Source organism: Tenrec ecaudatus, chromosome 1 (assembly GCF_050624435.1).
Source record: "Tenrec ecaudatus isolate mTenEca1 chromosome 1, mTenEca1.hap1, whole genome shotgun sequence".
NCBI classification, from domain to species: Eukaryota; Metazoa; Chordata; class Mammalia; order Afrosoricida; family Tenrecidae; genus Tenrec; species Tenrec ecaudatus.
Genome location: NC_134530.1, coordinates 64,664,312 through 64,734,930, shown reverse-complemented (window position 1 = coordinate 64,734,930; position 70,619 = coordinate 64,664,312). Strand labels below are relative to the sequence as shown.

The following is a 70,619-nucleotide window of genomic DNA, read 5'->3' as shown; positions in this document are numbered from 1 at the left end:
TCAAGCCTTTAAGACCCCAGACAGTATATCTTTTGATAGCCGGGCACCGTCAGCTTTCTTCACCACATTTGCTTATGCACACATTTTTCTTCAGCAATTGTGTCGGGAAGGTGTGCATCCTGGAATGCCAATTTATTAGAACAAAGTGTTCTTGCATTGAGTAAATGCAGAGAGGGGTTTTGCTCTGTTGTACCCAGAGTCGCGATGAGTTGGCACTGACTTGATGGCAGATACCAACACCAGAGAAGAGATACCACCAGGGTGCTGCAGAAGGAATAGCTAGGAAGGTCGGAGGAAAGCCAAAGAGGTATCTAGCATTATAACAGCCAGCACCATACTTTATCAATGCTGCATCCAAACTGAAAAATAATCAGATAGAATGAATTAGGCCTCAGAAAGGACCAAGTGATGACTGGCCAATGCAGAGGAGTTCGGAGGAGATGTGTGGTATTGGAGGAGGATGCAGAAGCGGAGAGCTGATGGTTGGCATTTTCTGCCCAAGCATAGGAGGGCAGGCAGCGTGCAGGTGAGCAATCCTGTTTAGGACTGGGCTCAGGCGGAGCAAGCATCTGGTTCCCAGGGAGAGGCTCAAGCCCTCTCAGTAAGAAGAGGTGCCTCGCCCCTGTATCTTGTTCCATAGGCCTGGCCTGCTGAGCCTGCTCTTCCCCAGCAGGAAAGAAGGATCCACCAGTTACTTGCCTGTTTCCCCACTATTCTCCTCTGCCCCAACCTCTACCAAAAATAAATGTGCAAATCCTCCTTCTCATGGATGTATGTGTACTGAGCATCAGGGTAAGCACTCCATGGGCATGTACTATCAAAAAGAAGAGGTGTGTAGGCCAACCGCATGAGAGCAGACGACTCTGCTCTGTCTCTGAGCGAACGAGGGAAGACGGCAAAGGAGACTGTTCTCGGAAAGCATGCTTCTGCGCTCGCTGACCCGCCCTGAACAGTCAATGCAACCATTTTGCAAAATGCTTGCAGAAGCTGACTCCAGGACCTCTGTACTGCATTTTTCATATGTGATGTGACCCCATGAATAATGCATATGCACATACACCCTGAGTCATGCAAATCGGAAATTAACACAGTTTGCAGAAACATATCATAGAGTAAGTGATGGATGACTTTTTAAAAATCATTTTATTGGGGGCTCGTGTGTGATGACTCATGTCCACCATTTCCTTCATTTTCCATGTGAAAAGCCCTTCCCCTTTTCTTTCTTTCTTCCCCCCTCTCCCTTTTTCCATACTTTGGAGCACTTGGTCATCCCACGACATGCTACCCAATGGGAGAGCCCTTGGTGGCACACTGGTTAAAGCATCCAGCTGCCAACGGAAAGGTCAGCGGTTTGAACTCACCAGCCAGTGCAAGGGTGAAAGGTTAGACAGTCTGCTTCCATAAAAACCCACAGGCTTGGGAACCCTGGGGAGCTGCTCTGCTCTGCCCTATCGGGTCACTGAGAGGCAGAATCAGCTCCGATAGCAGAGGGTCTGTCTGAGCCACTCACCTGCAGTGGTCACTCTTCCTCCCCAAGCTCACCTGTTCTTCACTCCTCATGCTGTTCTCTTCATTGTACACATCAGGCTGAAAGTGTGACTTTTGCGTGATCACACACGAGTATGTGGTACACTCAGCATCCAGAGTTAAATGAATGCAAACTCTAAACCCTATTAGCCCAGAAGCCATGACCCTACCCTCCCTGCACTCCCACACTGGTTTATCTACCTCCCCCATAGCTCCTCTCCCCTTTACGGATGCCGTGGAATTGGGGCAGACACATCTTGACTTTCAGGACAAAGAACTGCTGTTTGCTTCGTGTTTTCTCCCACCACGCAACTGGTGGGGTCTAACCACAAACCTTTATGTTAGCAGGCACTCCCCTCCCCTAGGGAGGTTCTTCTATCTCCCTAACTACTACTCCAGCAGCAAGCTTTAGGCAGCTTGTCAAGGTATATCAGCATGGAGTGTGCGGCTGAGAGCCACTAGGTGGCCTCAGAGAGCCAACCAGTTTGCTTAACTGCACTTTTGAAGGGCTTGGGCTGAGGATGGGTGGCAGGGGCACCTGGGGGCTCCCTCTGCCCTTCCTCCTACTCCTGCTTAATCAGAGCTCAGAGGACGGAACGGAGAGTTTAGGTTAGTTTAGCAGACTGGAGAGTAGAAGATGAAATGGCTGGTGTTCTAAGAATTCTAGTCTTTTTAAAATCATTTTTTTTCAATTATTGGAAAAAAATTGTATTTTGGAAGAACTCACTACATAAGGTGACAGAATTCCAAAATCAAATTACATGAAAATATACATCACAATTTCTTTGTACAATAGGTGAGGGGGAAATCTTCAGTGGAGAATAGAGGCAAAGAAGGATAAAGGGCCAAGGAAGGAGTTGGGCTGGAGGGTAAACAGCATTTGTAATAGCAAACCCAGACGTCAAGTGGAAAGCCAATAGCTGTGTGTGCTTTATTTATCCAACCTTCACATTAGGCAACTGGAGGGGGCTGGGAGAAGACGGGATGGAATTCAGAATTCTGAATTGTTTAGGGTAAATTTCAGTTAACTTGAATTCAGAACCAACTCTTTAGCTCTCAAGGATCATGACTGGGTTCAAGAGCTCTCAACAGCCAAAAAGGTTATTGCTACATCCAGTCGGAGAGATGGGTGCGACTAGAGTACAAAAAGGACAAAGCACCTAGTGATGACCACTTCTCTGAAGTCGTCATTAAAAAATCAAGGAGGGGCTCATCACGTGTTTCCGCGTCTGAAGGAAATGGTTTGAGAAGACAGAGGGATGGCAGCAGAGAGGACTGCGCCCAAACAAAGAAGATGCAACAGTGAAGGAGTGAAAGGGTTAATGAAGCCTCGGTGGTTTAAAAGGAAATTAAATGGAAACTTTCAAATCCTAATTGCTTTTCATCTGCCATGCTTTAAGGAGTCTTAAAACTGATAAGAAACGATGAATAGGGAAAGAAACCCTTCTAAAATCTTTTAAGAATATACACGATTCTTATTCTACTACAAGAAAGTATTATTTGGTACAAGGTGTATTTGTGGATGTCCATAGACAGTGTATATATTATCCGGATCAAGTTGTGCTATGTACACATCTTTACAGTTCTTCTTGAAGGGTAAAACAGTCCATTCGAATTCAAAATGCGTAATCATCTGTAAGTTGGCACTGGTTAGGCTCTTGGCAGCATTGATAACTGGCATGTTTTATTGCAACCCAGTTCCAGCCAGTGTTTGCCAACGTGTTACAACAGAAGTCCAGCAATAGGTGGGTAGAGTGCAGGGGAAACAGAGCCATGTTTCTCAATTGGAGACCCTGAAATAAGTGAAGTTACTAGCTGAATAAATGTCACTCAAAAGCAGTCTCTTGGCCTTTCTTTACACAGCGGGCAACTTTCCTTTTGAATTCTCCATTTCGGTCTTCCCTCCATTCTTTCGCAGCATCGACATTAGCAGGTGAGTCCCCGTTAGGGTCTGCCAGCATCGAAATGACGCTAATCATGATGGTTTCCACGGTGTGGAGGGGGAGTCAGCGTTCCTCTGGCTTTTCATAAGCGTATTTATCTTCCCCGGGTTCATGAACAATAGAAATGCACACATCACCACTTTTATCAACACTTGGGTGCCAGATTTCTGTAATGAATTTCATTTTAGGAGGCCGAAGGGGATAATCTTTTGGGAAAGTGAGATGAGCCTTAAAAACACCACCTTCATAAAGTGTATCTGGAGGACCAATAATAAGGACTTCCCATCGATAAAGATCATTGTCATCTATTAAACCTGCTGAAAAGCCTTCCACTGGATTTTTGTTGAGTTCTGCCAGTTGTCTTCGCAGTAGCAGCGCCGACTGCAGCTCCGTCATCCTCCCCGACCAGGGCCCAGGCTGACGCCGGGGCTTCCGAAGGGCTGGGAGCAGGCTCTGGGGGTGGCTGGCGCTGGGTGTACTGAGAAAACCAGACTGGGGCGGCGACACAGACTCCTCACTGCCGGTTCGAGTCCGCTGGGCTCAGCTCTCCTCACAGCGCCTCACGCCCCGGAAGGGACTAAATCATTTTTTTAGGGGGTCATACAACTCTTATCACAATCTATACATACATCGATCGTGTCAAGCACATTTGTACATATGTTGTCATCATCATTCTCAAAACACCTGCTTTCTATTTGATCCCTTGGTATCAGCTCCTCATTTTTTGCCCTCCTTCCCTGCTTCTCCCTTCCCCCCCCCCGAACCCTTGTTAATTTATAAATTATTATTATTTTGTCATAGCTTACACCATCTGATGTTTCCCCTCACTCACTTCTCCGCTGTCCATCCCCCAGGGAGGAGGTTATATGTAGACCTTGTAATCTGTTTCCCCTTTCTCCCTGACCTTCCCTCCACCCTCCCGATATCACCACTCTCACCACTGGTCCTGAGGGGTTCATCTGTCCTGGATTCCCTGTGTTTCCAGTTCCTATCTGTGCCAGTGAACATCCTCCAGTCCAGTTGGATTGGTAAGGTAGAATTGGGGTCATAATAGTACGGGGGAGGAAGCATTCAAGAACTAGAGGAAAATTGTATATGTCACTGTTGCTACATTGCACTCTGACTGGCTCGTCTCCTCCCCACAGCCCTTCTGCAAGGGGATGTCCAATTTCCCATAGATGGGCCTGGGTCCCCACTCTGCACTCCCCCCCCCCCATTCACAATGCTATGATTTTTTTGTTGTTGTCTTTGATGCCTGATACCTGATCCTTCGATGCCTTGTGATCTCAGACTGTGTGCTTCTTCCATGTGGGCTTTGTTGTTTCTCAGTTAGATGGCCCCTTGTTTATCTTCCAGCCTATAGGACCCCAGATTCTATATTCTTTGACAGCCGGGCACTGTCAGCTTTCTTCACTGCATTTGCTTATGCACCTGCTTTGTCTTCAGTGTTCTTGTCGGGGTAGGCTGGTGTGCTTCTTCCATGTGGGCTTTGTTTTTTCTTAGCTAGATGGCCACCTGTTTATTTTCAAGCCTATAAGACCCCAGACGCTATATCATCTGATAGCCGGGCATCATAAGCTTTTTCACCACTTTTGCTTGTGCACCCACTTTGTACTCAGTGATCGAGTCGGGGCAGGCTGGTATGTTTCTTCCATGTGGGTTTTGTTGTTTCTCAGTTAGATGGCTGCTTGTTTATCTTCAGGCCTTTAAGACTTCAGATGCTATATCTTTTGGTAGCCGGGCACCATCAGCTTTCTTCACCACATTTGCTTGTGCACCCATTGTCATCAGAGATCATGCCTGAAGATGAGCATCTCAGACTGCCGGAATTCTAGTCTTAAGAAGGGCTTATTTTTGTTGTTAGGTGCCTTCAAGCAGTTCTGACCCCATAGCAACGCTGTGTCCAATTGAACAACACCCTGCCTTGCCCTGAGACAGAGTCATGTTTGAACTCTTTGTGGCAGTCAGTGTATCACTCCATCTTGTCTTCTTTTTTACCATCTTGTCTTTTTTTTTTTCTTTCCAAAACCAGTTTATTGGGAGGTAATACAGATGCCATACCATTCCATCGTTCAAGCACATCAAACGGCATTGTACAATTGCCCCCACAGTTAAGTCCTCATTTCTTTTGCTGAGCCTCCACTTTACCAAGCATAATGTCCTGGTGGTATTGTGGGTTCACAGTTTGAAACCACAAGTCACTCCTCTGGAGGAAGACGGGGTTTCAACTCCCATCTTTCCAGTCTAGGAAACTCACAGGGACAGTTCTATCCTGTCCTATAGGGCCACTGTGAGTTACATCTCAATGGCAGCCAGTTGTTTTTTTTTTTTGGGGGGGGGTGGAAACTCACTTTCTCCAGTGCCTGGTCTTTCCTGATAACATGTCCAATGTAACGGAGACAAAGAATCTCTATCCTCGATTCTAAGGAGCATTCTTGCTGTACTTCTTCTAAGACATATGTATCTGTTCTTTTGAAACTCCATGGCGCTTTCGATGACACCACAACTCAAAGACACCAATTCTCCTCTGATCTTCCTTACCCCTTGTGCTTCTCTCCCACGTACGTGAGGTCTGTGAAAATACCATAGCTTGGGTGAGACTCACCTTAGTCCTCAATGTGATATCTTTGTTCTTTAACACATTTAAAAAAATCATTTTATTGGGGGCTTGTACATCTCTTATCACAATCCATACATACATCGATTGTGTCAAGCACATTTGTACATATGTTGTCAAATGTTTCAAAACATTTTCTTTATACTTGAACCTTTGGTATCAGCTCATTTTACCCCCCACCACCCTCCCTTCCTCATGAACCCTTGATAATTTATAAGTTATTGTTATTTTGTCATGTCTTACACTGACCTATGTCTCCCTTCACCCACTTTTCTGTTGTCTGTCCCCCAGGGAGGGGTTATATATATAGATCATTGTGATAGGATCCCCCTTTCTCCCCCCACCTTCCCCTTCTCCTGGTATGGCTACTCTCATTATTGGTCCTGAGGGGTTTTATCTGTCCTGGATTCCCTGTGTTTCCAGTTCTTATCTGTATCAGTGTACATGCTCTGGTCTAGCTGGATTTGTAAGGTAGAATTGGAGTCATGATAGTGGGGGGGGGAGCATTAAAGAACTAGAGGAAAGATGTATGTTTTGTCGGAGCTATACTGCACACTGACTGGCTTGTCTCCTCCTTGTGACCCTTCTGTAAGGGGATGTCCAATTGTCTACAGATGGGCTTTAAGTCTCCACTCCATGCCCCACCCCCACCCTATTAACATTGATATGATTTTGCTCTGGGTCTTAGATGCCTGATACCTGATCCCATTAACACCTCATGATCACACAGGTTGGTGTGCTTCTTCCCTGTGGGCTTTGTTGCTTCTGATCTAGATGGCCGCTTATTTATCTTCAAGCCTTTAAGACCCCAGACACTACATCTTTTGATAGCTGGGTACCATCAGTTTTCTTTACCACGTTTGCTATGCACCCATTTTGTCTTTAGCAATCATTATCAGGAAGGTAAGCATCACAGAATGCTGGGTTATTAGAACAAAGTGTTCTTGCATTTAGAGAGTGCTTGAATCGAGGCCTAATGTGCATCTTCTGCCTTAATACTTAACAAATAAACACATGTACATAGATCTATTTCCCTATCATTTTATATATAAAAAATCACATGCCTATATTTAGACCTTTATAAATGTCCTTTGCCTCCTAGCTCTTTTCTCTTTCCTTTTTACTTTCCTCTTGTCCCACTATCATGTTTAGCCTTCATTCAGGTTTCAGTAATTCCTCTTGGCTACATTGCCCTTGATCAAGCCCCATCAGGCATCCTACGCCTTCCTTTTCATCAAATGTAGATCACTTGTTGTTCCCTTGTCCCTGGATTTGTTGACATCCTTCTTCCTTTCCCCTCCCCTTCTCTCTGGTGTCTCCTGGGAACCATGGGTCCCATTGTTTTCTCCTCCATATTGTTTTTTTTTAATGTTTTATTAGGGGCTCATACAACTCTTATCACAGTCCATACATATACATACATCAATTGTATAAAGCACATCTGTACATTCTTTGCCCTAATCATTTTCTTTTCTTTCTTTCTTTTTTTTCCCTTTTCTTTTTTTACATTTTATTAGGGACTCATACAACTCTTATCACAAGCCATACATATACATACATCAATTGTATAAAGCACATCCATACATTCCCTGCCCCACTCATTCTCAAAGCATTTGCTCTCCACTTAAACCCTTTGCATCAGGTCCTCTTTTTTTTCCCCTCCCTCCCCGCTCCCCACTCCCTCATGTGCCCTTGGTAATTTATACATCGCTATTTTGTCATATCTTGCTCTATCCAGAGTCTCCCTTCCCCCCCTTCTCTGCCATCCATCTCCCAGGGAGGAGGTCACATGTGGATCCCTGTAATCAGTTCCCCCTTTCCAACCCACTCACCCTCCACTCTCCCAGCATCGCCCCTCACACCCTTGGTCCTGAAGGTATTGTCCACCCTGGATTCCCTGTGCCTCCAGCTACCATATGCACCAGTGTACAACCTCTGCCCTATCCAGCCCTGCAAGGTAGAATTCGGATCATGGTAGTTGGGGGGAGGAAGCATCCAGGATCTGGGGAAAAGCTGTGTTCTTCATCGGTACTACCTTGCACCCTGACTGACCCATCTCCTCTCCTAAACCCCTCTATGAGGGGATCTCCAGTGGCCGACACTTGGGCCTTGGGTCTCCACTCTGCACTTCCCCCTTCATTCAATGTGGTACATATACATATACATACACACACACACACACACACACACACACACACATATTCTTTTTTTTTGCATGATGCCTTATACCTGGTCCCTTTGGCACCTCGTGATCGCACTGGCTGGTGTGCTTCTTCCATGTGGGCTTTTTTGCTTCTGAGCTAGATGGCCGCTTGTTTATCTTCAAGCCTTTAAGACCCCAGACACTATCTCTTTTGATAGCTGGGCACCATCAGCTTTCTTCGCCACATTTGCTTATGCATCCTCCAGATTGTTGATCCTGCCTAACTTATCTAGATAGACATGCAGAGACAATAATATGCACAAAAACAAGGCAAAGAAAAAATCCTGGCCTACCAATCCCTGAGGATGATATTTCTTCTCAGAGCAGCCAATACACAGAGAGAACCATAGGGCCAGCCCCACCAGGAGACACGACATTCCTCACTGACCCACAGTGCTACAGGGGCCGACCCTGGAGACAAAGGGTGAAACACTAAGGGTGTGCAACAGAACAGCAAGGGGAACAAAGCAATGAAGTCCTTGGGGAATACAAAAAACAGACTTAGGGGCCAGGGCATGGCACCCCATGAGACTCAACCAGAAAATACACCTGGAATTATTTATAGACTTTTCTTTTTTGTGTGTCATTGGTTTTTGTTGTTGTTTTATTTTAAGGGGTCTTTTATAGCAGATTATGCCAGTCTAATATGTTGTTTGATTTCTTGACTACTGCTTTAATGAGCATTGATTGTGAAATGAAACCCTTGACAATTTCAGTTTTTTGTGTTCATCATGATGCTGTCTGTTGGCTCAGCTGTGAGGACATTTTCCCTACATTGAGGTGCAATCTGTACGGAAGGTTGTAGTCTTTGATCTTTGCTAGTAAATGCGTGTAGTCATCTCGGCTCTCAGCATGCGAGATTGTGTTGTCATGGAACCACACTCTATAAATATAGAACCTATGGGAAGGACTTCAATGATATCTCTCTAAAAAAAAGATTGTGTTGTCTTCATATCACAAATTATTAAGGATTCATCTTTCTTTGTGTGTGTGTTTTTTTTAAAACATTTTAAACATTCATACAACTCTTATCACAATCCATACATATACATACATCAATTGTATAAAGCACATCTGTACATTCTTTGCCCTAATCATTTTCTTTTTTTTTTCCTTCTCTTTTCTTTTTTTACATTTTATTAGGGACTCATACAACTCTTATCACAGTCCATACATATACATACATCAATTGTATAAAGCACATCCATACATTCCCTGCCCCAATCATTCTCAAAGCATTTGCTCTCCACTTAAACCCTTTGCATCAGGTCCACTTTGTTTTCCCCCTCCCTCCCCGCTGCCCCCTCCCTCCTGTGCCCTTGGTAATTTATACATTGTTATTTTGTCATATCTTGCCCTATCTGGAGTCTCCCTTCCCCCCCTTCTCTGCCGTCCATCTCCCAGGGAGGAGGTCACATGTGGATCCTTGTAATCAATTCCCCCTTTCCAACCCACTCGCCCTCCACTCTCCCAGCATCACCCCTCACACCTTTGATCCTGAAAGTATCATCCACCCTGGATTCCCTGTGTCTCCAGCCCTCATATGTACCAGTGTACAACCTCTGCCCTATCCAGCCCTGCAAGGCAGAATTCGGATCATGGTAGTTGGGGGGAGGAAGCATCCAGGATCTGGGGGAAAGCTGTGTTCTTCATCGGTACTACCTCGCACCCTGACTGACCCATCTCCTCTCCTAAACCCCTCTATGAGGGGATCTCCAGTGGCCGACACTTGGGCCTTGGGTCTCCACTCTGCACTTTCCCCTTCATTCAATATGGTATATATATATATATATATATTTTGAATGATGCCTTATACCTGGTCCCTTTGGCACCTCGTGATCGCACTGGCTGTGTGCTTCTTCCATGTGGGCTTTTTTGCTTCTGAGCTAGATGGCCACTTGTTCACCTTCAAGCCTTTAAAACCCCAGACACTATCTCTTTTGATAGCCGGGCACCATCAGCTTTCTTCACCACATTTGCTTATGCACCCATTTGTCTTCAGCGATCCTATCATGGAGGTGTACAGCCAATGATATGATTTTTTGTTCTTTGATGCCTGGTAACTGATCCCTTCGGGACCACTCGATCACACAGGCTGGTGTGTTCTTCCATGTGGACTTTGTTGCTTCTGAGCTAGATGGCCGCTTGTTTATCTTCAAGCCTTTAAGACCCCAGTCACTATCTCTTTTGATAGCCGGGCACCATCAGCTTTCTTCACCACATTTACTTGTTCACCCACTTTGGCTTCAGCAGTTGTGTCGGGAAAGTGAGCATCATAGAGTTCCAATTTAATAGAAGAAAGTATTCATGCATTGAGGGAGTGTTTGAGTAGAGGCCCAAGGTCCTTCCGCCACCTTAATACTAAAACTATAAATATAGACACATAGATCTATTTCCCCATCCTCATATATATATTTGCATGTACATGTCTTTGTCTAGACCTCTATAAATGCCCTTTGACTCCTAGCTCTTTCCTCCATCTCCCTTGACTTTCTTCCTGCCCTACTACTATGCTCCATCACCACCTGGGCTACAGCTATACCTCTTCTCTACGCAACCTTACCCTTGATCATTCCCCACCAGGCCTGCCACTCCCCCCTCTCTACCATTTTGGGTCCCATGTTGTTCCCTTGTCCCTGTGTTTGTTAACACCACTTCCTTACTCCCCCCTGCCCCCCCACCCCAATTCCCCCAGGAACTGTCGGTCCCGTTGTTTTTCCTCCAGATAGTTCATCCAGCCTGTTCTATTCAGATAGACCTGTGGAGACACTAACATGCACGGAAACAAGACAGAGGAAAACAAAGCAACAGTATACAACCAGACAACAAAACAACAAAAACAAACCACTGACAAAGGATAAGTACAACATGAGCCCGCTGAGGTAAGAATTAAAAAAAATTTTAAAAAGCAAAAGTGGCATAGGGGAAAAAGTTACTGTATACAAACATTTTGGGGGTGAAGACTATGTAGGATGGCAGAGACCAGACCAAAACCAGGGATGCACATGGTAGACAATGATGGAGGGGGGGGGGAAGGAAAACAAAAGGATGAATATAAGGAAGAAAAGGGGAGTGGGGTCAGGGGGCACTAATCCACCCAAGGGGAGGGTATTGTGGGACCCTCCACAGGGAAAGTGGGACCCGACTTCAACCCAGTGCCGCAAGGTGTGAATGCTATATCCCGGCGTGGAGTAGGGAACCAGTGGAGAGGTCTGGGAGGCTGGCCCCAGAACCATAAATTAAGTGGATTCCTGCCCCTCCCCTGAAAAGAATTTGTTCCAAAGGATGACATTGACTCTGCAGCTCTGGAAGATGGATATATCTGATCAGAGCACACGGGAGCAGATGAAGGGCAGGAGGAGAGAGTGGAACACAGCCTGGCCCACCAGGCCGTGAGGATGATGTTCCTGAGTACAGCAGCCAGTCCACAGAGAGAACAACATGGCTGGCCCCACTATGAGAAATGATGCCCCTCAGTGACTAAGGGCGATACAGGGGACAGCACCGGAGACACAGTGTGGGAACTGCACCTGACCTGATCCCAACACACCAAGTCAAAGCACTGGGGGAGTGCAGTGGAATAGCAAGGGAATAGAGTGGCAAGGTCCCCAGGGAATGCTGAAAGTGGACTTTGGGGCCAGGGCGTGGTGCCCCAACAGACAGGACTGGAAAACGCTCCTAAGGGCCAGCAAACGACCCCTAACTACAAGCTTTTCTTTTGTGAAGTGTTTTGTTTTGTTCTTTGTCAGGATTCGTCTTTCTATCCTGGTCCACATCCTTCTTCACACAGTCCAGTTTCCTGGATCATTTGCTCAGCTTCCAGTTGGGATGAGAATGTACAACCCTGACACACACGTTTCCTAGTTTTACACAGGCAGGATCCCCTTGTTTGGTCCTAACAACTGCTCCTGGGTCTGGGTACAGGTTCTACGTGAGCACAGGAAATGTTCTGACGGTGATCTCCCCGCACCATCAGTCTCTTTTGATCTGTGCCTCCTTCCTTCTCTGTCTCCTCTGTTCCTTTCCCAACTCAAACGTGACTCGTTTACGACATACCCTGGACTGATGGTGTTGCTGCTAGGTGCCTCCAAGTCTGTTCTGATGCCTAACAATCCAATGTGGGACGGAACCGAACCCTGCCCGGTTCTGCACCTTCCTCACAATTGCTCTTAGGTTTGAGTCCACGGTCACAGCTACTGTGTCAATCCATCTTCTAGAGGTCTTTCCTCTTTCTCTCCCCCCCCCACTTTATCAAGCATGATGTCCTTCTCCAGGAACTGGTCTCTCCAGATAAAATATACATGAGACACAAGACACGCCCTTATGGAGGAAACTTGGAGGAGATGGGCGCCATAGCAAAGTGTGGTGAAGAAACTGGATGGGGCTCGGCTGTCAGAAAGAATAGTGACTGAGGTCTTAAAGGCTTGCTTTCAAACAAGCAGACATCTAAGTAAGATGTCAACTAAGCCCACATAGAATGAGCACACCAACATCTGTGATCCAAGGATTGGAAACAATATAATCCAAATCCAAAGAAGGGAATGGTATCAGAGCTTAAATTGTGAAGTTCTCGTTTGCAGAAGTCTGTGGATGACAGTGGGAGCTCAAAATACATTAGAAAGATCTACACAGGGACACGTCTTTGGTGCGTCCCCTCTGACCATCATGAGAAATGGGAGAAGCCTTTGTCAGAGCATATTGGAGAGCCAGTTCTAGTAGATGTAAGTGATCAATCTGATTTGAATGGTTAAAACCTTGTCCTTTGATCTTCCTTTAGCTATACTTTGAGCTTGGTCTGGGTTTTAATATTTTCTGTGGGATTTTTGTTTGTTTTTCCAGACTGGGGCTTATCTATGCTTTATTTTGTTATTGTTGCTAGTGTTCTTGACTCTCTGTTAGTATCACGGTCTATGTTTTCAGTATATAGAACCCAGGATGGGTGAATCTATAGAGACTATAACTAGAATAGGGTTCTTGGGGGGTATGGGAGGGGAGAAAGGGGATAATGGGGAGCTGATATCAAGGAGTGTAGTAAGGAAGAAAATGTGTGGAAATTGATTGTGGTAGTGACTGTATGACACTGCTCGGTGTGATCCGACTATTGAATGGTATGGTGTCTGCATAGGTCCTAATAAAATGATTTGGAAAAACAAGCAAACAAAGAACACGCGACAAAGCCCCATCATCCTTACCTCTAAGGAGCATTCTGGGTGTGCTTCTAAGATCTGTTTGTTCTTCTGGAGCCCACAGTGCTTTCAGCATTCTTCCCTCGTCCTGTGGACGGATGCATCACCTTTTCTCCAGTCTTCCTTATTCCACGTCCCACTCTCACCTGCATAGGAGGCAGGTGAGAGCACCAGGGCTTGTACCAGGTGCACCTTAGTCCTCAAAGTGCCATCTTGTTTTCAACACTTTAAAGAGCTTTGTGCAGCATGTTTACCTAATATAATGGTTGGTCTCTTGACTGCTGCCTCTAACATAACACAAAACCCCATTTCCAAATTACATTACATTCACAAGTAAACCAAGTCAAAACCCGTCACTGAGCTAATTTTGACCCTATAAGACAGAATAGAACTGATCCTTAGGCTTCCTGAGATGGTCAGTCTTTGCCGGAGCAGATAGCTGCATCTTTCTCCTTCAGAGAAATCAGTGGCTTTGAACCACTGACCTTGTGGTTAGCAGCCCAAAACCTAAACCACTGTTACCAGGCTTCTTTCTACAAATACCTCACTGCCTTGGGGTTTATTCTGGCTCATTGTGACCCTATAGGACAGGGTAGAACTGCCCCTGTGGGTTTCCAAGACTGTAACTCTTTAAAGGAGAAGAAAGCTCATCTCTCACTTAATTCATGTAAAAAAGTTTAAAAACACACATGATAAAAATGCTTAAATTAAAAGGGAAAACTCTAAAAGCAACAATCTAAGCATCTACCTTAAGAAGGTTCCAAAAAAGGCGAGGGGGAATGTAATCTAAGTCACTAAGAGGGAAATAAGAAAGGTAAAAAGAGAACCCTCCCCACACATACACTATCATGATCCCAATTCTACCTTACAAATCCGGCTACACCAGAGGATGGACACTGCTACAGATAGGAACTGGAAACACGGGGAATCCAGGACAGATAAACCCCTCAGGACCAATAATGAGAGTAGAGATATCAGGAGGGGAAGGGGAAGGTGGGGGAGAAAGGGGGAACCGATCACAATGATCTACATATAACCCCCTCTCAGGGGGACGGACAATAGAAACGTGTGTGAAGGGAGACATCCGTCAGTGTAAGACATGAAAAAAATAATAATTTGTAAATTATCAAGGGTACGTGAGAGAGGGAGGTGGGGGAAGGTGTGTGGGGGTGGAAATGAGGAGCTGATATGATGGGCTCAAGTAGAAAGAAAATGTTTTAAAAATGATGATGGCAACAAAAGTACAAATACGCTTGACACTATGGATGGATGGATGGATGGATGGATGGATGGATGGATGGATGGATGGATTGTGATGAGTTGTATGAGTCCCCAGTAAAATGATATTTTTAAATAAAAATAAGCACATAAAATCTGAAAAAAATTTTTACAAGAAAAAAGAACGAAATGACATAGAAAATGCACAAATATGAGGGGGCTTCCAAAATTTGTGAAAATTGAATGAAAATATAATAAAAATGTTTCACAGATGTGTAAGCCTCCTCATAAAAATAAATGAAACTTAGTTCTTTAACAAAGTCAATACAATTGTTAACTCTCTAAACTTATCAAGAACTAGAGGGCGGGAGAGAGAACAAGCATCACATGGACAGGCTGAGGAAGAAAAACCACTTGATGGTCACAGTAGCACAACTCTCGGCAAACTCGAATAAAGAGCTCCCTCAACTTGATAAAGAACACCGATAAAAACCCAACTCGATGAAGGGACACATCGGACAGTGCAAGATATAATAATAATTTATAAATAATAATAATTTATAAATTATCAAGGGCTCATAAGGGAGAGGGAGCGGGGAGGGAGGGGAAAAATGAAGAGTTGATGCCAGGGGCTTAAGTGGAAAGCAAATATTTTGAGAATGATGAGGGCAATGAATGTACAGATGTGCTTTACACAATTGATGTATGTATGGATTGTGATAAGAGTTGTATGAGCCCCTAATAAAATGATTAAAAAATAGCCAAAGTATTAATTAAATGGAAAGATGAACCATATGTATGGATTGGAATGTTCAACATAGTAAATAAATCGATTCTCCCAAAATTGGACTACAGACTGTGTACAATTCCTATAAAAAATTAAAGCAAGTTATTTTTTGTATATATAGACAAGTTTATTCTAAAATACATTCCAAATGATTCCTCATTCTATTAGGAAGAGCAATTACATTCTCTTTCACCTTTTCTTCCATATTCAAGTTCTGGATCATCTTTCAATTCTCACAACCCTTTGCTAACCAGTCCCAAATGGCTGGGCTTTTCTAGATTTCAGGGCATCACTGTTTTAGCAAACTTGCTGCGTCCACTTTTCCCCATTGGGCAAGTGTGGTAAACAGTGGATTCTCAGTAAATCACAATGGACGAGAAATTTATCTAGCACCTACTGGTACTGTTGGGTAGCTGTTGGAATACTATCTGCAAGGTTGGCAGTTCAACCCCACCAGCATCTCTGAAGGAGAAAGATGAGGCTATCTGCTCTGGTAAAGATTCACGGCCTCAGAAACCCGAGAGAGTTGCTCTAAGTCAGCCTCCACTCGACGCCATGGGTTTGAATTGGATTGGTTTGGTTTACTATGTACTGGTGTTGGGTTAGGCATTACCATATTTTGCACATATGTGCCCATATAAATAACATGCACATAGATATAACATTCAGTGAATAGAAGCAAACATAGCAGAGGGTTGTCATGTTTACAGGTTTACAAAAATTGTATACACTGCTTATTTGGTTTCTCATTGGATCCTTACAAAAAAACCCTCCAAACCGCCCCCAAAATAAGAATTACTAGCATTGTACCCCATGTTACAAACGAGGAAACTGGAGGTTAAATTGTTGTCGTTGCCCGTGGTCACAGCGCAGGAGTCTGGATGGCATCCTGGGCAAAATGCTCGGCTGCTGAGGAGAAGGTTGGCAGTCTGAGCCCGTCGCCCATCGGCAGTTCCAAAGAAGCCAGGTGTGACGGTCTATGACCGCCTGCTTCTGCAGCGATTCCAGCCTTGGAAAGCCTCTGGGGAAGTTCTACCCTGCCGGGTAGTCTAACCACGAGTCACACTGGACTGGACCAGAGTGGGCTTGACTTTTTGAGGAGAAGGAGTCTGGGAGTGAGATTGCAAGCACTGTGCCAACATGAATGACAGAACAGGTTGACAGGCAGGTCTGAGAAACCCTGCAGGGGCTGTCATGCGATCAGGAAAGGAATCAAGAAGGCCCAATCCTGGAGCTGCCGGTTCTTAGGGAGCCACAGGGAAGGAAGTGCCAAAGAAGAGAGGGCCAAGAGGTGGGTGAGGACTTCAAAATGGCCAAGGAAGGGCAGATATGCCCAAGACTCCTGTCAGGAGGACTGGCGAGGGGTGATCTCTCTATTGGGGCTGAAGCAGGGAAGAGAAGGGGCGCAGAGAAAAGTTCAGAGGTGGGGTGCCGAGAACTCCCCTGAGTTTGGCCGTGCAGGACAGGGGATCCACAGGACCTCCCTTGCTTTCTTATGGTGGAGGCCTGGTGTGTTTACAGGCAGCGAGGCAGGAGACTGTAGATAGGAGGGGGGTAGGTGCGAGCTAGACCCTCATACAAGGTCTGCCGACCCCTTGTCCTGCTCCGCCAGGGCCTTGGCGGAGCCTGGACTCGTCCGTCTATGGATCGCAGGCCCGAGGAGTAAAGGATGGGGCAGTCAGGGAGCAAGAAGATGCTGGGCCCTGCCAGGCCCTCCCAGAGACCGGCGCTCGGCCTTCTCAGGAACCTCACTTGCCCCTCAAGCGGGAAGCCCGGGGAGAGGGTGGAGGGTGGGCACTGGCGGCTGGGCGGGGCTGGGCGGAGGGCACCGGCCTCCCCTTCCCAGGCCCTCTCAGGTGACAGCGCTGTCGCCCCCGCCCCGCAGTCTGGAGGTCCCGCCCGCAGCGCCCGGAGCAGCCAGCGCCGCCGCCTCTGCCCGTCGGTGCGCGTGGAGCCGTCGCCGTCCCCTGTCGGAGCCACCATGGCCGCGGCGGGCGCCCGCAGCCTCCTTTTCCTCCTGCAGGCGCTCGGTCTCGCCCTGGCGCAGATCGTAAGTCCGACAACCCCCCGGGCCCGCGTCCAGGGTGCGGGGTCTGGGGCCCAGGAGTCTGTCCTCACCCTCTCCTGGCACTCCCAGCCTGGGGAGCCCCTGGAGGCAGTCCCGCCTCGCAGGTCCCCTCCGTGGGGACATCTAAGCTGCACGCCCAGGCTCCGGGAAAGGAGGTGGGGGAGCCGGGGTGCCAGAGGGACCCTGTTCGGAGATGCTCCGCAGCGCCCGGGACAGGCCGCCAGGGACAGACGCTGGCGCCCGGTGCTGGAAGCCAGGAGAACCCAGGTGGCGGGGAGACAATGGTGCCCATTCACGGGCCTCCCTCCCCCGCGCGCCTGCTGGCGGCCGCCCCTCTCCGCTGTCTTCCAAGAACCCACCGAGCCGTGTGCCGGTGATGGCTGGCCTTCGCGTCGCCAGCCCCGCACTTCCCAGCCTGGAGAGCGAGCCGCACCCCAGCCTAGGTCGGGGAACAGCGGAGCTGGGCAGACGGGGAGGGGGGCGGGGGGATGGATGGTGGGGGAGGCTCGGGCTGGGACATAGTACCCGCTTCCCCTGTCCTCTGGCCTTCAGGGCTGGGGGTGACAGAGAGCGAGGGAGGGGAGAAGTGGTCCCACTCATGTGAAATACTGCATTGCTGAGAAAGCGCACCGTTTTCCCTACCACTTCTGATTCAGCGCAGCATCACCACCTCCAGCCGTGCCCCCCACGACGGCGGAAGGGGGACGGGGGTGGGGGGTGGGGGGGGTGTATGTCCCCGAGTGAGGCCAGCCTAGGACCGAATCCTGGAACCACAGTAGCCCGTGACCAGTTCCCCTTGCCATCAAGCCTGCCACAGGCTCACGGCGACCCCCGTGTGTGGCAAAGTAGAACTGGGCCCCAGAGGTTTTCCAGTGACTGGTCGTTCCGAAGTAGAGACCATCTTTTCTTCGGAAGCGCCTCTGGGTGGGCCCGAACCTCCAACGTTTGGGTTGACAGCCAAGGGCAGTTTGTTCCACCCAGGCACTCTAGGGCCAGATGGGTCCAGGTGAGTCCCTTTCGGAACCCGTTTCTTCCACAGCTGGTGTGCAGGATGGGGTCTCAGCAGAGGAATGCTCACTGATACCTGCTACGCGTCTTTCCCCCCCCCCCCCACCAGGGGGAATGCACCCCTGGGACACCCCCACATACACTCCAGGGGCACCTGCAGACTCTAAGATGCTGCAGTGTTTGTAAATTGCACCCTTCCGTGTGTTTCCAGAGAGGTCCGCCCGGAGAGCCAGGGCCCCCGGGTCCCCCGGGCCCGCCGGGAGTGCCGGGATCCGACGGCATAGACGTGAGTCTGAAACCTCAAGGGCGCACGCGCAGGAGGGAGGGAGGGCGGCCAGCCGACAAAGGGCAGCTTTGTGTGCGCGGCTCAGGGGATGGGGGAGGCTGGACGCGCAGTGCCCCGCTGTGGCCAGTAGGCGGCACCGGCCCTCCCCACAAGGAGTCCGTTGTTCTGCAAAATCCTCAAACCATCTCGGAACTGCTGAGCCTGACACGCCAATGGACAAGGAGCTGCTGTTTAAACGACGGCTACAGCTCACAACGAGTCCTTATCCCTCTCTCCTCCCTCCCTTCCCTTCCCGGAGGAGACGCCCAAATTCCTCTTTCTGTCCCTGGTACGCCTGGACATGTCTTCAGGGAGCTTGGGTGTCTTAGCTAGATGGCTGACCAGCTAGGGCCAGACTCGAGTCTTTTCTCTTTGCCTTTTAAATTCCAATTTAGAAACGTCTGGGTTGAACCCTGGTCTCTAGCATGCTGAGGGTTAAACACCCCGTTCTGGAGGCTTCTCCAGATGTTTACTTTCCTGGACAGGCTTCTATTCAACCTGAGGCCCCCACCCCCAAACACAGGCCAGACCCTGGTGCTGCAGGATCCGAAATGCCTACAGGCCTCTCAGGAGGCTGGAGTGGACTGGGCAGCCCTCCACTGAGGGCCCTTTGTTACTGGGGGGCTGTGTTCCTCCTGCCTTTGGAACAGGTCAAAGCTGCTGCTTCACTAGCCCACAAGTCCCTTCACAGAACCCCAAGGCCCCTCTGAAACCCCAAAAAACAAACCCATTGGCATCAAGCAAATAGCCTCACATTTCTTCCTCTGGGTGGCTGATGGCCTTGAACCTCTGAATTTGCAGTTAGCAGTCCAAGGTTTACCTAAGTGCCCCCAGGACTCCTCCAAACAACAACCTCATTGCCAGAGAGCAGATTCCAACTCAAAGGCCCCCTAGGACAGACTAGAACTGCCCCAGCGGGTTTCCAAAATTGGATCTCTTTACGGGAGTAGAAAGCATCATTTTTCTCCCACGGAGCAGCTGGGGATCTCCAACTGCTGACCTTGCTGACTACACCACCAGGGGTCCTTTTAGGTTCCCAAACCACTCGCCTCCTGATGGACCCCTGGACACTGCCCCAGTCCGGCGATCCAGAGGAGAGCTGCTGTTCGCTGGAGGTAGCTCACCTCCTGCAAGTTCCCCTGAAAGGTCCAGGTTTGCCCCGCCCCCCACTTGCCTGAATCTGCGACACCAGCTCTGGAGGGGACTTGGCGCCCACAGCCCCATGTGCAGGGGTCATAATTAGTCTTTCTCATCAACGTCTGGTGTCTCAGACCCACCACATGTTGATTTCATCTTGTTCTGCTTGCTGCCTGGGGTTAGTCTCCATCCAGCTTTTGTTTTGTTGTTGTTTTTAAGGAAAGAGGGCTGTTTTCTTTAAAAGGGCAAGACTGAGGGGACGCAGGTTAGAGAAGGCAGTTGAGGAGAAGAAGCAGTTGAGACAGGACTGTGTCCACTCGGGGTTTCAGAGAGGTGAAGAATGCTGTCTGACCAGCTCTCATCTTGCAGGGTGACAAGGGACTCCCTGGAAAGCCTGGCCCTCCGGTGAGTGCTTGCTCCCCCTTGACCCTGGACCCTTCCGGTGTGCCCTTCTCTGCTAATTTCTGCTTCTTCTTTGTTTTCAAGGGAGCTAAGGGGGAGCCCGGCAGGCCTGGGCCGGATGGGCCAGATGGGAAGCCTGGGATCGCAGTGAGTACTGGAGTGCTTGGGAGGGCCAGTTAGGCTCCACTCATTCTCAGCCGGGTATCTTCACTGTTCTGTTCAGAGCTGGGCAGCTGTGAGCTCCCGACTCACTTTCATATGACCTGAGACACCCCCTGGAACCACACACACATGCAAATAGGGGCCAAGAGGGGGGTGTCTGGTTTCACAGGGTGCAGGTGGTCCCAGTTATCTGCAGTGGTCTCCAAGCATCCCATTCTGTGAGGGACAGCGCCTGTGCTCAGTCTCCAGATCTCTCTCCTCTCCTTCCAGCCAGTTGGCCCCCAGACCCAGTCCTGGAGAGGAACATCATTAACTGATGCCACAGACCCCAGGACGCCCCCACCCAAGATCACGGGCTCTTAGACATAGCCAGTCCCAGGGCCACTGGGGCAGCCATCTGCTTGGGGGACCCAGTTGGGCCAGTCAATAAAGGCAGAAGGAAGCAGAGGTCCCCAAGAGTCACCTCTGCCATGCTGATTCAGGAGGTGGAGCCAGGACTGTGACCAGCCTCCTAGACTAGCGGTTCTGAAGGACCTTTTCTCAGGGGTTGCCCTGTGAAATCAGTTATGATGTAACAACAAAAATAATTTCATGGTTGGGGGTCACCACAACGTGAGGAACCCTATTAAAGGGTTGCAGCATTAGGAAGGTTGAGAACCACTGCCCAAGATCCTTCCACACCCACCCACACCCTCCCAAATTTACAAAGTGCTTCCTACTATAGCCACTCAGAGAGGTGAGTGCGATTAGCCTATTTTGCCAATTAGACAACTACAACTCAGAGAAAGTTGCCAAGGGCAGACAGACCTGTCTAGTTCATGGAGAAGCCTAACCTGGGACACATGAGGCCTGACCTAGGGTACGTCTCTGACCTTGGTTTCTTCCAAAAGACTCTAAGCCTGTCCTGCTTTCCAAGTTACTATGGGCACTGGGGGAAAGGGAAGGGGTGCTGCTCAGGTCCCTGGACCTGCAAGGAGTGTGGTGCAAGGGAGTCTGGGCCCTGCCCTGCCCTGTGGGCCAGAGGGGCTTTGTCCCTCACCGACCCTACCTACTCCATCCACAGGGTTTAACTGGAGCCAAGGGAGAGCCTGGCCCCCTGGGGATCCCTGGAGTCAAGGTAGGTGGCCAGCTAGGACCACAGCCTGGTCCACGGAGGGCCAGAGATCAGGAGCGGCTACAGTAAGGAGGGCAGGGGCCTAGGAGACCTCACCTTCTGAGCCTCTCTTACTGCTTCTGCAGGGCCAGCCCGGGCTCCCAGGTCCCCCCGGCCTGCCAGTGAGTATACCCACAGGGCTTCAAGGGGCACATTGTGGGTAGTGGGTGATCTGGGGTGGGGGAAGCAGAGAGCCATGAAGCCAATCCCCTTCCCTTCTGTTCCAGGGCCCTGGTTTCGCCGGACCTCCTGTAAGTTCTCAGGGTGGAGTGGGGTGCCAGGAGTGCCAGGGAAGGACAGAATGTCCATGGTGGGGGCCGTGGGGGTGGAGAGCAGGTCACTGTGATGGCATCAGGGATAGGTAGACTCGCCAGATGCCCCGAGGCAGCCCACTTTAGGTCTGTCTACCCTCTCCGGAATTCTCTCGTTCTTAAAGTCCCAATGAGTCAGTCTCTTGGGACTCAGTCACAGGGTAAAAGTGGAGAAGGGGGCTTGGGTGCCCTTTGGCACACATTCCTTCAGGCCTGGAATGGCTGACCCTCTGAGAATCCGGGATGAGCATCCATGGATCTCTGCCCCCAGGGACCACCCGGACCTGTTGGCCTCCCTGGTGAGATTGGAATCCCAGGCCCCAAGGTGAGCTCCTGGCGCCCCTCTGCCCACCCTCCCTTGTGCCTTCCACTTCCATGCTGGCAAGGAGTGCCAGCCTCCCACCCGGGAACCCCTCCAGCTTCCCTCCAGGTTAGGCCCCAAGCCCATTCTGACCCCCAGGGAGCTCCTCCAGGTTCAGTAAACGCCCCTCCTGCTAGGCCACCCTGCAGTAGGTCTTTCAGGGAGTTCAAGGGGTGGGGCCATCTCCTGTCAATCAGGCAGGTAGCCTGGAGGGCGGGGCAGCGGCACGCACAGAGGGAGTGGGCAGGGGTGGAAGAGGGTTATGACTTGGGCCCTTTGTGCTGCAGGGTGACCCCGGACCAGAGGGACCATCAGGCCCCCCAGGCCCCCCTGGGAAGCCGGTAAGTGTCCTCAGCCCCGGGGGGAGAGTAGAGTCCTTGGCACAAGCAGGGGTGGGGCAGGCTGGTCGCAAACTTCATCACACATCACACGTATCCACGCAGGGCCGCCCGGGAACCATCCACGGCCTGGAAGGCAGTGCAGATTTCCTGGTGAGCAGGGGCGGGTTGGCAGTTGGAGAGGGGGCAGCCATGGAGATAGGGCCAGTTGGGATGGGTCAGCCAGGTGGGGGGAGGGCAGCTGCAGAATGGGTGTTCTGAGCACTGCCCTGCTAGCCTGAGCAGCGCAGTGACCAAAGGGCCCGTGTGCTTTCCTTCCCAGTGTCCAGCCAACTGTCCTGCCGGTGTGAAAGGCCCCCAGGGGCTGCAGGGCGTGAAGGTGAGCGCTCCTGGTCCGAGGCGCTGGAGAGTGACACAGCTGCCCAGGAGTGGCCTCACCTGCACTCTCCTTCCTTCCAGGGACACCCGGGCAAGCGTGGGGTTCTGGGCGATCCTGGTCGGCAGGGGCAGTCTGTGAGTATGTGGGCTGAGGGCCCAGGGAGGGAGGGTAACTGGAGGACATCCTACCAGGGTCTCCATCTTCCCCTGGGGGTCCCGGGGAGTGGGGGAGGGGCAGAGCCAGAACCGGAGAGGCCGACCTCTGTTCCTGGTCTGTGTTTCAAGAAAGTCCATTCTCCTGAGTGAGCCTCAGTTTCCCCTGCTTTTCTGTCAGCTTTTGGTGGGGAAGGAAATGGGTGTCTTTAGCTACCTGTCTCTCCGTCTGACAGCTCATTGCTATCCCTTAGGGCCCCAAAGGAGATGTGGGTGCATCCGGAGAGCAAGGGATCCCTGGACCACCGGTAAGGACCACCTCCCACAGAGGCCTCCTCTCCCCTGTCTTCCTGGGCGTCCTCTCGGAGTTATTTCCCTGCTCTGGCTTATAAAAGAGACTCCTGTGCCCAGCCTGGACTGGGTGGGGAAGAGGCAAGCGGGCTGTCAGAAATGAGGCCACAGGACCAAGGCTGCCACTCAGAGGACCCAGCTGAGGTCCAGGTCCTGCCACTGTCCCTCTGCCTGATCCTGACGAGTCCCACCCCAGCTCTGAGGCACACTGTCTCCTCTGCAGTGGCTAGGGATCCGAGGGGCTTTGTGAAGATGGAGGTGGAGTGTCTGAGAAGCATCATGAACTTAGCCTTCTAATGGCCACCACTGTCACTTTTGTCTTGACAGGGTCCCCAGGGCATCAGGGGCTACCCAGGCATGGAAGGATCCAAGGGAGAAACGGTAAGGCTGGGGGTGTCCTGCGATAGCTGCCGCCATCTCTGGGGACACTTGTTACTTGTCTGGGGTCAGAGGTCACTTGGTCCCTGCGGTCCAGCCAGGTCTGACCTGCAGCCCTTTCCTCCCCCAGGGCCCCCAGGGGTACAAAGGCATGGTGGGCTCCGTCGGGTCTGCTGGGTCCCCGGTAAGTCTGCTCCTGTCTAGCCGTGCCCCCCCCCCCCCACCACCACCACTTCCAGCCTGGGCTCCTGGGCCTGCAGAGGGAGTGCCCCTCTCTCTGAGTCATGGAACCTGGGTCCCTGCTGTCCTTCCTGCCAGGGTGAAGAGGGGCCACGGGGACCTCCGGGCCGAGCTGGGGAGAAGGGCGATGTGGTGAGTCCTCAGCCACCCCTGTTTAGCCAGGGCTCCGGGGGCCTATCGGATAGGACTCACCCCTACTCACAAGGGAGTTCCTGTGTGTGTGTGTGTGTGTGTGTGTGTGTGTGTGTGTGTGTGAGAGAGAGAGAGAGAGAGAGAGAGAGTGTCTGCACTGGGGACTGGTTCAGGGAGGACTGTCTACATGGAGGCCTTGGGCTGCCTGGTCAACCCCACCAACCCCTGCCCCTCCACCACCAGCTGGCTGCTGATCAAAATGACCCTCCGGGAGAGGCTATGGGAGCTGGTCCCATGGTCACTGGAGCCAGACAATGAAATGCCAGCAAATCATTCATGAGGTTAACGAATTTGGTCTGGATCGCAGGCTTCTCTAGTCTGTGTGTATTTGTTGTGAAACTGGGCTGTAAGCTCCTGTTACACCAGACACACACAGACGTGGACGCGCAGGGTGCCTCGGGCACCCACCTGCCTCCTGGCTTCCAGGAGGAAGCTTGCCAGTCTCAGTTTAATCATTCCTCCTTCCTGCCTGCCCTCCTTCCTTCCTGCCCTCCTTCCTTCCTGCCCTCCTTCCTTCGCTTGGTTGGTATTGTTTTATTCTGATATTTTAAGCAAATCCTTAATAGCGTGTCACACACACACGCACACGCACCTACTTCTGTATCTCCAAAAATTATGAGCCTTGTCTTAGATAATACAATATCATTATCACCAAACTAGATCCAAACTCACTGCCGCTGAGTGGATGCTGACTCAGAGCGACCTTACACGACTGCTCCTGTGGGTTTCCAAGACGAACTCTCTATGGGAGTAGAAAGCCTCAGCTCTCCTCCGAGGAGCTGCTAGTGGTTTCAAACTGTTGGCCTTGCAGTTAGCATCCCAACACATAACACTGTGGCCACCAGGCATAATTAACAATTTCATCATCACCAGGTTGGAGTTCAAAGCCAGCCAGCAGCTCCGAGACAAATCTGTTATTCTTGCTTTCAGAACAAAGCCCACGCATGGCATTTCATTGCTTTGTCTCTATCAAGAAAGGCACTCAGGCTTCCACCCCTGCCCGGCCCAACTGACCCCTACTCCCTCCAGCTGTCTCCAGGGCAGAAAGGTCACTCCTGGGCCCCTTTCCTCCAGTCCCTGCAGTATGGCCTGTGCAGAAGGACCCTGGGACCCAGAGGTCACTGTTGTCCACTCCCTGAAGGTGACTCCATCTGTCTATTTTGCAGGGCAGTCAAGGTGTTCGCGGACCCCAGGGCCTAATAGGTCTGAAAGGAGCTGCTGTAAGTGCCAGGCCCAGGACCGGCTGGCAGGGGGCAAGGTTCCAGACAACTTGGGTCACACCCCCTCTAACAGGAGCCCGGGAATGGGTTGCAGGCGGGTGGGTTGGCCTATCCCTTTCTGTGCCTCAGTGTCTGCACCTGTAAAAGAGGTGTGATGATGTAGGGAAACAAAAGTGTGAATCACTCTTGAGAAACCCGTCTCTGATCCGGGCAGGATTGAGACTCCTCCCCTGCAGCCCTTCCTGCAGCTCCCCTCACCCTGTTGGGGCTTCCCAACAGGCCCAGGCTTGCGGGTACAGAGGGCAGTAGGCAGGGGCGGCAGCATGGCCGAGGCACTGCCCCCTTGTGAGTTTCCTTGAACTTTCCAGGGTCCCCCAGGCATCGATGGCAAGGATGGGACCCCTGGCACACCAGGCATGAAGGTACGAGTGGGGGTGGCTGGTGGGACTGGGGTAAAGGTCAGGACCCCACCCAATCAGCACCAGGAGCCCCATCGCACTGTGCCCATGGCCTTGGATCACGTGTCTCGTGAAATGCCTCAGCTTTCCTACCTGCTCTGTGGCAGCGCTGTGGCTGAAGCTTAATGTGTGCTCTTTGTCTCTCCAGGGCAGCGCAGGACAGGTGGGGCGGCCAGGAAACCCAGGCCACCAAGGTCTAGCGGTGAGTATCTGGTGGAGTCACACGTCCCCCAAATTGCTTCTCTTCCCTGGTCTCCCAGAGAGCAGGCGCTCTTGGCGCACCTCCCCGCGATGGCATGCACAGCTGATGGGGTTCAAATCCGCAGGCTACACGAGCCTTTCAGGAGTTCCTGTTCCCTGCCCAGACCCCATCACCACCTCCAGGGCCCCTCATCCTTGGACAATTGCTCCAGTCATTCTACCCCTCTGTGCTGCCCAAGTAGAATCTGATCATTACGCTGCCAAAACACTTTCCATAACTCCCCCTGGCCTCCAGGAGAATGCCGTTCACTTCCATCTTCCAAGAGTTACGGGTGCCTTGGGTACGTATATCTAAACCCCCAAAGCCAAACACTCTGCCATCGCATCAATGCCGACTCACAGCGACCCTATAGGACCGTGTAGAACTGCCCCTCTGAGATTCCGAGACGGGTCACTGTTCACGGGAGCAGAAGGCCCATCCATCGTTCTCCCACAGGGCGGCTGGTGGTTTCACACGGGTCACTTGGCGGTCCGCAGACCAACGTGTACCCATGACCCCACCAGGGCTTGTAAGTGACGGGAAATTATTTATGAACACGAGTATACAGTCTTTGTCCTTACAGCTCATCTTGGGATCCAAGGCCTACTCAAACCTGACCCCAACCTCCTCCTCCGTCTTCGGCAGCAGCCCCTCCTTGTTCCCCCTCTCCTCTTGGGCTCTGACTCGTATGGACCCTGTGCCCGCAGGAGGAAATACTGCCCGGTCCTGCACCCTCCTCACAGCCTACACTTATAGCCACTCGGCCAGTCCACCTCGTCGAGGGACCTCCTCTTTTCCCCACTGCCCCTCCATCATCAAGCAGGATCTCCTTCTCCGGGACCGCTCCGCTCTCCACGGTGGTGCTCCTTTCTCCCCACTCCCAACAAGTGCTGTCTTGGCTTTTCTCTCCCCAGACTTTGCCTTTGCAGGTCTCCCTGTGTGAAATGGCCTTCCCTTTCTCTGTGCCTTGTCATCTCTGACACCCATTTCCGCCCCACACCTTCCACGAAGGTGGCCTTGAAGCTTGCTGGGCTGCTAGTGTGCCCGTGTGCCCGTGAGCACAGAAGGGTACACCTTTTCCTCGCGGACCTCTGGGAGGCAGGCCTCTCTGTACCCGCTCCTCTCCCACTGGGCTCCGGAGGCCCTGAGTAGAGGGCACAGTCAACTTCATGAGGCCTGGATCCGCCGTCTGCTATTCGGCTTTCCCAAGATGGGGATGGGACACGGAGGGCCCATTGCGCGGTCAGAACTGATGTCACCTTCTTCCTGCAGGGTGTGCCAGGCCAGCCGGGGACAAAAGGGGGCCCTGGAGACAAGGTGAGGTGACTCCAGACTGGGGTCAGAATTAGTCCTATTGGAACAAGGGTTCTTGGAGGAGCCAGGGGCATGGCTTAAAGACTGAAGACCCCAGGCCTCATCCAAAACTCAGTGACCAGCCTGGCCATGGACCCTCGAGTCTAACAACCCCTCCTCTCTGCCAGCCCAGGTCAGGGGAGCCCCAGTGGCATGGAAAATCAGCAGAGCCCACAAAGAACAACATCTCCCCACCTCAGATGGTTCCCGAGTCTGTTTCGAGTCCATTGGGCTTCCTCGAGAGCGTGGGCCTGTCTGGACCACCCAGACTAACCTTAGAACTGTGTTTTCCTGCAGGGTGAGCCAGGCCAGCAGGGCCTCCCTGGATTCTCTGGTCCCCCTGGCAAAGAGGTAAGTCATTGTCCAATCTACTGACACAGACCGTTCCAGGCCCAAGAACCTTGAATGCCTCCACCTGCACCTGACATGGGGTGGTGTGGGGGTTGGGGTAAGGGTGGGGGGTGTAGTAGAGCTCCACCCAGCCTGCGAGGGACCATGGGTGCTAGTCTGGGCTCTGTCACTGCCCCACTAACCCAACAACACTCTCTTATCCTCCCTGAGCCCCCGTTTTGCTGTGGATAGTGGAGTGAGAGTGGAGTTGTTTTGTCTTGGGGTGAGGTCTCCCCAGCTGACCAGGCTGACTGGGGCCCAACAGAGCCATTCATTCATTCATTGATTCCTTCTGTGAACATGCACCAAAGCCCTGTAGTGTGTTAGATACTCAGGCAGACGTAGTCCCCTATGCACAGGGAGCGTCCAGTTTAGTGGAAGAAAGAGGTTAAGCAAGTGTGTACAGGACAGCTCATTGCCAGTGTTTTGGCTCCCGGGCTCCTGAGCACATGCATCCTGGACCTGGGGAGGGCGGGCTGGCAGGGTGTGGAAGGGAGGGGCTGGACAGGACGACTGTGGTGTCTCTGTCCCCCAGGGAGAACCAGGGCCTCAAGGAGAAATTGGTCCCCAGGGCATCATAGGACAGAAGGTAAGTGCCTGGCACAGCGGTCCCTCCCGCGCAGGGACTATGCCCCAGCTGGTGCTGCTCTCACTGGCACCAAGACCTGCTCCCTCCCAGCGCAGGGCAGGCCACCTCAGCCTGACCCTCAGTTTGCCAGTCTGTGAAGTGGAGCAGAAGGCCCTCAGGCCAGTGACAGCAGGCATTGAGGCCAGCGGAGCTCGGGGTTCACAGGGGCTGGGGCCTGGCTGCCCCTGCCGGTCACCCAGGCACCACCCTCTCTTTCCCTTTCAGGGTGACCAGGGTGAGAGGGGGCCAGTGGGGCAGCCCGGACCGCAAGGTCGGCAGGTGAGCTCAGGTTGGCTAAGGTCAGGGCTCGGGGAGCACACTTGGACACCTCGTTTTATTTATCCCTCTGTTTTCCTACCCCTCAGGGCCCCAAAGGAGAACAGGGATCCCCTGGAATCCCAGGGCCCCAAGGCTTGCCAGGCATCAAGGGAGACAAGGTATCAAAAGGGGCGGAAGGAGCCCCTCAGACCCTGTAGGGGGGTGGGAAGGTGGAGGGGGGTCATTAAAACATCAATACCTTAACAAAGGCAAACTGCTTCAGGGACGTGGGTGCTCGGTGTACCCTCTTCAGATTTCCAAACGTGTGGAACAGATGACCTGGGGTCAGCCCTACAGACAGAGGTGTGGCCCGGGTCAGAGTCGGGGGACACCCTGGAGCGCCCCACGCCACTCACTCCTCTTTCCTGCAGGGTTCCCCAGGCAAGACGGGCCCCCGCGGCGGAGTGGTGAGTACATCGCCTCCCCAGCACGCATCGCGCCCCCACCCCAGACCAAGTCTCCCGTGGGGGGCCACCCCCTTCTCTCCCCATCAGCTGGCGACAGACCGCGGACCTTTGTCCTTTCTCTGCAGGGCGACCCGGGCGTGGCCGGCCTCCCTGGAGAGAAAGGCGAGAAGGTGGGTGGGCTTGCGGGGTGTGGGGTGGGCAGGCGGTGGGGGGGAAGGGGGCCCCACCTCCTCACCGTGGTTCCTGGGTCTGCAGGGGGAGTCTGGCGAGCCAGGGCCCAAGGGACAGGTGAGTCCTGCAGGTCTGGGCGCGCAGCTCTCCCGCCTCCCCCTCCCCTCCAGGACCCACCCCCTCCCCACCGCTGCCCCGCCTCTCCTTCCTCCACCCCCACCTCCCCTCCGGCCTGAGTGGCTTCTCCCCACGGTGGCACCCGCCCCGCCCCGCCTCCTCGCAGCAAGGAATCCGCGGAGAACCTGGCTACCCTGGCCCCAGCGGGGATGCTGGCGCCCCCGGCGGACAGGGCTACCCCGGACTCCCGGGGCCACGAGGAATGGCTGGCGACAGAGGCGTGCCCGGCCTACCCGGGAGACAGGGAGTGGCGGTGAGTTGCTATGGGGGTGGGGGTGGCTGGGAGTGGGGCTCCCCGGGGCTCCCCCACGAAAGGGTTCTCCAAACCTGTCTTTGGGGTGCTGCCTCTTCCCCCAAAGGCTCAGGAAGTTCCTCAAAGCTGACTGGCTTCCCTGAGGTTGGTGCCAAGGCCCAGGTCAGAGAAGATGGGTCTGATATTAAAAAGACCCTCCTAAGAGGAGCCTGCTCCCTGATACCCTGATGAGAGGAGGAGGGGTGCACAAAGAGCAGGGGGCCGGGGTCATGACTGGCAGCTCAGGGCTGACTTGCATCCTGAAAGGCCCTTCTGCTCTCAGGGCCGAGATGCCAGTGACCAGCACATCGTTGATGTGGTGCTGAAGATGCTGCAAGGTGAGGGGAAGTTCCTTACCCCACGCCCCCACGCCCCCTAGTTTCAGTGCATGTCCACCAGGCAGGAGCCTCTCCCCATTGCCTTGTGGTCTTCCTCATTCAGGGCACTGGGCGCACATCCCAGCTCTGCCTCGCAGTAGCTGAGACCTGGGCCTCTGACTTCAGTAGCAGGGTACCTGGGGATGGAGGGTGCGAAGGAGCATGGGCTTTTCTGCTGCAAACCCAGGGCAGGGGTTGGACTTGGAAGTGAGACCAGCAGACCCCTCTCCCTCCCCCATTCCTTCCAGAGCAATTGGCAGAGGTGGCCGTGAGTGCCAAACGGGAAGCCCTGGGTGCAGCTGGAATGATGGGCCCCCCAGGGCCCCCGGGCCCCCCTGGGTACCCAGGCAAACAAGGACCTCACGGACACCCTGGCTCCCGGGGGATTCCCGGCATCGTGGGAGCCGTGGGTCAGATTGGCAATACAGGGCCCAAGGGTAAGTGTGAAGTTAGTTCTGCAGTGATGGGGGCAGGTGTCAGGGGCTTCTTGCTGGCTGGCTGTCCCCTGGTTGCCATCCTCTTCCCAAGAAGAGCCGCAGGCATTTCATCTCAACCAGGTTTTTCAGGGAGTGTGCACTCCTAGGCTTTCTGACCCAGTAACTTGCTGAAAATTAACATACTGGTCTTAAACAAGGGTTATTTGTCCCCCGTTTTTGAACTTGGTGGAAGCTTTCCGACATCTTTCCATGTTCTAGGAAAAGCTTCTTAACCCCCTGATGGGGCTGTATAACTGAATGGGGGGAAAGGTTTCCAACAGTAAAAGGTTTCTCAACCAGCAACGACCAACATTTAATTCAAAATCAAACGTGCAACAAATCCGAGATGCTTCTGGCAGTGTGTGCCCATGCTGCAAATTCCTGGGCCCAAAAGGGGAAGTTTAAGGAAAAGTAGTAAAGGCAGGTTCTGGAGTGACAGACCAGTCACTTTCCATTTGTGCACTTACGGCAAGTGACCTGTGTCTTCATCTCCCTGGGCCTTCGATTGATCTAAACCAACCGTGGGGATTCTGTCTAGAAGTGATTTCCATGCAGTTCTTAGTTTACTGCTTGGCACACAGACTTGCAGTTGTTGGGGTGTTCAAGCTTACCCTGAGGCGCCTCAGAAGAAAGTCCTGGCAATCTACTTCTGAAAAATGGGCCATTGAAACCCTGAGAGAACAGTTCTACTCAGACACATGTTGAGGTCAACATGAGTCGGAATCCACTCAATGGCAATCAGTTTGGCCGTAATTAGATGCTTTCCTGTAATATGTTTTAATAACGACAGTCTTCAATTCAAGGTCTGGGACTTCATATATAGTCCCTTCTAACTTTCTGATGAAACTAGTACAGAAACTCCAAACCAAAGCCACTGCTGCGGAGCACAACCACCGTATAGGACATAGAACTGCCCTACAGGGGATTTCAAGGCTATTAAAAATTTACACACACACACACACACATATGTACAACCATTTTACCTTGGGGGGGGTACTGAGTAAAAGTTTACAGACGAGTAATAGTCATTTTGTTTCCTGTCACTGACCAATCCTCACTGGAGTATTGCTTACCTACTTCCTCCCTGTTTCCATCCCTTCTTTTTCCCTAATCCCTCTGGACTTTTTTCATGGATAAATGCTGCCCTTTTGGGCTCAAAAGAGTTGTTTTAAGGTATCCATACCTCCCTAGAGCTATTGTTCCCCCCTTTAGACCTATTGTTTGGTCACACTGAAGTCATGGGGCTGAATGCATTGCCAGGCCTCAATGGCTACTCAAGGCCATAATTTCAGGGGCTCTGCAGTCTGTGACCAGTAAGCTTGATCTTTTTAATGATTTCGACTTTTGTTCTCCATTTTCTCCCGCTCTATCCAGATCTTTCTACTTTCAGAGTTTTCGGTAGCGGCACCAGCTAGTTCTGGTCTTGGTGTTGTGGAGACCAACATTTGTGTGGTCCATTTGTCCATTGGGCAAACTGCTTCCATGTTTCCTTGATTTTCTTCACTCTTCTTTCTTCTGGACAAGAAGCCAGAAGGTGCACCTCAGCTGGCTGCTCACAAGCTGCTAAGACCCCAGTCTTAGAAGTCTTACACCAAAATACGATGCAGAACATTCACTGTCTTTGTGGATTGTGCCAGTTGTCCTAGGTGTCTGAGACCATGATCCTGAGGCCACAGGCCTCATTCCCTCAAGACGTGTGGTTATATCTAAGTTTTCATAACTTTGCCCTCTGTATGCTCCACCACCTTCATGGAAACACTTGTAGCAAAGGTAAATGCCTATACACCAATGCCCTTTGTCAAACTTATATCTATGTCTCTGTCTGTGGGTGTATGCCCACTCTCCTTCCCACACCCAGGGGACAGCAGGGTTGTGCATGTAACGGTATTTAGCTCTGTTGCCTTGAACTCTTGTGCTTCTCCCAGTGTCTTCCTTGGCCTCCATCATTTTCGACTTCTCACTGCAGTTTTCTCCTTCATTCACGTTTACACTTGTCTACCCCAAAGCCAGTGATTCATGCCCCGGTAACTATGAAAGAATGTTTCTTTCAGTGTGAGAATACTCCCTCACGTCCTCCAACAGTGGTCCCATACACTATCTGTCGAGGACATATGCCAAGTCGAGGAGCTGCTGGATCATGGGGTATTTCTGGGTATTCTTTGTTGAAGCAGCCTGCCACACCTTCCTCCCATGGAGTGACTGCTGGGTTTGAACCACTGACCCTTTTGGCTAGCACCAGGTTACTTTAACCACTGTGCCACCAGGGCTTAATCCAAGACTAGAAGTTAATGTATATGTGAAATAGAAAAGAACTAGCGAATAAAGTAAGAAAATCACCTGCCAATTCTAAAAATTGATGGCTCCCATCTTTCTCTGCAGGAAAACGTGGAGAGAAAGGTGATCAAGGAGACATGGGTCGTGGGCACCCCGGGATGCCTGGGCCTCCGGGGATCCCAGGTAAGACCTTGGCCCCACCCAGCTGCAGGCCTACTTGTGACTCTGGGCTCTAATGACCTGTGAACACCTGGATCCCTTCACAGCAGCCTCATACTCAGTCACCTGGGGACCCAGATGGCCCACTTTGCTTTAGCCTCCCTCTGGACTTCGAGCCTCTTCTGCTGGGAACTGGACCAGATTCCTAGAACTTGCTGGGAGGCCAGGATCTGCTCCCTGGCTGGGAAGGCAGGGGCCTTTGCTCGCAGGGTTCACTGATTGGGACTTGGGAGTAATAGACAACCACACAGGACTCACAGAATCACCCCGACCGAGTCCTCATTCTCCCAACCTTGAAAGAACAGACTTAAGAATTCCAGGGCTCTGATCTCCTGACAGAACGTCTCCCTTACACAGGTCTCCCTGGCCGGCCTGGACAGTCAATCAACGGCAAGGACGGGGACCGAGGCTCCCCAGGGGCTCCAGGAGAGATGGGTCGCCCTGGCCTGCCAGGTCCCGTGGGGCTGCCTGGCTTCTGTGAGCCTGCAGCCTGTCTTGGAGCCTCAGCCTATGCTTCGGCCCGCCTTACAGAACCGGGATCCATCAAGGGGCCGTGAGCATCCGGCCAGGACACAGACCAGCATCCAGGGGGAAAGAACTAGGTCCCCTTTGGGTGGGCATGCACTCCAACCTCCAGCCCAAGAAACTAATTTTCCTATAGGACTTCTGTCTTTGAGCAGGCGTCTTGAGGAAGAGGACATTCTAAAACACGGGGGAAGGGAAGGGAGGGGCCAGCATCAGAGTGAAAGGCCACCAGTCAGGGCGGTGCCCCTGGGGTTGAAGCTCCCAAGCATGGAGGGACTTTCCTTCTCAGACCACCACTCGGTGGTGGCCAAATCGCTCCTGACTCGGCCGCCTCCCATGGACCATCTTGGCCTTGGGGCAGGTGGACTGAAGTCTCCACCATCACTCCCCCCTGGACTTCCTGGGGGGCTGCTGATGGGAGGCTACCATAAGGTGGCCATTTCAAGCCAGCTCCACTACTTCCTCCCTACCTCCTGAGTATTTAAACACCCATTTCCCTATCTCCATGCACGACCCTCCTCCCCAGGTCCACTCAAGCAGTCTCTAAATAAATGCCCCAACTTGGGTACAAACCAATATGGGAGTTGTCGGGCTTAATTTCGCAAGGTTGGGGGTGGGAGGTGGCTCCCGAGTCTCCATGGCCTGGGCAGGAGGTCAGGGAGGGAGGGCAGTGTGGAATACCTTCCTCTAGGCACAGCCTGAATTTCAAGCACTCAGATTTTTCTATAGGACTGGCCTGACTTGGTAGGAAACGTGGGAATAACTAACGGTGGAATCAGGACCATGACCTGCCAGGTAACCATGTGCAGATCCTTTCTGAGCCTTTGCATAGCTGTAGCAGGGACCAAAGGGGCCTTATTTAGTTGAGTCTAAAACACACTCTGTCATGCCAAGGCCTGGCACTTGAGAGGCCCTCCATGCATTTTGGCACTCAGGGTACGGTGGGCCCGGGAGAGGGGTTGGGGTGAGAGTTTAGAAGGAAGACGTGGCTCGGGGTTCCTCAATCAGTGAGAAAACCAGATACAGACCTGGATGATGGGAGCAGAAATGACACCCATTCCGCTGCTCTCACTAAGGGTGCTCCCAGGGGAGATGTGAAGCTGACTCAGTTTGGATTTGTACCCTCCCAAGGTCTCCCAGCCCCAGAGCTCTGTGTGAGGGGGCATTAACGGATCAGATGGGGGCAGCAGTAGTAGGGCAGGTATCTCTCACCGGTGCGTTTGACGCCCTCAGGAAGCACTCTCCGAGAAGCATGGAACCTGGGCCGGGCTGGTTGTCCTGGTAAGACGTCCTACAGGTGAATCTCCCTGGAGGGAATGTTTCATTCACTCCCTAGTGGTGCTCTAAGCCTGTGAAGTAGGGGATTTGTTTGCCCAACTTACGGCTTTATCCTGAGTAAAAGGAGTCAAGAATTTAGCAGGAAGTTAATATATTTTAATTAAGTGAATGTTTACGTTATTGGGATTAATATCCAAATACTTGAGTTGGACACAAGCTCCTTGCCTTTCTCTCTGGGCTCAGATCCCCCCCCCCCCCCCAGCCTTTTCCTTTCGTTTCTAAAACGCCCATGCGTTCATACAGTTTGCATCTGCTGGTCCCTGGAGTGCTGCTCCCCTCCCCTTCTGGGTCTAACTGTTTGCAACCCTAAAACGTGGGTGTGTCCTCTGGGATTCTCTCCTTGTCCGACCACTAACTGGCTTAGGCACTTTCCCCCCCCCCGGAAGTGCTGTCGAGCCGGTTCTGACAACCGACCGTAAGTGCCACAGAACAGAATACCGCCCAGTCCCTGCCATCCTCAGTTGTTCATATGTTTGAGCTCATCGCTGCAGCCACTGTGCCAACCCATCTCATTGAGGCCTTTCTCCTTTTCCTGCCCCTCCACTTCACAAGCAGGGTGCCCTTCCCCAGGGACTGGCAACATGTCCAAAAGTAAGTGAAACGAAGTCTTGCTTTCCTCTATAGTTTGTGTTAATTGCAATCATAGCAATTATGCAGTTAATATTATCACGATTAATAAACATGGGTATTGAGCACACCACCCTGCGAGGCAAGCTTTGCTGTTTGTCAGTCTCACTTCTGCCTCCCTTTCTATTCGGAGCTGTCTGATTTGGCTTCTAGTTTACCTTGTTTTCTCGGATCTCTCTGCTGTTTCTCTTCCTCCCTGCACATGAGGGTGGAAACACTTTCTGAAATCACACTATTTCTCTCGCTCCTCTCATCATCTCACCCAGTCTGAGGCTTTAAATGCCACCAATACATAGCTCCACAGGGAGCCCTGGGGGCATCATGGTTACATGTTGGGATGATATCCGTGAGGTCAACAGTTCAAAACCATCAGCTGATCTCCAGGAGCAAGAGGAGGCTGTCTACTCCCATAAAGAGTTACAGTCTTGGGCACCCACTGGGGCAGTCCCACCCTGTCCTACAAGATCACCATGAATGGAATCGTTAGTGATCCATCTCCAGCCAAACTTCTTAGATAATCTTCTGCCAAAACCACCCTGCATAGTAGTAGGCAGTTTTTCCATCCATAAGCCACCCCAATCTGGATGGTTTGCTTTCCCTCCGGATGGTTTGTAGCTGGATACACAAGTGCTTTCAAGTTACTCGTTCACATCAGCATGGTTTCAAGTAAAACCTTTTGGATATACCTTCAAATTGTCATTTTGTGCAGCACCTAGGGCAGATCTTAAGGCCTTCAATTGGTTTTCGGCTAATTTATATACCAAAAAAGCCACATCAAGTGTGTATGTGTAGTATCCAGAAGTAGATGGAAGATACTCAGCACAAGAGCTCAGGGAGGGGGCCAGGCAGGCTAAGTGGACCCATGGCATCAGTCTCAGAAACTGCGCCTAAATCAGAGTTTACTAACAACTCTGAGCCGGCAAAGGGCACCTTGGACACAAGTCAGTACATTCACGCAACAGACTACTTAGAATTTAGACACCAATCTTGCTGAGGTAGTATGCCATTTTACCCAAGGCTTTGAACTACTTTATTTCTGAATATTCACCAAGTAACAAACAGGGTGCAGGGCGCTTCTTCGTTCCTCCTTGGTCAGGAGCTCAGGAAACAGCTCCTTTGGGCTCTCTCTGCCCCTCTAAGGAGCCTTGATGGCATAGTGGGTTACAAGTTGGGCTGCTAACTACAAGGCTGGTAGTTCAAAACCACTAATCAAGAGGTCGTGAGGTTGGGAGGGGGGGGGAAGAGGAGCTGATACCAAGGGCTCAAGTAGAAAGAAAATGCTTTTAAAATGATGATGGCAACATATGTACAAATGTGCTTGACACAATGGATGTGTGGACTGTTTTAAGAGCTCGCAAAAAGATGATTTATAAACAAACAAAAAAGAAGAGGCTTTCTACTCCCTCAGAGATGTACAGTCTCAGACACCGGCAGGGGCAGTTCTCTGTCCTATCACCTCACTATGAGTGGGAATCCGTTAATTGCAGAGTTTTGTTTGTTTCTGCCTCTGGGTTCCATAAGCTGCGATGACCTGAATCAAAATGGCCACAGATTAAGAAACTAATCACTGGTGTCACGTTCAATGAAGACCAAGAAAGAGGGCTGGAGCAGACCCGGCAGGTCCAAGACAACCTGAGGTCATGGCAGTGGAGGAGGAAGGGTTTCCAAGCGGGAAACATGGGCAAGAACGAGTGCCGTGCCGGAGTGGAGCAGGAAACACACTGCCGAGGGCTCTGGGGGTCAAGCAGGAGAGTGGCAGCGTCGTGGGCACCACTAAGCAGGAGGGCCATGCTTCACCCAGCAGTGCCCGCTCCTCCCTCGAGGATGCCACAGGTCCATCCAGGTGACAGACGACACACATGCTTTCTCAAATTAAAGACAAAGTACGTAAACCTCCATTGCAATCTTTACTGTGTCACGTACGTGTGCAGAACTGAAATGTGTCTTTAAAGGCACAGAAGGAAGGAAAGGCAATGATCACAGCGTGAATACGCACAGGGAGGACACAAGCAAGGAGATTAGAGGCAGGCGCTCCTGTGTGCCTTCGCAAAGTAAACCAAGCAGCAGTCACCTAGATTTTCATTTTAAAAAAATTCTATTTCCATATAAAGACATCACTCAAAGGTCAGCTGAGCAAAAACCCCAGGGCACTCCGGTGACCCCATTTTGGAATCAATGCCCAGAGGTAAACATCAAGGAGTGGGGACTCCTAGGCACAAAGTGAGTTCTTGCTCAGAGCGGCGAGGGCCTTGACGGAATCGAACATACGCCGTCCGTAACTGCAAAAGAAACCTCTCACGACATCTGCTTTGAAATTAAAAATAACCTGCATAGCAAGAATGACAATTTCAAAAGTGGAATAAGACCCAATTAAATGGTACTTATGACTTACTGATAAAACATTCAGAAATTAAAAACTCTTCTGTCCTTAAAATTTTGATAGAAAACAATTTTCCTAGAATTCCACCAGAGATTCCGCAGTTTTCACCCGTGTGTCTCTGAGAACATTTCTTTCGCAGGCTCTGCCATTTGTGAGAGCACAGCCTATTCAATACGGCGCTTTCTGCTCAGCGAAAGGACGCGCACGTTATTCTCATTTACTCAGACGAGAAAAAGCTGCTTTGAAAAAGACCGGCTTCCCTGCTGGGATCACACCCATCCCGTGGAAAGACTGAAGTTCTCTTAAACGATCACAAGAGAAAGATACACTGATTTAAACATCCGACACGTGGCAACAAACGTACAAATGTGCTTGATACAATTGATGTGTGGCTTGTTATAAAACTGTAAGAGCCCCCAATAAAATGATTGAAAAAAAATCCTAAACATCATCTCCCATTTCAAAGCACTATTAGACACTCTTGGTCGAAGTGTCCTGCGAGAGAACACAGAAATTAGATAAAATAGTATGAGCATATTCCTAACAACTTTCATTTAAATAACATTGACTTTACCTACTAAGATCTTTGTTCCTTATTTAAAACACTGATTGGCCAAGTTAAATCATCACAGTATGAAAATAAAAATAAATTTCAACTCCGGGATGAGCACAATGATTGGGCCCTCATTTCTGCCCTCAGAGAGGACCCAACTGCAGCCCCTTTTAAACGCATGCCCAGGTCCCTCAATACCTTCTATGCAGATTCCATATAAGTGTATAATTTAACAAGGTCTGAATATTCTCAAATAATTAAAAAGTCAACAATGAGCAGAGGTCAAAGATAAAAGAAAATTATACTGTTAAAGCATGGTCTCAAAGTTTCACCCAGTGTTTTCTTTAAGAAGTGTATCGTTAAAGTCATTTTTAAAATGAGGTCTTAAATGCATTTAAACCTGGGCTTTTCTGTACGTAAGTCATTTTGCTGGAGGGGGAAAAAAGAAAATGTTAAAACACATCAAGAGCTAGAACACACTGCCAGAACAGAACGCGTCGGAAATGTCTTCGGCCGCAGGCCCTGGGCATCTCAGTCTTGCTTTGTGTTTTTCAAAGCTTGCAGTCTCTCGAGCAGCGGGGGGTGAGAATAATGCCACATGGAAAACAGCCAGTCAGACACGGGGAATCCCAAGTTATCTCTGTTGAGTTTGATGAGAGCAGAATCTAAGTCTTTGGCCTTCCCAAGCTGCTTGGCAAACGCATCTGCCTGAAACTCGAATCTGCGGCTCAGGACCGTGAGGCAGAAAGACAGGACCTGAAAAAGGACAGGAGAGGGTTTAACCGTGCCCACCGTGCGGCTGTCACTAAAGAGCACGCTCAGACACTGAGGCAAAGGAGAGAGAAAATCTGGTTTAGGATAAAACAAAGAGCAGGCGAAAGGCAAGTCGGCTGGGTCTTAGAGAGCCTCATGCCCATGGAAGAGCTGTTCCAAAGCAAGTCATTGATTGTTCTTCTCCTCCCAAAGTGACCAGCAACGCATATCCACGCGAAAGCTGTCCTTACCCCAAATACGCATTCTTGAGAAGGGGCCATGCCAAGATTGCCCGTATGTGCAGAGGAGGAAAGCCAAGCTCAGAGAGGTTACATGACTTCCCTCAGGTCACACAGCCCTCAGGTGGGAGTGCCTCTCAACACTTCCCGCCACCACCCTCCAAGTCAGTGTCACTCCACCACCTTTCCTGCTCTGAGTTCTCTCCCTTTACAGGATAACGACAAATACACACCGTCGCCTCTAACAATAATCTCAGAGCAGAATTTTCCAAAACAGTGTGAGCCACGAGACAGCATCACTAGAATAAGCATACAAGGCTCTCAATGCGACAACTAGGAAGGGGCAAATTTAATTTAAGAACATCAATTCTGAGGGAAAAACAATTACTTTGTATGTTATCCTTAAAATACTTAGGCATAAAAAAAGTTTTTAAAAAGCAAAAAACCCACCTTGTATATGTCCACTTCATATTATCAGTATCAAGTACTGAGTTTCAAAGTAAAGTCGGGGTGTCCCTGATAGCGCCCTCAGGAAGGTTCAAAGCTAATAAGAGAATCAGTCTGCAGTCTCTTTTTACATTTTTGAATGTATTTTTGAGGACAGAAACTAACAGGTTCCGTGGATTTTATTTTTGTTGCTCAAATGGTCGGAGTTCTTCTGTCTTCCTGCCTTTAGCTCCTGACCCTGCATCCCTGGCAAAGCACTCCTGGAACCCGTAACACAGAGGTAAAGATGTAAACGGAGATTAACTTGCTCAGCTGCATGGATTTGCTCGGCTGTAGGTTTGCCACATGCTTCTTCACAGGGCAGTTGCCCATTGGCCCAAGGAAAACGCCTCTTCCCTCTGAGGACACCTTAGCCTCTGACACCAAACGGAGGAAGCTCTGCTCAGGCATCTAGTATTCTGCAAACAGCTCCCCTGGGCTCCTAGGTTTTTAGAGTACCTGCTAATGTCTCTGTGGTTTAATCCTCACACCTTAAGTCCCCTTTATCCCCCAATTCCTCACAGGCTATGAAGTGAACTCCACTGAATATATGGAAACAACCCATCTTGAAATGAGATACCACAAGGGACATGCCCTAAAGCCGCTCAGACCTTCACGACTGAATGGCTCCTTCTACCCAGCCAAATCTTGGAACTCCTACTCAGCCAGCTTGGTCATCTCGGCTCCTAGTCCAGGGCAGATTAAAGGAGAAAACTACCAAGGGGAAATGCCCATAACTGAGAGTCACACTGAGAGTCACACTGAGAGTCACACTGAGAGTCACACTGAGAGTCACACTGAGAGTCACACTGAGAGTCACACTGAGAGTCACACTGAGAGTCACACTGAGAGTCACACTGAGAGTCACACTGAGAGTCACACTGAGAGTCACACTGAGAGTCACACTGAGAGTCACAGGAATGACCAGCCTGACAGTAAGGAGAGGCAGAAGAGGGGGGGGGGAGGGGGCAGGGAGAGAAGAAAAAGGCACACAGCTCAGCGTGCTTGGGACATTACTGAGGGTAGCAGAGGACAATGCACTGTTACTACAAAGTGTTCTGCATCCACTATTTTAAGCAGTAATAAACTATAAGGTAGTTTATGAACATTTTCAATAAAAGTTGTGATAAAACTGAAGCCTTTTGGAGTGTAAATATGATTATTCTCAGTTTTCTGGCAACTTTTTTCATGCTATACAAATAAGGCTCTCCATTTTTCCTCCCTAGGGGCCATATATCCGTCATTTTATTAAAAGGAAAAATGGAATTCATTTACCTTATCTTAAAACCTTAAAGCCACGACTGCCCCACTAAAGAATTCTCCTAAATGGATACCTAAGATCGCTATTAGCTTCTTTGGGAAGTCTTACCAAATAGCATGAGAAGGTGCCAGTGTTGGATTTGGTAATATGAAAGGACTTCAAAAAGCTCATAGAATTAAGAGTGGATTTTTCCCATGAATTCTTTGTTGCCGCCTAGCACAGTCTCATTAGCTCACGCCTTGTCACACATTTGGAAGCCCCCTAAGGAGCTATCCCGTAGTAGGGTTGGTTAAACATCAGTGATGTAGAGTGGGCCTGGGGTGGAACTCTAAGATGATTTTGAGACAATCTGAGAAATACTGCTAGACAGGTACCCCTCTCACACATAGATGTATCTTTAATGGGTTAGGCAACCCCCAAAGATACATACCAGCCCCACCTCCCAGTCTGAGAACGTGACCTTGTTTGAAAGTAGTCTTTGTAGATGTGAATACATTAGCATGAGGTCATACAGGACAAGAGTAGGCTCTAATCCAGTATGAATGGTCCCCTTTTAGAAAGAGAAGAGATGGGGCATACGATCAGGTGCGGGTGAAGGCAGACACCAGAGACTTCTGGTTGAGCCTGGCCCTGCAGATGCCCTGAATGTGGCGTCTAGCCTCCAGATTCGGATGCAACACTGCTGTGGTTTTCAACCACACAGCCTGTGCTAACTTACTGCAGGTGCTCCAGGAAGCGAATGCTAAGGGAAGCATGGGAACAGCACATCGCCTCAACCAAGTCTCTGAGATCAGCTTAGGATTTCATCAGTAAAGTGTAATTCTCCACTATTTCTTATAACAGGAGGTTAAGTATTTGTTCCTTCTGGCTTGGATTTTTCTGCCACCTTCTAATATCAACCAATCCATCAAGGAACTAAAAGACTGCACTTCATCTATTCGTTGAAACTATACAACTTTGCCCATGTATTTTTCCACCTCCCTGGCAGAGCTAGATTTCAAGCAGGCCAAGGCACGTGTGAGATTATTTTCAAGATTATACATTACCTCGTTGTAAGGGGAAAAAATGAACTGGAAGATGATCAGCAGTCCAATGAGAGTGGGTTGGCTTTCATAAAAACCGAATGCATGGAAGAGCTCCTTTCGACCAATTAGCACAGCAAACAAGAAAAAACACAGGAAGGAATTCATCTAGGAAGAGGCACACAGCATTTCTAAGTTAGAATTTGACGGTGGGATCAGAAACACAAGAAAAACAGAACTAGAATGCACAGTGTTCAATGTCACAGAAGCTCATGTGCATTAATTGCTGAAGGAAAACCCATCTGCCATGTGAACTTTCACCCAAGCCACAATAAAAAGCTTAAAAACCAAGCCAAACCAACCCTCTAGGGTGTGAGTTTAACTGTAGTTTTAGTGTGATCAGAGGAAAAGTTACATAGGGAGTTTCATGCTTTCACTTTTATTGGAAAATAGAACATTGATATGGATGTGCATAATATCTTTCCACCTAATTTGTAAACAGTTTAATTTTCCATAGAGAAAAAAAAAGCCTCTTGTGGTTGAGGATTTGAGGTAGTCAACTGCAATAAGATAGTCCCGTCGCCCCAGTTCCCCCTGTCTTCGCCACACACACAAACCAAATGTACAAGTTAAAGAGCTAGACTATCCCTTGTTCACCTCAGACCCTAATCAGACAAAGCCTCCTCCTACCTGACCTTGCTCTGACAGCCGCAAAGCCACAAAACTCAAACCAAATCCACTGCCATTCAATTGACTCTGACTCACAGGGACCCTGAATAGTGTTTCCAAGACTCAATCTTTCCGGAGTTGACAGCCTCCTCCTTCTGTGGAGTGGCTGGTGGGTTTACACTGCTGATCTTACTGTCCGTAGCCTAGCACCAGGGCTCCTTCCACAGCAGCCAGCTTCCTTTAAGTTACCTTTACGACCACGGAAGCTGTACTGAGTAGTTAAGGAGGGTCAAGAAAAATCCCCGAGCTCTCTTTATCTATGCATGAGAAGAAGAAACAAAATCAAGTCTCTACACGAATATGACCTCTTACAGCAGTGGTTCTCCACCTTCCTACTGCCGAGACCCTTTAAGACAGTTCCTCATGTTGTGGTGACCAACCATAGTTATTTTCGTTGATACTTTATAACTGTAATTTCACTGTTATGAATCAGGCAACCCCTGTAAAAGGGTCGTTTAACCCCTAAAGGGGCCGAGACCCACAGGTTGAGAACCACTGCCTTAGAGGAAAGCTGAAGAACAAATACCATTCCTCTCCTTTAGCAGATTAGGATTTTGGAAGTCACATCCAAGGGAATTCAAAAGTGGAATAAAAAGATAATGGAACCTTCCATGAACCCCTGATGCCCCCCACCCACCCACATATACGTGGAATAATTTACCAGGTGACTGAAAAAAGTACCAGCTTAGAGCAGGGCTGGGGGCAGAGCGTGACCCCATTGACCCAGCGTGAAGAGCAAACAGTTCTGCAAGCCAGCACTCAACCTCAGTGGATCCAACATGGATTCACCAAGCCTCACTAAACACCTCACAGAGAAGGTGCCGAGAGCTCTGGAGCAAAGTTATGCATACCATGCCCATCAAGCAGCCATTCTCCTTTTGAAAAATAACTTTTGTTCACTGCTCCTATGCCCTCGTTGAAACTGAATTTCTGGCCACCAGACACCAAGATCCTCAGATGTGAGCTGCTCTCTGGAGCTGATCTGTTTAGCTGGCATCATCCGTTTAAGTGGTGTACAAAGGAGTGGTAATGAAGCAGGCCATCAAGGGTGAAGTGACATGAGTAGGCAGGTGGCTTTTAGTCTTTGTATCCCCACTCCTGCCACTCTGCCACACGTTAATCAATCTTTACTCTTCTCCATAATTATTTCATTGAGGAGGAAAAAAGTTGAGCCTATTTTATAAATAACTTTATACCGCATGCTGGTAGCAGCTGGAAGTGGACGGTTAGGGCATCGCAGCACCACTAAGGGATGGTCTTGAAAGACAGCTGAGAAATCACCCCCACCATTGAGTCAATGCTGACTCGTAGCGACCCCCTGTGGGGTTCTGAGACTGTAACTGTTTCTGGGAATAAAAAGACCAGTCTTTTTCCTGAGGAGCTGCTGGTGGTTTAGAACTGCCAACCCTGTGGATCATAGCCCAATGAGTAACCACTATACCACCAGGGCTCCTTAGGTGAACTTCAAGTAGTACATTACTGTCAACTCGTTTGGAGGAGGTCAATGGACAAGTAAAGGTTTGCTCTGAGGATCAAGGTTTTGGAACTAACTCAAACGGACTGCTGTTGAGTCACTCAACTCAGCAACCCTAACGGAGTCAGCAGCCCAGCATTTAACCAACACGCCCCAGGGCTCCTTGGAACAAGCTAGATCCCAGGGAATCCGAAAGTGAAAATGATCATGCTGGTAACCACAGTAAACACTACTCAATGTGAGTCCTTCACATATAGTGACCAATTCAATGCTAACATTGGACTTCAGTGGTATTACCATTCAATGAGAGAATGGAGGCAGAGAGACATTCAGGAAGTAGCCCGATATTGCACAGGTAGCAACTGGGGAGCCAAGGTGTGAAGGCAGTTAGAGCAGCCCTGGAGTCATCTGATCCTCTCTACTATGATACTTCTCATGCCGACCACACCTCTAGTTTGGCTATTATGCTGAAGCAAGGAATTTTGACTTGAAACTTACCTGGCTAATAATGATATTTTTGACGGTATGTCCCAATTTCCAGTGTCCCAGTTCATGACCTAGTACAGCAAGCACCTCCTCATTTTTACATCCTTGTTTCTTATTCTGAACCAGACAACAAATTGAAAATGAATTATCAATAACCTTCAAAAAGTAGTAGGCCAACTTAAGATTTGAATGTAAAGAAACAGTCAAATTTTAGTGCAAAATTGTCCTTCACTTAACAAATAGCACTGCGAATCAGTGCTCCATGCCAGACAGTGTTATACAATAAAGATAATTAAGACCAAGATAGGCATTCCATGACTTCATAAAGACTTTATGCTTTAGTGTATTTAAATATGTAAATTTTAAAATCTAAATTTAAAGTAATTACTTAGGAAAAAACCCAATCCTTCCTGTTGTTGTTAGGTGCTGTCAAGTTGTTTCCAACCACAGTGACTCTAGGACAGAACCACACACTGCCTGGTCCCGCACCACCCTCGCTATGGTTCTTTGAAGCCCATTGATGCAGCCACTGTGCCAGTACATCTTACTGAGGGCCCTTCTCCTTCCCCTCTATTCCGTTTTTCTCCAAGAACAGTTGTTGTTAGGTGCCATCGAGTCAGTTCCGACTCATAGCAACTTATGCACAACAGAGCACTGCCTGGTTCTGCGCCGTCCTCTGAACTGTTCCTGTGCTTGAGCCATTGTTGCAGCCACAGTGTCCATCCACCTTGTTGGGGGCCTTCGTTTTCCCTACCCTTCCATTTTACCAAGCATGAGGTCTTTCTCCAGGAACTGGTCTCTCCTAATAACACGTCCAAAATATGTAAGAAGTAGTCTTGCCCTCCTTGCCTCTAAGGAGCACTCTGGCCGTACTTCGGCCAAGACCGACCTGTCTGTCCTCTTAGCAGTCCATGATGCCTTCAAGGTTCTTCGCCAGCACCACGAATCCAATGCATCGGTTCCTCTTTGGTCTAACTTACTCAGCGTCTAGCTTTCGCATGCATACGAGGTGACTGAAACACCATCGCTCGCTCGGGTCAGGTGCGCCTTAGTCCTCGAAGGGACATCCTTGCTCTCCAACACTTGATAGAGATCTTGTGCAGATTTCTCACACAAACTTGTCCCTTGATTTGATGTCTGGGCTTAGAAAGCTGAATACTCAGAACACCAGAGGAGTCATGTTCAAAGATATGTTGTTATGGAGTAAAGACAACTGAAATAAGGGTTACTTTACACAGAAAGGTGACTTGTTTAACTAAAAAATATTCTTAGATAGACCTAATTTTTTCCCAAACTAATTTCACATAAAGAACAGATGTAAGTGCCACCCATCTTCTCCTTTTCAACAGCAGTTTCCCCATTTATAAAATTCATACACTGCATCACATGATTTCAAAACACCAAGTTGGGCAAGATGAGAACTATTATCTGAATTTTCGAGATGGAGAAAAGAAGCTGAGAAATTAAGATGTCTTACTTAAAATTTTCATGCCAGTAAGTAATGGGTACAACTCAAATCCACATCTCCAGAGCCGGGGCCCTTTCTATTAGACTAGCACTTGAGGCTAACTGCACAGGAAGGCTAACTTCCTGGGAAAATATTTGTTTTCCTCTGTAGAATGGGAACGTGTGGCTAATTACCTCCATGGGCAAAAGCCTCCTGTGCCTCCAGATGAGAACTGGATGGTGCTCAGCTACCATTACAGACACTGCGATCAAAGATTCCACGGAGAATCCTGATCAAAAGGGGAAATGTAGAATGAGATTTCAAATCCTCATAGATCACTAACTTTCTGGAGCCACGAAGGTTAGATGAATCCCTAAACTACTGCCTTGAAATAATCACTGAACTTAAACAAAAATAAGCTCTGAAGTTTTATTTAAACCAAACAATAGTTTAGTTTAACTAGGAAAATATCTGCCTTGAGGACTATGCTTTTTTTCCAGAACGATGAGGGAGATTTGCATGAAAAGATAATGGAACTTTCCCACAAACTCTGTGAAGCCCCTTCCTATCTATATGGGATCGAAGTGACAGTAGCAACTCAGAAAGTTAGGGAGGAACCTTAGGGTCCAAAGGATTTATGGAAGGGGGTAAAACCACTGAGAAAGAAGAGTCAGGATGGCTGGACAGTTTGAAGGAGACAAGCAATGCCATACATGGTACGTGTGGAAACTGTTCAGTTGGTAGTTTGGTTGTGTACATTCTCAGTAACAACAAAATCCATGTTTTACGTCAGTTGTTTACATATTTGTTTTTTCATAAGTTGATTCTGAGACAGGCTATCCCAATTCTACTTGTCTCTGGAAAAGCAACATTCCAGAGTCTGTTTCCTAGACCCAGTTTCCCATCGAACGGCCATCGCGGAGAAAGCTGTCAAAGGAGGAAGAGAGGGGAGGGTTTCCGATCTCCATGTTCTTCTCCAGTTTGTTGTTAAAAATGACTCTTCGTCGTTGCTACATCATCCAGATAGGAAACCATTTTTACAGCCTCTACTCACTGAACCTAGTGGGCATTCAGTACCAAGTGCGGAATAAATTGGCTTCCCAAACTTCTGCTCTGTGTAGTCTTCATGTGATTATCAATACTGGCGGCCATTTTTAACTAAATTTCTATCGCTGGTTCCTCTCTCCCATTTAGTCTTAGTACTTTACCTTTTATTAATAATCTTCCTCTAATGATTAAATGTTATCAGCCAAATGCATTCAGGGAAAGAAGACATAAAAACTTTCTTAGACTCTGGGGTCAGATTTAAGAAATGGCATCTTTTGTGGTCCCACAGCATCTGGTCTACACAGCTTCGCTATAGCTATTACATGAGGGGCTTCAGAATGTTCTTTGAACAATTCCCTTACCGTATATACTCGTGTATAAGCCGAGTTTTTCAGCACAAAAATGTGCTGAAAAACAGGGATTCGGCTTATACACGGGTCAGTGATACCCCAGCGAGGTGTAACATCTCGCTGCCCGCCCCACCACCACCACAAAGGTAACGGGATGAGCACCCGTTATGTCGTGGGTGATTGCCGTTTCTCTGCTGTTCATTCTAAGCCCCGCTGACACTGCAGGGCTTTGAATGTCTGTTCACTCACATCTAACCAATCAGAGCCGTCCTATGACGTGTATCTTTGAATAAGCCTTTTAAAGACCGTGTGCGAAGGATGTGGCATGAATGGATGTCATCTGGTCAAGCCCGACTAACAAAAGGAGGAAATCTCATGAAGCCTGACATAGAGTTAATAGCAAAGTGGGTTCGAGATGCATGGGAAGACATCACAGAAGACATGGTGTGACGTGCCTTCCAGAAATGTAGTATTAGTAATGCTGTGGATGGCAGTGAAGACTGCGCTTTGTATGAAAATGACAGCAGTGATGGTGATGACGGCGATCTCAGTGAGGACAGCTTCTATGATGACCTCACACCAGCTGAAGCTCTGCATTGGGATACGGATGATGATGAGGAATCCAGTTTTGAAGGATTTTAACTCTTCACATTTTAGCTTGGTTGCTGATGGAGCTCAGGGAATAGTACTCTTAAGGTATCATTGTTGATATCTTATTGCTTTTGTTGAACCTATTTTCCACTTACTGTGCTGGTTTACTAATGTTAAATGACTTGTCCTTTTAAATAAGTATTTAAATACATTACCTCACTGATGTCTCAATTTTTAGTAATTTTATTTTCATTTGTTTCGATTATTGAAACTCACCAATAGCGTCTGCATTTTGCACCCTAGGCTTATACTCGAGTCAATCAGTTTTTCTGGTTTCCCAGGTAATAATTAGGTACCTCGACTTATACTCGGGTTGGCTTATATTCGAGTATATACGGTACCTTTTAATCCTATTTCTCCATGCACTTTTTGAAGCCCCCCATCATATCAGATTGTGACTGTATGACTGACCCCATTTAAATGGTAAACTCCTGGCAGCAAGACGTGTCTTTTTCTTTTAGGACTCCTAATGTTAGCAGTTCACTGTGAGCTACATCGACTCGGTGGCAGGGAGTGGTAAGCAGAGTATCTAAGTGAACATAAAGACAACAAACTCCACTACACATATCCAAGGACCCACAGCAACTGAGTGACAGAATCAGGATTCAAATTCAATTCTCTCCATTGTCAAAGTCATCTCACTGAAGATGAAAATTAGATATTAGTCTCCTTTTTATACTGCCAGTAGGAATCCTTTGATCATAGACATATCACAAAGACATAAAAGTATCTCTTTTACAGACAGCTTATGAGTCATGAATGATCCTATCCTGTGCTTCCAGTTTTAACACCGACATTCTGGAAAAACCTGCAAGCAAAAAAAAGCCAGGAATAAGCCCGCAAGGTAATTAGCAAGTGCTAACCGTGATGACCCCACCTAAATCCAGCCTGACACAGGAGTCTCGGTGTTTTCATTTCAGTCTCCCAGAACTCCATATTCATTCTGCAGGAATTACACGTTATTAATAGCAGTCTTAGGAACAGCTGATAAACACCAAACCTGAGTCTCCTTCTTAGGAAAAGCACTCACCCTAACTTTGGCTTTTATTTCCTCAATGTCCCCATCTCCATCTTGGCGAGCTTCCGTGCCAGAGTCCTCCTGGATGTCTTTGTTCAGTACAGAGTACTCTTCTAGGAGCGTGTCAAACAAAACTATGCGCTTGTTCTTGAAGAAGCCATAGAAGTAAGCGTTGCTGTGCGAAGAGCGCTTTGATCCTGAGGAAAAGACCGTTCAGAGCACGGAGAGTGATTAAAAAGGCTGGAGTCCTCTGGAGAGACTCCTAGAAATTAAATCATTAGAAAGAATGTTGACATTTTCATGTTTTTGAATACTGGAATAAAAGTTGTTGCAATATAAATTACCGCTGGTAGCGAAGAATATGTATTTCCCTCCAGCCTAGCCTGCGTATATTTATCCTTATCACAGTATTAATTAGAACAGAAGTCATACTCTAGGATCAAGACTCCGTAAGATTAATTATTTTTAAAAACAACAAGAAGTCAATAGTGTTAAATATCCAATAATAGAATAATTAAATTGTGCTAAAAATGTGGAATAAAATTTTACACAGCCAGAAAAAGACTTTTATGTTGGAAGAATTTTAACAAGACAAGAAAATATTAATGAACAAGTAAATGTGGTGAAGAAAGCTGATGGTGCCCGGCTATCAAAAGAGATAGTGACTGGGGTCTTAAAGGCTTGAAGATAAACAAGCGGCTATCTAGCTCAGAAGCAACAAAGCCCACATGGAAGAACACACCAGCCTGTGTGATCGAGTGGTCCCGAAGGGATCAGTTATCAGGCATCAAAGAACAAAAAAATCATATCACTGACTGCACACTTCCATGACAGGATCACTGAAGACAAATGGGTGCATAAGCAAATGTGGTGAAGAAAGCTGATGGTGCCCGGCTATCAAAAGAGATAGTGTCTGGGGTCTTAAAGGCTTGAAGGTGAACAAGCGGCCATCTAGCTCAGAAGCAAAAAAGCCCACATGGAAGAAGCACACCGGCCAGTGCGATCACGAGGTGCCAAAGGGACCAGGTATAAAGGCATCATGCAAAAAAAAAAAAAAAAAAGATATATTTGTGTATATGTATATATATGTGTGTGTGTGTGTATATATGTGTGTGTGTATATATATATATGTATATATATGTGTGTGTGTATATATATATATATATATATATATATATACCATATTGAATGAAGGGGGAAGTGCAGAGTGGAGACCCAAGTCCCAAGTGTTGGCCACTGGAGATCCCCTCACAGAGGGGTTCAGGAGAGGAGATGGGTCAGTCAGGGTGCGAGGTAGTACCGATGAAGAGCACAGCTTTCCCCCGGGTCCTGGATGCTTCCTCCCCCCAACTACCATGATCCGAATTCTACCTTGCAGGGCTGGATAGGGCAAAGGTTGTACACTGGTGCATATGGGAGCTGGAGGCACAGGGAATCCAGGGTGGATGATACCTTCAGGACCAGGGGTGTGAGGGGCGATGCTGGGAGAGCGGAGGACGAGTGGGTTGGAAAGGGGGATCTGATTACAGGGGTCCACGTGTGACCTCCTCACTGGGAGAGGGACGGCAGAGAAGGGGGGGGAGGGATAGGGCAAGATATGACAAAGTAACGATGTATAAATTACCAAGGGCACATTGGGAGGGGGGAGTGGGGAGGGAGGGGAAAAAAAAAAAAGAGGACCTGATGCAAAGGGCTTAAGTGGAGAGCGAATGCTTTGAGAATGATTGGGGCGGGAAATGTATGGATGTGCTTTATACAATTGATGTATGTATATGTATGGATTGTGATAAGAGTTGTGTGAGTCCCTAATAGAATATTAAAAAAAAAAAGAAAAGAAAATGATGAGGACAATGAATGTACAGATGTGCTATACACAATTGATGTATGTATGCATTGTGATAAACATTGTATGAGCCCCTAATAAAATGTTTAGAAAGAAAATGTTAAAAAGAAAGGTTGACCAAGTCCATGTAGAAAAAGATTGTCTGGAAACGGACTGTGGTAACAAGTGTACTGGTGTGACTGAAATATGGAATGATATGGTTTACATACTAAATCCCAACTAAGAAAAAATAAGTTGACCAACATACTATGAAATATACAAAACTGTATGTATAAGATTACATCACTGTCAAGAAAAAACCCTCCAAAATGTAGAAGAGCATAAAAGCAAGTCTATTAAGAAATATATAATACAAACGTGATTATCATCGGGATCCATAATTGTAAATTATTTTCTTTCTTCAGTCTTTTCTCTCTTTATGACAGTTAAAATACATTTACTTACTCTAAAATCCGAAATATACTTAAGTTATTAAGGATATTAATGGGGGGAAAAAGAGACTGGAGGAAGACATACCTAAATTTTCAGAGTGGCTAACCTCAGTTAATTGAAACAGATAGTTATAACAGGGACTGTATCACCTACAGAGCCTAAAATATTTACTATGTGGCCCTTTAAAAGAATAAAACAAACCCGCTAATGGGTGCTTTAGAGGAAGCAACACAGAAACACAGAGGGCTGACGGGAACTTATTTGTTCAAGATCCCACGGCAAATCTTATTCATTTATGTGGATTTGAACTTAAGGATTAGAAATTCAGAGTACACCTTACAATTTTTCTATGTCATTCAAGGCTTCCTTGAAACTTGAGCAGGCTTATGCAAGTTGACTGACAGCTTAGCTCTCAAAAGCAATCCACAAAAAAGTAGCGCATAGATCAGGTATAAGGCATCATAAAAAAAACAAAACATCGTGAATGAAGGGGGAAGTGCAGAGTGGAGACCCAAAGCCCATTTGTTGGCCAATGGAGATCCCCTCATAGAGGGGTTTAGGAGGAGATGGGTTAATTAGGGTTCAAGGTAGCATCGATGAAGAATACAGCTTTCCCCCAGATCCTGGATGCTTCCTCCCCCCTACTACCATGATCCGAATTCTACCTTGCAGGGCTGGATAGGGCAGAGGCTGTACACTGGTGCAGAGGGGAGCTGGAGGCACAGGGAATCCAGGGTGGATGATACCTTCAGGACCAGGGGTGTGAGGGGTGATACTGGGAGACTAGAGGGTGAGTGGGTTGGAAAGGGGGAACCGACTACAAGGATCTGCAGGTGACCTCTTCCCTGGGGGACGGACAACAGAGAAGGGGGGTGAAGGGATACGCCGGATAGGGCAAGATATGACAAAATAATAATCTATAAATTATCAAGGGCTCATGAGGGAGGGGGGAGCGGGGAGGGAGGGGAAAAAAAAGAGGACCTGATGCAAAGGGCTTAAGTGGAGAGTAAATGCTTTAAGAATGATTAGGGAAAGGAATATATGGATGTGCTTTATACAATTGATGTATGTATATGTATGAACTGTGATAAGAGTTGTATGAGCCCCTAATACAATGTTTTAAAATAAATAAATAAACAAAAGAAATATTTATGGCAAAAAAAAAAGCAGCGCCTAACCAGCTGCTGGTGAGACCTGCGCCCCCAGAAGACTCGCTGTGTGGTTGGCGCGATACAGCCCCAAATGGAACTTAATTACTCAAGAGTTCAACTCACTCAATTACCTAAAGGTGCCTGACAACTAACCAAGGTAAATAAATCCGTCTAACACGCAACATAAAAGAGGAAGCGAAAAAGGCTATGGCCAAAAATGGAAAATACTGTGATGCACCCAAACATACGTGTAGAAACCTAGCTTAACGTGAGGAACCCCACTTTCCTTCAAACTGCCTAACCCCTGCTAGCAGCCAGCACCCCTGCCCTTCTCCTCTTTCCTCTCCTAGATCTCCCCACAAGAAGTGGCTCTTCCAAGAAGTCTCCACACTCTGCTGGCCCAATTAGCAAGAAATGTACACATCTTGAAGGACCTTGAATTAGCACCTGCACTAGTGCTGTCCCCTGCCAACCTGCTGAGAATGTAACGGCTACAATCTCCTTCCCTTTGAGCAAACCCCTATTTTGAACTATAGAAAGTTTGTATGTAATTTCTTTGTTCTGAATTGAGAGTTCCAGGTGCTAGCCTACTCTTGGTCCAGCTGTTTAAGAAAGGCTGAAATTACTAATATAGCGGTGAGGTGGATTTCACCCTTTTACAGGAGGCAACAGCAGGGCTTGGCGCCAAGCCATCAGTTTCTATCTCTGGATGATGTCACCAATTTCTACAAACTGCTTAAAAGTCAGCATGTAAAATCTAAGCCTTTACATTATAAGTCCTAGTGATTAAAGTGCCTAGTGGTTAACCAGAAGGTCAGCAGTTCAAATCCACCAGCTACTCCATGAGGAAAAGATGTGGCAGTCGGCTTCTGAAAAGATTTACAGCCTTGGAAACCCTATGGGCCAGATTGACTAGTTGACTAATGTGCTTGCTTTTTTTACTTTTTATATGATAAATGTTCTAAAAAACATAAAACTGAATCAGCATTTTATTAATGTTCTAAGACTAAAGCGAAAAGACAAGCTCCTCATCTAAACCTTCTTACTCTCAGGGAGCTTACCTTCAACAACATACACCTTGGTCAGAGGAAAGTCAATACTCTTGGCCATGATTTCAATTTCTTCTTTCAGCTTTCCTTCAGGCAGAGGTGTGAATTTGTCGAATAAGGGAGCAATATAATCTGCATAGATTGTGACAAGCACCTGAAAAATAAATGCCAGAACAATCTATGAATCTGTTAATGATAGGCTCTTATTAAATATGTTCTACTCACTATGACAGAGATTAGTAATATTAAAATAAGAGTCTAGGAAGTCCAGGTGACCCGGGCTTCGGTGAAACATGGCAGTCGGCTGGGACCTTAACACAAGCATCACTAGATGAAGGAAGAAGAGGGGGATTTCCCTGAAGATGAGGCGACTGAATTAGAATAGAATCTTAACTTTGGTGAGAGTTGGATGCCTTTTCGAAAGTTTCTGAGAGCTACGTAGAGACTTTGGACAGTGGCAATAAGCATTTACCACTACAGCTTTATTAACCATAAATGAATTTTCAGAGATACTTGGATGAAGTATGAGGTAGACAAGAACTTTTCTAGCAAATAGAGATGGTGCTGTTGCCACAAAGTGTCAGTCTGCTGGAGCAGATGTGTGGGGTGTAGCAGAAACAATGATTACATTTGCAGACGGTCTAGTTGATGCCCCAGCACTGTCTGATCTTTCCCCACAGCAAAGTCTGGCAAAGGTAATAAGCAAACAAAGTACTGGGGTTCAGGAAACCTAAATCACATTTGTGGAAGGTCAGATGATTTTGTCTATTGTGAGCTATTCAGAGATTAACACATTGTCTTACAATTTTAAAAACTGCATCACATATTAGTAAAGTCATAAACAGTAATTTCTCTATTGTCATAAATACTAATTTCTCTATTGCCCCTTGAATTACAAATTTTAAAGTTTTCCTAGTTTAAAACTTTCATTGTAAAAGTAACACGTGATGATTGTTAAATAACTCAACTTGACTAGGGCGTTTCAAAGGAAAAGTAAAAGCCTTCTCATTTCCTAAGCCTGGCACCACTGGGCAGTGGTGACCACCAGAGTTAAGTTTCACGCACAGCCTTCTAGAAGGGAAAGTTCCTAAACGTTTGCATGTAAGTTTAAGCTATTTTTCTTTTTTCTTAGTAAAAGTGGAATCATTCTATGCATGCGGCCTGTAACGTGTTTTTCTTAACTTGATATTTTGAGCATCTTTTCATTTTAGGACACGTATTGTAGACCAGTTTATATACAGATTAAAGTTTATTTAATTGAAGGCTTACTGAAGGATATTTAAATCCATCTAGGATTTTTAATATTAAAACAATGCTTTATGAAATAAATAAAACAACAGTCTACTCATCTTTGAGAACAAAGACCTTATCTTATTTACTCTGGTATTCTCAGAGACAAATCGCATTAGAAAGTTATCTAATATTTTTAATAAATAAATCACCTGAGGTCAGTCAAGAGATATTAAATTATAAATCTTGTTGGCCACGGACAATGTAAAATTGCCTGAACCCAAAAGAGCCTGACAACTGAACCCGTACAGTTAACTGACAACTAACTTCAGAAGAAACTGCAGAAACTCTACGGTCAGAATGAATCTTCCTCTTTCTGAAGCCGAAAGTTCAAGCCAAAGGGGCATTATATTTAAGAACTGTTAGCAAGCTAGGGAAGACAAAATCAATGATCTCATCAAGGAACTTCAAAAAAATTAAATAAAGATTTCACTCACCAGAGAAACAACTAATGTGAACAGCCAGGCATAAATAAAGAAATAGTCACCCCCGATTTTAATAATGTAAAGGAGAAGCGACGACACGGGCAATAAAATGGCCTGCGTTACAGTGAACTTCTTGATAGCGTCTTTCACGAAGAATCCCAAGGTCTGAAAAAAGAAAACAGGAGCCTCAGAAACTGGTTTAAAACAATGCTTAAAAATTAACAAGCAGCGAGACTCACATGGCACAAGGTGGCAGGGAACAATCTTGCATTTTGCAGTTTGAAATAAAGGTACGTTATCAGCTGAAAACCAGGAGATGTTTTTACAGCAAGGTTCTAAACAATTTTTACCACATCTGCAGCTCTCTTTTTTCCGATTAATTCATGCTCTAAACCCAGCAAGTCATATTTAAATTATTACCAGCAGGAGACAAAAGCACCAAAGATCATCACATGTGAAAAGAGGCCATTTGCATTTGCTCGCTTACCTGCTGATTGAAGCCATGCTTTTCTTCTATCACAAAAGTGTTATACAGACTCCAGGGTAAACCAGTCAGGGCACTGAACAGTGTGGCCAACAGCAAAAACACCAAGGACTGGAAGATCTAAACATAAGAAGGGGGTGGGGTAGGGAGGAGATTTTTTATTTTTTTAATAAATTATTTTATTAGGGGCTCTTACCCATCTCTCACAACATTTCATTATACCCATTGTATGAAACGCATCATCATTTTCAAAACATTTTCTTTCTACCTGAGTCTTTGGAATCAACTCCTCTCTATTCCATCCCTCCCCCACCCTCATGACCCTTTGATAAATTACATATTATTATTTTCACATCTTACACTGTTTGCTGTCTCCCTTCACCCACGTTTCTGTGTTCGTAAAAGCAGTTTTTTATGGTGTAATATAGTTCATTTCTCAAGTGACTAATGACTGGATAATTCACCATGTGGTTGTCAAGTACCTCCTATCTCCTAAGCAATGTGCTGAATTTCATGGGTTGCTACAAGGTCTCACACATCATGCCTGCCCTCAAAAACAATTTAGTAGTGCGAGGAGGCAATTAAACAAGTCTTTATTATATAAAGGGACTATATAAAAATCTCCCATTGCCATCAAGCTGATTCCGCCTCTTAGCAACTCTTGAGTGACAGAATAGAAATGCCCAAGGTTTTAAGGAAATAAGCTGTCACGTCCTGTTTCTAGAGAAGCTGGTGGGTTAGAAGTGCCTGCCCTTTGGTTAGCAGCTGTGGTAGTTACAGAATCTGGTACTTGAGACTATTAAGAGTGAAGGAGTGGGGTTTAGTTTGTCAGTCAGGTCACGGCTTGATGACCAGATCTGGAGTGCTAAGGAGATAAATAGCTCACTGGAGGTGGGCCACAGATACACAATCTGCTTCATATTCCTGTTGGCAAGTCACATGTAGACACAATGATGGCACAAGAGCCCTCGAGCTGGAGGAGCCACGTGGAGACCCACGCCAGCACTGAGATGCTTCCACTGCCACTGGATCCACAAGACTTTCCACCCCTGCCTGTTATATTCCTGCATCTGGCATTACTGCATGGCTGTGAGAGCCTAGAAAGGAATTTATGGACTCGTATCGGACATTTGGGCTAATACTGGACTTTCGGACGTGATCTGGACTGGGCTGGGATGTTTCTCAATATACAATTGCTCTTTCATATAAAGCTCTTTCTTATACACGAGTGTGTAAGAATTTGTTTCGTTAGTCAACCTTGACTAACACAGAAGCCCCCTGGGACTTAACCGCTGAGTGACCACAGCTCCTTATCCAAGTGTGATTCAAATGATTCATGAAAGAATTCTGTTACCTTTCAATTCCATTTTTACAGCAACATATGCTGGTGACTAACGGCAGGCTGACAAAGGTGAGACTTGGAGGAGATGGGGCAGGGCTGCCATGTCAAGAGGAACTCCTCACAACTGACAAAAGCACAGGAAGAGGGGAGAGGACCCGAACTAAGGGCCTTGCCCAGAAGACAGGCCCAGATGGGAACAAGCAGAGCAATAATGGAGCCAAAAGTAAGGTGCTCCCAGGCAAGTGGAATGGGGCACTCTAAAGTTTGCACAGAAAGCCAAGTCCAATAGAGAATATTACCCTCAAGATGAAATTCAATGGCTTTTTAAATGGGCCCCTAAAGATCAGAGAGCAGTAATTGCCTTGTTTCTCTGCAACCGAAGGGGAAAGATAGCTCACTGCTGTCTTAAAGTCTATTTCTTTGATGATCAATATGGGTTTATATTTGTCATGTATTCAACGACCATTTGGATTTCTGCCTGTCATTTTTCTTTTCTTTTTTTTTTAACATTTCAAATTTTTTTCTTTAAAAGGCGTGAGTCGTGTACAAGGGGTTAAATGCTTTATAGACAAGAAAACAAAACTGCGCTAGAGCCAACTTATCATCATCTTCGTCTTTTTCCTCCCCCTCCTCCTTTGTCTTGCTTTTCTCGGCCTCGACGACCCCCCTTTGGCAGCGCGGGGCTTCCCTTTAGGCCGGCACGCAGCGCTAAGCTTTTCATGTTTCTCCTTCAGCTCGGTGGCCTTCTTCTCTTCGCGCCAGGCTGCTGGTCAGCGGCCCCAGTGTGACTCCACATCTCTCCCAACTCCTTCGCAACGTCCCGATGGACAGGCCGGGTGCTCGCCTTTGATTTGGGGGCGATACTCAGAGCAAAACAAGAAACAGGCCGAAGGAGCCCTCTTGGATGCACTGGGATCTCTGAATTTCTTTTTTGTGTCCCCTTTCGGAGGGGATGGACATAAGCTGTCATTTCGCTCTCGTCGCGGGCCTGGTCCGCTTGGCCGTGTCTTCAGATCCCCTGCTCTCTAGCAGACGTGCTCTGCCACCTCTCTGAGCACTCCTGAGAAACACCGAGAAGCTGACACCGGGTGCAGCTTCGATGCTCCTCCCGGCAGGTCTGCACAACAAATGCACAGGATGACATTTGCCTCTCGGCTTCTCAGGACCGCCTTTGCCCACATTGTTTCTATTTCGTCCGCGAGGCACAGAGTCGCCCAGTGCCGTTTGGCTCTGCCAGGCCCGGCGCTGTCTCTATGGAGCTCAATGTACTGCGATCTTGTCACTTTTCTATGGATGGGGGTGCTCCCCGGTGGGGTACGGGAGCCTGAAGAGTTCTTTCTATAGTAAATGTATCACTTATTAATCGGTCACACTTGGCAACTCTATCACACCACCTGCCCATTCCCAGCCCTGGTGGGTAGTGTGTCTTGTCTGCCTATTAAAGTCAGTCACTCCCATCCCCATTCACCCTACATACAAACCACATCGATGTGAAATTTCACTTCTCTGTTTTCAAAACTGTCAATGGCTTGCTAATATAAAACTTAATAAACGTGTGTAAGACTCCCGTCATCTGACCCTGAAATGCTACCTTCCACTATTGCTCAATAAGGCTTTAGCACTCCTCACGGACCACTGTGACTATGCCTTAGACAGGTACCGGCCTTGAGAATATCCCTGCGGAGCAAAGACAGTGCCACGGGAATGCCACCTCCTGCAGTGTTATTTCTAATTCCGACCCAGAAAGAAGGAACTGGCTTAGGAGTGGCGATGTACTGGGCAGCAAGGCGCTGAGCTTTATGTCGCTGTGTCAAGAGCAGTCTCCATCTCACGGCTCCAGGAAACCTCAGGACACAGGACATCTAAGGGCCCAGTGACATGAGGACACAGTGATCCAGGCCCACTCATTTCGAATCCGTGATTCATCCCTATGTGAGTTCACTCATTCCACTTCACATTCATGTGGCGACACTGACGCATCCTGAGCCATGAAGCACCCGACTTGCTGAGAAGGGCTACACCAGAGCGCTTTCTTCTGAAACAGAGACATTGATTATCTGGAGCCTAGTTGTTACGCCGGAAAAACAAAAGTCCTGCTTAGTAGAAGCTGAGACACCCTGTTTTCCTTCCTTCTTGTTTTTTTTTCATTACAGCAAATTAGTTATACAAGAAGTACATACTCACTTCTGAGTTTTCTTAAGAGATGAGGTAATAAAAATTTCCCTCAGAAAAAAAGCACCATTAGCATTTTGTGATGTATATCAATACTATTGTGCCACCTACCATTTCATACTTTTACTTATGTGTCATATGCGCACAAGTATAGATGTACAAGGATGGGCAGCACCATATGTAATAAAGTGAACCAACTTAAATATGATGATTACTAGACTAGTTATGTAAAAATGCTGTATAGATCCTCATACATATTTACTAAGTGGCTTTGTAACTGTTTCCATTCAAAAGTATGTTGTGTTTAAAAAAAAAAAGAGCCCCGTAACATGTTTTCCTGTCAGGCTGGCAAAAATAAAAAGATCACATAGGTCAGTCGCAGTGAGGACCCAATAAAGGGTGTTGCGGTACTTCACACACTCAGTGAGAACATCACCGAAACCAGCTGTCTGAAAAAGAACTTGGCAGCATCCTCCAAGATGTAAATGCAATCTTTGACACAGCATTTAAACGTCGCATGAAGATTTCGGTCAAAGATGTACACTTCAGCATGACTTGCTTATAAAAAGTGGGACCGATCGATCAACAGAAGAGAACTTGGATAAATGCTATGTGCATCTAATGAATAGAGGCAGGCGTCATTTTCACACCGTAGTGCAGGACTACAAAACTGACCATGTAAGCTCAAACCGTACAATCTTAATCAATGGGGATAAGTATGACTGTTCTGGGCGACCTTTACATATTTTGGTCACGTTCACAATCCTCTCGTTTTCAGGTTCTAAGTGTACGCTGTCATTGTTCTAACTCATAGCAACCCTGTGTACAAGAGAAGGAAACGGGGCAGTGTCATCCTCAGTTGTTTGCAGCTACTGCGTCAATCCTTGTCGTGGAGGGAAGCTCTTCTTTCTGACGATGCTCTGCTTTGCCAGCATGACCGCCTTCTCCAGGTCCCTCCTGATGACGTTCAGAGAACCTGGTACAAATGCTCCCACAGAAGGCATATTCTGGCTGGACTTCTTCCAGGACACATTGTTTTCAATCTTTCTGCCACGGTATAGTCGATATTCTTTATCAATGCTGAAATTGAAATGCATCAACTCCTTTCTGGTCTTCCTTATGCATTGTTCAGTTTTCACAAATGAGGGGAGTGAAGATACCATGACATCAAACTGCCGCACCTCAGTCCTCAGAGTAACATCTTTGCTCTTTAACACGTTTTAAAGAGGCCGTTTTCAGGAGATCTGCCCCATATAATGTCATTTGATTTCTTGATGACTGATTCTATGAGTATGGATGGTAATTAAGCAAAATGAAATGCTCGACAACTTCAATATTTTCTCCCTTTATCATAATGCCAGTGACTGATCCAGTTAGGGCAGTTGTTGCTTTCGTTGCGTTGAGGTGTAGTCCATACTGAAGAGGGTAGCCTGGTTTTCAACAGTCCTGAGGGAAGGAAGCGTTTCCAAGTTGCACTGAGGATATTGGCAAAAACACGGATCCAAGAACTGACAGAATACCAATTGAGATGTTTCAACAAACAGATACAAGAGTGGAAGGGCTCGCTCATCTCTACTAACACATCTAAAAAACCTTCTACATGGCCAACCGAACGGTAGAGATCCGTATCTGTGCCTCTCCCAAACAAACATGGTTCAACAGAATGCAGAGATTACCGTATATACTTGAGTGTAAGCTGACCCGAATATCAGACAAAGCACCTAGTTTTACTACAAAAACTGCATTAAAATGTGCTGAAAGGGAGGAGGGAGCGGGGAGGGAGGAGAAAACGAGGAGCTGATGTCAGGGGCTCAGGTGGAGAGTGGGTGTTTTGAGAATGATGATGGCAACGTATGTACAAATATGCTGGACACAAATGACGTATGTATGGATTGTAAAAAGAGTTGCATGAGCCCCTAATAAAATGAAAATTTTTAAAAGTGCTGAAAAACTCAGTTTATACCCGAGGATGTATGGTATCACAGACAATGCCATTAATATCACATGTATTTAAATTCTGCTGATAATGAAAAGAGAGTTGTAGTAGTATATATTGACAGGAACTTGCCAGAAATTCAAGGTGGATTCAGAAGAGGACATGGACCGAGGGATATCACTGTGGATGTCAGATGGATCTTGGCTGGAAGCAAAGAACACCAGAAAGACGTTTACTTCTATTTTATTGACTCTGCAAAGGCATTAGACTGTGTGGGTCTTAACAAACTAAGGAATTTCAGAACACTTCACTGTGGTCCTGTGGTCCCTGTACAGAGACTCCGAGGAGACTGCATAGTTTAAAGACAGACAAGGCGTGCGTCCTTTTCTGCATCCTTTCACCATACTTATTTCATCTGCATGCTGAGCAAATAATGGGAGGCACAGGACTAAGTAATGAAGAATGAGGCCTTAGGATGGGAGGAACTTGTGAACAACTTGCAATACGAAGATACCACTTTGCTTGCTGAAAGTAAGACATGAAGCACTTACTAATGATTAAAGACTGCACCTTCAGAATGGATTACACCACTAAATATATAGGGAAACAGGAAAAAAATAATAAATTGATTATTTGTTGCACTCACACACTCACTCAATGCCATCGAGTAGACGCCGACACAATAGCAAACCTGAAGGACCGGGTAGAACTGCACCCCCAGTGAGTTTCTGAGACTGTAACTCTTTATAGGAGTAGAAAGCCCTGTCTTTCTACCTTGGAGTGGCTGGTGGTTTCAAACTACTAACCTTGAGGTTAGCAACCCAATGCACAACCACCATGCTACCAGACCTCCTGATTATTTGATTAGTACACTGTATTTTAAAATGTTAAGAATTAGTGTTTTATTTCTTTGCAAAAAACAGCAACAATGTGAATAATGCTTGTCTCCTCTTCATGAAACTTACAGTATGGAGTGAGAGTTCTTCCCCTCTGCCTTGATGAGTTACCACATTCCTTTTCAGCTTGCAGTGCCGTGAAGGATGGGGTTTATTTGCCAGCGTCACTCCCCGAGACACTGCTATCCTTCCCATCAACAGCTCCCTTCACTACGCCTCTGGCTCCCTATCTAGTCTCGCTCACGGCAGCAGGAACAGCCTCCTGGTCAGCAGCTTTTAAAAGAACTCTTGCTTCCAGTGTTATCCTTTTGTGGTTTATGTTACTTTTATTATCCCTGTCCCCACTCTCCTTACTGGTTGACTTCTGGAAGCAGATCACCAGATCTTTCTCCCGAGGCACCTCGGGGGTACCAAAACTGCCAACCTTTCACAGACGGAGGCCGAGCTCATTATCCACTTGCTCCACCTAAGGATTTCTGCCCTTTCATCTTTGTTGGTCAGTTCCCTCTTTTGATTATACGTTATTTTTTAATGTCACGCATAAGACAAGGAGGTGACACAACTAAACATGTTATTGTCTGAGTATGAGCTGAATGGTCAACCACCTACAGATTTTGAAAGACGGGACAACGGTTGGTCACTGATCAAGAAGCACACCTGTTGTTACTTACACAGTGGCCTGTGGGCCGAAGGGCTAGCAGCAAAATTTGTACTTCACAAAATTACTCACTTTGAGGAGATTCATCAGTGAAAATAACCTGCAAGAAGGGAATAGACTTGACAATTTCTAAAGAAAAAAATCAGGAAGTGGTGTCCCAACATGGGAATCTGAGGCTTAAGGTTTTGCCCTCAAGTGGGGCTCCAGGGAGAACGGATCGCCAATCCGAGGCACCTGGTGGAGAGTCTAGGAGCTACTCTCTCTGTTTGAAGTATCTGCTTAGTGTGAACCCCACAAAATGCATGACCCCCCTTTTATTGCACAGAGTTATCCCTGAGTAGCAGCTATTTCATCAGGAACTACAACTCCCAAACCCCTTGTAGCTAGATGAGATCACACGATCTTTACCAACAAAATGTGAGTACAGGGAGGAGCAGGCAGCACTTTGGCATCAATGGCTCAGTCCCCAACTTACCACAGGGGTCAGCCAACTGCCAACCAAATCCATGCCCACTGACACTGTCCTGATAAGCCACGGAAATGTCTAGGGTCTGTTACAGTAACAGGAAGACATAGCCTACTAACGTTGGCACAAAGCTCGACAAGCAGAAGAAAGTAGATGGTACTGAACCACATACCTCATGCTCTGGTCCAAAGCCAGCGTATCCACAGAGCCGTCCAGACAGGCTCCAGAGATAAGGGATTCCACCACAGAGAAGAATCAGCTATGGAACACGGAAGACTTTAGTCACTTTGGAATAGTATAGGAAACTGTCACATCACAGTGTATTTCACAAAGAAAAAGACAAAATAAAGCTGTTTTTAAAGTGTCTTTGGGAAAAGACCACAATAAAGGGTTTTGCATCAAGGAACTGAGTTTACTGAAAATGGTTATAGAACTTGTCTAAAATGCTAATGAGCAAGAGATGGCACTGAAAACAGTCTAGGCTTCATTACTAACTCCCTTTTCCTTGAAAGGAAATGACCCTGTTCAGGTAGGACAACGATGACAGATGACGTGTCTGTAGACAAGAGGAGAGCCATCCCCACTTACCAGGGTCAGGGACTGGACTGGGACATCTGTGCTTGCTCAGGGTCAGGAAAAGGCGATTCCGGAGGCAGGAGTAAGGCTTTTAGATGAACAGGCCCCACTTCCCAGTACCACTCTTGGTCTCAGCAGGGAAAGTGACCATAGACATTCACCAAAGTGCCAGCGCATTACAGGGCAGCTCTGGACATTTGAAAAGGTGTGTGTGTGGCAAAACTAGGACATTAACAGATGAACAGAAAATAAAGAGATTTATAAAAACTAAAAAAAAAGAAAAGGTGTGTATGGGGGGGGGGGAGTATGCTAATGCACACTACTTCTCACAATAGATACTAAACTTGTGGAACTCATTTTGTCAAGAAGAATCAATTGATGCTGCCTATCTGGGGGTCTGGGGAACACAAAAGACCAGTTACACCCGTGACTGGGAGACTTTACATCTTATGGTCATCCTTTAATCTACTCTTCACTGGTGTAAATGAGCAAAACAGTGATTGATGCCAGCCTCTCAAATATGTATACAGATGAGGTCATACTCTATTTGTCATTCCACAACTTGCTTTGAGACATTTTTAAGATCTCGAAGCAGTGCTACAATAGATCTAGTTCACTCGTTTATCTCCAGCTCTGGAGTGGGTCTTCACTGACATCTGCGAGATACCAGGGAAGGCTGCCTGATCAAAGCGGACGGACACTGTCTCCCTGGAAGCTCAGTCATATTTGTGTGCACAGTGGCACTTATCATTGGACACACAAGGCCACTACTCAGGTTCGCTTCTGGTAGAAAGCACTGAGGCAAAAAAAAAAAAACTAAATTAACCTTCCTGTTTTTATTTTTGGGGGGACCCCAAAATATAAACCTATTCATTGTAATGAGCTTGCTTTTAGAGAGAAGAGTTTCAAAGTATCAGCAAATTTGCTCTTTTCAAATGGTAGACTTAGCTACTGATTGCCTAAGGACACGTTTAGCACCTTCATGCTGCTGTCCTTACGAGTTTCTGAGGTTGTTTCTTCAATGTCATTTTAAAGCTTACTAAACCTGAGTCTGACACCAATTTTCTGGATTTACCAGTGTCACTTGACCATGAAATGTCCAAGACATTTATTTCTCTTTGCTTCCTCACCCATAAAAAGGAATAATGCCGAAACATCAAAGAAAGTAATATAAAAACTATGTCCGAGGTGAAAATCACTATGCAGCTAATGAGGACGATTACCGTCCTTAGCTTTAGCCTATCAGGACCACCTGTAGTTCGAGCCACAACAAATTACGAAGTGCTCATTTTATACACATATTCTCCCACCACCATCCTCTCTCTAAGATCAAGGGTTGTCATTTCCAGTCATCAACCATAATAACCAAGGTATTGCCCATCTCTCCTGCAACTGTTTGCTCGTGATCACCAAAGGGATCGAAAATATTTTTCCAGGCATTTTATCGTGAGACATCATAGAGGAAAGAGGATACCGTCTAAATTCACAATTTCTACCCTCTTCTTTCTCTCTCGTCAGTCTCTAAGACTGATTTCCTACCAACATCCTTCTCCTAACACAAGAAACGCTGCAGAGAAATTAACCAACACCAACACAATCACAATCACAGGACCTTTTTTCTCATCAAGTGCCAGCCTGCTCTGGCCCCTCGGGCAGAATGCTTTGTTGACGCAGTGAGGGCAGGAGCACAGGGGCTGAGTCAGTAGCAGGTTTGGGCGCATTCATCTTCTTAAGTACAGAAAGCATTGAGTCCTAATACTACACTTCAATACAGTTGTAATTGCATCACAGTAAGTAAACTAGCTTTGCATTCATAAAAATATCAAAAAGTCAAATTACTACCAATAGTTATGCATACCAAAAGCGAATTCAATTTTATTCCTCACCCCCCATTTTTTTTCAGTCAGCAGCTGGATGATGTCATTGTTTAACAGTTACACACATGCAGTTATTTCATCAATTAAGGTAGCTGATCTCAATTATTTTTCATTTCTGAACCTTGCTCTTAATAGAACTGGGACTCTAGAAGCATTCTGAAGGAATGGTGATGATCATGATGATAAATACCTGGCAGTTATGGAATACTTAACAATGAGTCAGGCACCATTTTAAGCATTTTACACATTTCGCCCTCTCAATATTATGAATAACTATTAGTACTGTACTGCTTCTGTGGATTCTAAAACTGAGACACAGGTGTCTTGCTTGGTCCCACAGAAAGTGGGATGAAGCCGAATTCAAACTCCAGGCCCCTGAGTTAATTTCTCCACCATTCACTGTCAGTTGGGGTAATAGCGCCCCCACAGGGGTGAGATAGGTTTTTTATTCTTTTTCCATATAAAGCACAGATAACATACTACATACACAGTATGCATAGGATATTAAAATTCCCTTGAGGGAGAGATCAGGAAAAACATGTCTAAAAAGAATCTTGGGAGAGAAAATAACGATAAAAAGACTGAGAAAAATTGTTCTTCATTATATGGCTTCTCTTCCAGGAGTAGGGCTGACCCTCTGTTTTGCTACATCAATAGATATGCAGTATTTATTTCCTGGCTGGCACTATATACAAAAATGATCAACCTTAAAGTACTCTTTCTGTATGGAGCTACCCACCTGTCAGGAAACAAGGAAGTTCAAGCCAATTTAAGTACAGCACGCTACTAAACTCAAACTGGAGGAGGAGCAGGAGGTTCAAAAAGTCCCTGTAAGAGATGTGGTCTCAGTCTCATCCTAGGGGTTGGCAAGGCTTCTCTGAGAAGGTGGAGAGAAGAGGGAGAGGAGGGGTATCCCAGGCACAGCTATGAGCACGTGAAAAAACTCAATCATGAAATGAGGGTGAGTGGCGGGGGGGTGGTGGGGGGGAGAGGGGGGGTGGCGGGGGTGGGGGTGGGGGGGGTTAACCAACAGGGGAAGAGAAAGGAACAAAATGATGAAGCACATCGCCTCTGCGTAAAGTCAAAGGGATTTGAGTTTCAGTTTTCACTGAAAGCTTGTCTGCTTCTGGCCTTGATTATTTTATGACTGTTTTATCCTCAGTATGAAAAATTATGAAGGATGTCTCAACCCTCAACAAAAATAAAATGTTATACAAAGGGGGGAAAAAAAGACGAAGTACAAATAAACAGTTACCAGTTAACAAAAAACCTCATAAGCCATGCCAAAATGTTTGGGATTTTCCCAAGAGGAAAAAGTGAAGCCATTGAAAGGTCTTATACAGGAGTATAATGAGATCAAAATTATGTGGCTGAAAGGTTCCTCTGGCCAGTGAGATGGACAGCCGAGAGGCTTCATGAGCAATCAACCACACAACTTTCTTTTTCACCTCTAGTGCTGGTATTCTAGAATGTTCAACAGACTCAACAACTGTTGAGTTTCTACCTCTTTCAATCCAGACCCATTCATAACAATAGCACAAAGATTAGAAAGCATTCTGGGATCTGCAGGTTTGGCTGCTTCCTTTGGGTCAGAAACACAGGAAACAGACATTGCAAAGTCATCACCAATTTGATAAACAGGTTTTCCAAGAAGTAAATTACTCACAGTGCCTTCGATCTCTGAGTAGAGTCCTGACCAGAAACTGAAAGTACTTTTATCCAGCTGGTAGAGTCGAGATTTCTCAAATGTTTCCGAGTCCATGATCTGTCCTAGCTCCAGCGGTACATGAGTTGTTGTTTTATAGACCCTTCTCTGCAACATTTTGAAGAAAACACGCCAAATGAACTCATTGTTTATTACAATAATCAATCGTTTAGGTTCAAACACTGAATGGTTTACAGCATTAACTTATCACTTAAGCTCATTGGATTTGTTTTACATATCTACAAATAATGTACTTGCTCAAGTACATCGACCATTGAGACAAATGGCACAGAAAAGTAAAATCTGAGAGGTGACTAGGTGAAAATCAGGACTGTCATCACACTAATCTGCATATGGAAAACAAAACTGCAGCATCACAAAGAGGACTGTTAAATCTCAACTCACTGTCATGGAGTTGTTTCTGACTCATAGTGACCCTATAGGACAGAGTAGAACTGCCCTGTGGGTTTCTGAGACTGTAACTCTTTCTGGGAGTAGAAAGCCACATATTTCTCCCGAGGAGCAGCTGGTGGTTTTGAACTGCTGACCTTGAGGTTAGCAACCCTGTGAGTAACCACTATGCCAAACATGTGTCCTATAAAATAGAAAGCAAACTCAGCAATGAAGGAGGTAGCAAATATACTGAACAGGAGTATTACAAGAATTGTGGTTGTTCTTTAAATTTGGTCCTGAGGCTCCTAGAAGCTAAATTAAGGGGAATTTTAAGTAGGGACATTATCAGGTCTTCAAGAAAAACACACCTTTTCAGTGCAGGGAGTATAATGCAGAGAACGGATACTATATATACAATGGCCACATCTTGTTCAATAGTGTTATAACAAATACTCTTTATATATACTTGCATTTCTTACCAAACCTTCAATAAAAGCTGGAGATAGCATCACGACATCACTCAGTACACAAGATATTACTGAAAAGTAGTTATTATAACTAGCTTATCATTAAAGCAACCGTTAAATTCCCCACTCTCCAACTTGGTCACTTGTGTGCAAAGGGTCTGCAAAATTGTTCTAATGGAACTACCACTCAAAGAGATGTGTGAGAGAAAGGTACAGCTTTGAAAACCCTGGGCTAAAGGAAGAGATAAACTATGACCTGGACATCAACAAGTACAGAAAAACAAAAACTATCAGTTAAAAGCCTCATGCAGAATGTTATTGGAAGAAATTTAGAGGCAATAATGATTTTTTTAAAAAAGGGGAGTTCCATCGATTAAACAGTGATTTTGTTAACCATCATTCATTAAAGATAATTCCGTGGCAATCTAGAAGAGTGTTGGTTAAACACTGATTGCAGTGACGGAATGCAAGCAAAAAAGCCAATCAAACGTAAAATCCAGTCTTAATTCAAAGTTCAGATTCCTCACCCAACAAGCTGTGCATTATGGCTATCTCCAGGGAGTTATTATCAAGCCATTTTTATTTTCTCTTAAAAATAAAAAATGACAAAGACACGTTTAAGAAAAAGTACATATAATTCGTTGGGCAAAAAACAATATATACATTTCTCTCTCTCTCAGATAAAAGAGCTCAGGGCCCTGGGAGAATTGCAAAACCCCTCTTATCAGGACAGCGGTTTCCTAGTTCTGAGGTTGACCATGATTACCCAATGTCGGGGGGAAGAGGTAATTCTCAAACGTTAGCATCTCTTTGAAGGCTCCAGGGTCACCGACAAGGAGACGGAGGCCAGGTCTGCGCGCGGAAGCTGGGGCAGGACCCAGGGCTCTCACACGGGCGAAGGAAGCCGGCAGTCCTGCCTTTTCTCCAGGCCTTAACGGGATCGGGTCCCAAGACAGCGTGGCGGAGAGTCCCTGGGGCGCCATGGTCTCCCGGGGAGCAGCCGGCCGTCGGGCCACGCTCCGAGGGGGCTCGGGCTGGTGCTGGGACCTGACGATTCGCCAGCGGCTCGGGGTCGCGGCCGGCCTGGGCCTGGCCAGGCGTCGGATTAGGCGGGCCCCGTCTAGGCTCACCTGCCGCTGCGCTAGGAAGGTCTCCCACAGATAGACTGTCCAGGAGAAGAGCAACACGACCCCAAAGATCCGCTTCTCCACCGGCATCTCCCACATGGCGTCCAGCAGCGACCACATCCCCATGGCCACCCGGCTCCTTCAGCAAGCACCGGTGACACACCAAAACCCGTCCCCGCACGCCGTCTCCGCGGTGTCCCCGCGATAGCCGTCCCCACGCGAGCGCCCCAGTGACCCCAACCCCGCAGCTCCGAGCACCGGGAGTGTCACTCCAACACTCTTCCCCTCGGGGCTCCCCCATACGACTTCCTGTAGTGTGCCGGGCCGGGAACAGTCCCGCCCACCCACTTCCGGTGCGGAGAGCCGGGTGAGGGCACGCGGCGGCCGGTCTCCGCCGCCTTGCGCTCCCCACACATGGCCACTCCCGTTCCCTGTGTGCTGGGTTCCGGCGGAGGGTGCCGGCTTCCCTTCCGGTGCCCAGAGCTCGACCGAGTTCGCTTCCTTT

The 70,619-nt window shown here is 47.7% G+C and overlaps 2 protein-coding genes and 1 pseudogene across 2 annotated transcripts; 1 reads left to right on the top strand and 2 right to left on the bottom strand.

The window, feature by feature from the left end:
* Positions 1-3,353: 3,353 nt before the first annotated feature.
* On the bottom strand, positions 3,354-3,905 carry LOC142434671 (ubiquitin-conjugating enzyme E2 G1 pseudogene; annotated as a pseudogene).
* Positions 3,906-17,462: 13,557 nt separating this feature from the next.
* On the top strand, positions 17,463-34,496 carry COL9A2 (collagen type IX alpha 2 chain). Its single transcript, XM_075539343.1, has 32 exons — positions 17,463-17,531; positions 18,769-18,843; positions 20,389-20,424; positions 20,506-20,568; positions 21,647-21,700; positions 21,823-21,858; positions 21,964-21,987; positions 22,319-22,372; positions 22,696-22,749; positions 22,852-22,899; positions 23,069-23,125; positions 23,206-23,259; positions 23,532-23,585; positions 23,956-24,009; positions 24,137-24,190; positions 24,325-24,378; positions 25,605-25,658; positions 26,027-26,080; positions 26,265-26,318; positions 27,630-27,674; positions 28,008-28,061; positions 28,636-28,689; positions 28,954-29,007; positions 29,094-29,165; positions 29,418-29,453; positions 29,579-29,623; positions 29,709-29,741; positions 29,908-30,054; positions 30,377-30,431; positions 30,719-30,907; positions 33,326-33,403; positions 33,797-34,496. The coding sequence occupies exons 1-32, from the start codon at positions 17,463-17,465 to the stop codon at positions 33,994-33,996; spliced, it is 2,064 nt and encodes a 687-aa protein (XP_075395458.1). The 3' UTR covers positions 33,997-34,496.
* A 3,321-nt stretch (positions 34,497-37,817) lies between these two features.
* Positions 37,818-70,344, bottom strand: ZMPSTE24 (zinc metallopeptidase STE24). The gene is made up of 10 exons (XM_075554417.1): positions 70,118-70,344; positions 68,089-68,235; positions 64,142-64,228; positions 56,503-56,619; positions 56,028-56,180; positions 54,313-54,454; positions 49,838-50,022; positions 45,325-45,429; positions 42,648-42,791; positions 37,818-39,618 (listed from the first exon to the last, which is right to left on the bottom strand). Exons 1-10 carry the CDS (start codon positions 70,238-70,240, stop codon positions 39,394-39,396), a joined length of 1,428 nt encoding a protein of 475 aa, XP_075410532.1. The 5' UTR covers positions 70,241-70,344; the 3' UTR covers positions 37,818-39,393.
* Positions 70,345-70,619: the final 275 nt, after the last annotated feature.

What these genes read in the sequence shown, in the direction of transcription:
- ZMPSTE24 (XM_075554417.1), bottom strand. Translation starts at nt 70,240, where the DNA reads ATGGGGATGTGGTCGCTGCTGGACGCCATGTGGGAGATGCCGGTGGAG. An exon ending in ACTCAGAGATCGAAGGCACT is followed by an intron (nt 64,229 to 68,088) that starts GTGAGTAATTTA and finishes CGTGTTCCATAG; the next exon opens with CTGATTCTTCTCTGTGGTGG. An exon ending in AGCATGGCTTCAATCAGCAG is followed by an intron (nt 56,181 to 56,502) that starts GTAAGCGAGCAA and finishes TTCTTTTTTCAG; the next exon opens with ACCTTGGGATTCTTCGTGAA.
- COL9A2 (XM_075539343.1), top strand. Translation starts at nt 17,463, where the DNA reads ATGGCCGCGGCGGGCGCCCGCAGCCTCCTTTTCCTCCTGCAGGCGCTC. An exon ending in CAGGCCCCCCTGGGAAGCCG is followed by an intron (nt 22,750 to 22,851) that starts GTAAGTGTCCTC and finishes GTATCCACGCAG; the next exon opens with GGCCGCCCGGGAACCATCCA. An exon ending in TGGGCCTCCGGGGATCCCAG is followed by an intron (nt 33,404 to 33,796) that starts GTAAGACCTTGG and finishes TCCCTTACACAG; the next exon opens with GTCTCCCTGGCCGGCCTGGA.